The 70,727-nt window shown below is 35.1% G+C and overlaps 3 protein-coding genes across 3 annotated transcripts; 2 read left to right on the forward strand and 1 right to left on the reverse strand.

Moving 5' to 3' along the window:
- Positions 1-26,216: 26,216 nt before the first annotated feature.
- On the forward strand, positions 26,217-30,248 carry LOC134245095 (uncharacterized). Its single transcript, XM_062727358.1, has 3 exons — positions 26,217-27,202; positions 29,515-29,673; positions 30,047-30,248. Exons 1-3 carry the CDS (start codon positions 26,392-26,394, stop codon positions 30,232-30,234), a joined length of 1,158 nt encoding a protein of 385 aa, XP_062583342.1. The 5' UTR covers positions 26,217-26,391; the 3' UTR covers positions 30,235-30,248.
- Positions 30,249-35,471: 5,223 nt separating this feature from the next.
- LOC134245094 (uncharacterized) lies at positions 35,472-40,772 on the forward strand. Its single transcript, XM_062727357.1, has 4 exons — positions 35,472-35,553; positions 39,366-39,614; positions 39,886-40,404; positions 40,681-40,772. The coding sequence occupies exons 1-4, from the start codon at positions 35,472-35,474 to the stop codon at positions 40,770-40,772; spliced, it is 942 nt and encodes a 313-aa protein (XP_062583341.1).
- Positions 40,773-68,110: 27,338 nt separating this feature from the next.
- Positions 68,111-70,719, reverse strand: LOC134245096 (uncharacterized). The gene is made up of 2 exons (XM_062727359.1): positions 69,232-70,719; positions 68,111-68,977 (listed from the first exon to the last, which is right to left on the reverse strand). Exon 1 carries the CDS (start codon positions 70,704-70,706, stop codon positions 69,720-69,722), a length of 987 nt encoding a protein of 328 aa, XP_062583343.1. The 5' UTR covers positions 70,707-70,719; the 3' UTR covers positions 68,111-68,977; positions 69,232-69,719.
- Positions 70,720-70,727: the final 8 nt, after the last annotated feature.

Here is a 70,727-nt window from a genome sequence, read left to right on the forward strand (position 1 = left end):
GACCCTAATAATAAAAGTGAAAAAGAAACAATAGAATAATAGAAGGGTCTTCCGTTGGAGACGGAAGACCCTAATAACTAGAAACTCTTGTTGCTACAGCAACAAAGAAGGTCTTCCGTTCTCCTCTATTTATCTGCATGAATGAGCTTTTATCTACCTTAAAAAAGGCACATAATATTTAAAATGATTTCAAGAAAACAAACGGCCGGAGGTATAATGTACTAATTTTCTTTACTTTATTTTAGACAATTATAGTCTTAATAACGTACAAAAATCATTTTCATTTGTATTATTACTTTCGGTGATGACCGGAAGTTATGGCGGACGCATTTTGTCCTATATTTGTTGGCCAATCTTCATGGTTTATTATTCATATAAGTTTAGTTTCTTGATCTGTTACAGTTTAAAAGATATCGTTATATTATCTTCTAATTTTGAGGGCAAGAAATCACGTGACCGGAAGTAAATTTTTGAAAAGATATTTGAGGTAACTCTAGACATTTCAGTCTGAATGTCATAAAATCATTTCAACCGCTCTTTTTATAAAAAAAATATGAGATAGTATGATACTAAATTTATGCAGTTTTTCTTTCATAACCGGAAGTTGTCGTTTTTATTTCCAATGGGACTGACATATTTAAAAACTACAGATAAGTTGATATAATGTCTTGCTAAGAAAGATTCCATAAGAAAAGTTTATTTTTTTTACTTATTTGTTCACTTCCTGTGACAACCGGAAGTGATGGCGTACAATGTTCACCAAAATGGATTTGCCTCCTCATCAAGATCTATCACTCCTATTAGTTTGGTGTCTTAATCTCTTACCGTTTACGAGATCTAGCAATGATAACTTCTCATTTTGAGGACAAGAAATCACGCGACCGGAAGTGAATTTTACAAAGATATTTGAGGTTAGTGTAGACACGTACAGTCTGAATAACATATCTAAAAATCATGACAAATACTTTATCAATAAGAAATATTCATAGGAAAGAAAATTACTCAAATTATGTAGTTTTTCTCTTTAACCGGAAGTTGTCGTTTTTTGTTTCCGGTGGTTCTGAAACATTTGAAAACTACAAATAAGATGCTATAATGTGTTGCAAAAACAGTTTCATAAACGAAAAGTTGAAAGTTTTGATTTTTTGGATCACTTCCTGTGACGACCGGAAGCGACGGCGGACGATCTTAGCAAGACTGATTTTGCCTACTCATCAAGATCTATTACTCCTATAAGTTTGGTGTCTTAATCTCTTACCGTTTACGAGATCTAGCTATGATAACTTCTCATTTTGAGGACAGGAAACCACGCGACCGGAAGTGAATTTTACAAAAATATTTGACGTTACTGTAGACATTTGCAGTTTGAATAACATATCCAAAAATGATTAAAAATACTTCATCTATAAAAAATATTTATGGGAAAGAAAAATACTGAAAATATGCAGTTTTTCTCTTATAACCGGAAGTTGTCGTTTTTGTTTCCGGTGGGACCGACATATTTCGAAAGTACAAATAAGATACTATAATCTGATGCAAAAAAATTTCATAAAAGAAAAAGTTGAAATTTTCGATTTCTTAGATCACTTCCTGTGACGACCGGAAGTGACGGAGGACGGATTTAAACGGATTGCACATATCTACTTTTCATGATCTATTATTCCTGAAAGTTTTATGTCTTAATCTGTTATCGTTCCTGAGATATCTTCCGGACATGATCACTTTTGGAAAAAGGGAAATCGGACATATTTGACGACCGGAAGTCAGTTTTGAAAAACTGAAAACTACATTTGAAAGATATTTTCATTTTCTATCATCCCTGAAAATTTCATGAGAATCTGTCCAGTCATCTCTGAGAAATCGTCAAAAAAAGAAATTACAAAAGGGGGAAAAAAAATAATAATAACTAGAGCAAAGCTCGTTGCAAAGCAACGAGTAGGTCTTCCGTCCTGTTTGACCGGAAGTAACTTTCATTTTTTTGAGAAAAAAAAATGAGTAATAACGCCCAAAAATGGTTTAAATACTTTAAATATATGTTAATTAATGCAAAAATAAGCCATTTTTTGCTACTTCCGGTTTGACCGGAAGTGACGACGACGGACGGAAAATTAATTTTTATGCTCCCAAAGACATATGTAACCCAAAAACTTGTCAAGAACGGCAAAAATACGCGTTTACCGACTACTTCCGGTTTGGCCGGAAGTGACGACGCCGGACGTATTTTGACGACTTCAATAGATTGAGCTTGACATTTTGAACAACTTTGCTTCTTTGACGTATTACAAATTCTCAATACGTTTTGAGATAAAAAGAAAAAACTTTCGGCCCCTCTAGGCCCATAATTTTAGGGGCCAGCCCTTTTTTCGAGATATAAATTAAAAGGTCTTGAAATTCTACACTTCTTTTGTTCTATATGTTTTAACAAAATATTTCCAGGTAAAAAGATATCGTAGAAAAGGTGTTAAAAATTTTGAAATTCGAAAAACGACTTTTTTCAGCCATAGCGAGCGCCGACGTGCGGCACTTCCGATAAAAATGAAATACCTTATACATATCTATAGACTTTGGTCTATCATGTCTAAAAGTTTCATGTTTCTATCTTGAGGCATTATTGAGAAAGTCTGGAGACAACCCGACCCTCCAAAAATCATAAAATCGACCATATCTCCAAACCGGAGGTGACGTCATCAAATCGGAAAAAAATGCATAAGGTTCAAGTTATGTTACTCAAGTCCTGAAAGTTTCATGGAAATCCATCGAGCCGTTTTTGAGTAATCGCGTGCACAAAATCGGTAAGAAAAAAAAGAATAATAATAATAAAAGTGAAAAAGAAACCTAAGAATAACAAGAAGGTCTTCCGCTGAAGACGGAAGACCTTAATAATAAAAAGAAACAGTAGAATCACTATAAGGTCTTCCGTCTGAAACGGAAGACCTTAATAATAATAATAAGAAACAGAGTAAAAACAATATGTTCCCCAACTTCGTTTGGGGAACATAATAACTAGATACTCTTGTTGCTACAGCAACAAATAAGGTCTTCCGTTCTTCTCTATTTATCTGTAAGAAGGACACTTGTCTATTTAAAAAAATAAATAAAGGACAAAATGCCAAAAAAGAAAAAAGAAGAATCCTCGATCTAGGCTCGATCCCAAAAACATTAGAATGAAAGTCGGACACGCTAACCACTGAACTATCGAGTTCGACAACAAAAAAGTTTTTTGTAAACTTATCATTTTAAGGTTGAAAGAAAGTAGTTTCGTAGTACTCATTCTTTAAAATATATTTATGGGATAGTATGATACTCAATAAATAACTCATAACCGGAAGTTGCTGTTTTTGTTTCTTTTGGGACGGACATATATCGGAACATCAATTAAGATGCAATAGTGTAATGCAAAGAAGTATTCCTAAAAGAAAAGTTAAAATTCATGATTTCTTTTATCACTTCCTGTGATGACCGGAAGTGACGGCGGACAATCTTATCTTAATTGTTTTTGCCAACTCATCAAGATTAACCACTTTATTAAGTTTGGTGTCTTAATCTCTCAACATTTACGAGATCTACCTATGATAACTTCTCATCTTGAGGACAGGAAATCACGCGACCGGAAGTGAGTTTCGCAAAAATTTCTTGACGTTAATGTAGACAGTCGCAGTCTGAATAGCATATCTAAAAATCATTACAAATACTTTATAAATAAATGATATTTATTGGAAAGAAAAATACTGAAATTATGTAGTTTCCCTCTTTTAACCGGAAGTTGTCTCTTTTTGTTTCTAGTGGTACTGAAATAATTGAAAACAACAAATAAAATGCTCTAATGTGAGGCTAAAACAGTTTCATAAAAGAAAAGTTGAAAATTTCGATTTTTTGGATCACTTCCTGTGACGACCGGAAGTGACGGCGGACGATCTTTTCACAACTGATTTTGCTTACTTATCAAGATCTATCACTCTAGATAAGTTTGGTGTCTTTATCTTTTACCGTTTACGAGATCTAGCTATGATAACTTCTCATTTTGAGGACCGGAAATCACGCGACCGGAAGTGAATTTTACAAAGATATTTGACGTTACTGTAGACATTTGCAGTCTGAATAACATATCCAAAAATCATTTCAAATACATTACGCATAAAAAATATTTATGGGAGAGAAAAATACTGAAAATATGCAGTTTTTCTCTTGTAACCGGAAGTTGTCGTTTTTTGTTTCCGGTGGGACTGATATATTTCAAAACTACAAATAAAATGCTATAATGTGATGCCAAAAAAGTTTCAAAAAAGAAAAGTTGAAATTTTTGATTTCTTTGATCACTTCCTGTGACGACCGGAAGTGACGGCAGACGATGTTAACCCAATTGGTTTTGCCTACTTTTCAAGATCTATTACTCATATAAGTTTGGTGTCTACATCTTTTACCGTTTCTGAGATGTGACTCGGACAAAACTTTTTTGAAAAAAGCTGAAATCGGACATAACTGACGACCGGAAGACAACTTTGAAAAATTGAAAACTGCATTTGAAAGATATTTTGACACCCCATCATCTCTGAAAATTTCATCTGAATCTGTACAGGCATCTCTGAGATATCGGCAAAACAAAAAGGAAAAAATATAATAATAATAATAAAAAGAAAAAACAGTAGAATCACTATAAGGTCTTCCGTCTGAAACGGAAGACCTTAATAAGAAACCGAGTAAAAACAATATGTTCCCCAACTTCGTTTGGGGAACATAATAAACATTATTTTGTCACTCGGCACTGTCGCTGTTTAGTTCAATGACGTACGACTACGTCATTATTTCTCAATGCCCACTCCCTGTACCCCATACACTGATCTTGATGAAATTCATAAAGATTGAATTAATCGTTTTAGTGAAGGAAGGCAGATGGTTATATATGATACTTGATATGTTGCCAATTAAAAGTAAGTTTGAAAAGAGATGAGTTTTTGATTAAGCAATTTACTATCAAAGACCCCTACACTTTGAAAAATGGTTGAATATTTAAAAAATAATATATTTATTAAATACCTAAGATTTCGATTACTTTAGATTTAAACATATTAGAATAAACGTCTCTCTCGAGACAGAAGATTTTGGTTTTAATGGTCGCCATGCTTCTTGTTGGAAAGGGTATTCTTTTTCATCAATTCTTTTATCTAGCCTTGGCCATTTCCGACAAATGAACTGCCCTTGTTATAAAAATTAACGTACATGGAAAGAAATATGAAACTCAAAATCATATTTCAGCTTTTGTGCCAGAACGCCACGTAGGGGGTCACGTGTCCGCCTATATCACAGAGATGAAATAATTTTAGAAATTCATAATTCTGACAGGTGTTTTACAACTTTTCTGTCATTGGCCCGGAATTTGTTAAAATGACCTTATTTTAAGTCATCTGAAATCGGCGGACTATAAGCAATTTGTATCAAGTATGAACTTGAACAAATATAGTCAGAATGAAAAAATACTATTTTCTGAGTCAAAATCGTAAAAAAAAAAACCTTTTTATCACAAGCAATCTCTGTATCAAGTATGAGCTTACTAATATTCTCGATTACATATTAATGAATGCAACAAAACATTAATTCTTTCACCAGTGATCTTGAATTTCCCGTAATATTGCCTTGAATAAATACAATGACACATCCTAGGATCATTTGAAATCTTTGTAATGAGTACAAGATTCTGGTTTCTTTATGTTATAGTCTGGCCTTCTGGGAAAAACTTTCAGGGACAGACAGACATATGGACAGTTAAACAGACCGTTTCATTCCCGTCCCATCCACACTACCCCTCAAGATACACTATCACTTTGCAAGGGAAAACTCTAGTCATGATTTTAAAAAAAGTAATCTTTTTTATATCAGGAAGCTTTCATAAATATGGTTTCTCATACTTGCCCTGAAGTTCGTAAGAATAATATTTCAAAACGACCCCTTCTTTTTTTTAACTGACCGTTTCCTTCATTGTTTTCATTTTATATCCCATAAGTTAAGGTTGCCTGCATAGCGCAGTGATAAGAGAGACTGCTCTATAGTCGCGAGGTACGGATCAGCTCCTTATGTCGTGGTTTCGAATCCCACTGTGGGACGTGGGGACCTGCTCTTCCGATGAGACCGTATACAACAAGGTCCTGTGTCGCTTTAGGTGCTGGCACAAAAAAGATCCCTCCCTGCTCAAAGGCCCTAAGTGCCGATTATAAGACAATTAATGTTTAACTATTGTGCCGGTTATGATTTTAACAGTTTAAATTAGGAAATAAAAGTGTGTAATTACATGATAAATTTCTGATATTCAGTACATGTAGCTGCAGATTGTTATAAAATGTCTTAAATTTTCGATTCCGTACATACGATGCGGGTTTATTACTACTTACATGTTCATTGTATAACCTGCTACTGATATTTTTAAAATCACGGAACAAAATTAAAATGTTCGCACACTATACTAATCATTTACAGGTTTTGAATAAATTATTACACAAATTAAATTCATTAATTGCTTTTAAATCTTGAATTATTTTTTCAACTTGACTATTCAACCTGTAATAAAAATGGGCATTATGCAAGCACAGAAGTCACTTATGAAGTTAAATTACAGGTGCGGAGATACTTATCGATGTTTAGTCCATTTCATTGAGTATAATTCTAATTAGATCCTTATGATTCGGAAGATTTTCTTTAAAAATTTAAAATTGAAATAGCCATGGTAAAAATCTGTGATGAAAAAAATGTGTTTGGGAAAATTTGTGTTGAAAACAGATTTATTTGTGTGTTAAAAGCACAAATTAAGCTTATGTATTTAAATCAATATTGGTTGAAGTTAAGTAACCGCAGATCGCCAGTCCTTACGCTATGAATCATCAAAATGAAAAGTAAAATTACACATTGAACTAACGAACTATAAAAAATGAAGATTGATTAATGTATATATATAAAATAAATACCCCAGCGTTTTGTTCTAAAGTCTAACCTAAGATATTTTAAAATATTTTTGAAAGATTCGATTTACTTACAGAAAATAATATTTTCCGTAAGCGATGGAAGGTATGATTGGTCGCGTAATTGTAAACAAACACAAAGCCTAAATAGCTGTTTTAGATAAACATGTATCACGATCAAATTTATAACAAAGATAAGCCAACATATTAATCTCAAATACCCGACAATATTAATTTTCCATTAATTGTTAAATAGTTTTAATACACCAATTATTTTGTCCATGACTACGGGGTCAATGCTTCGCCGCGGTGTGTCGCTTTAGATTTTCTTGGACACGTGTAATCGTAAGATTACGCAATGGTGCACACGCTTAAAATCTGGGTTCCAGGTGAATGTGAGAATCGCGCGGTAAATAATTTTTGTATTATTTGACTCTTTGATAGTTCTTTTTATGAGATCCGGGCGTTTATCGTTTTCGTTCATATTGTTTTTGTTCATATTTAAACGAAGAAAAGATACTAGCTCGTGCTTTTTCTATAACTCTTTCTCTTGGAAAGATCTTGATTAATAAAATGAAAATGATGCCATTGAATACTCTGAACGGGAACCAAAGAACACGTTTAAAACCTAATTAAAAAAAAATATATATGATACAGCGTTGTAAAATATTTATTACTTACGGCAAGTTTACTGCAATTCTACGCATAAAGACTAAAGAGTTTTCCTTCAATAGCAAGATGAAAACTGTCTAGCTATAATACGTAAGACTCGAACAAAATAATATTTTCATAGGATAGAGATAGTATTAAGGAACAATTTAATATATTTAAAAGAATGAATTTAACCATTCTGTGTTTTTATTTGTGTATAACCGTGGGTCGCTGGATTACCCGCCGATTGATTCCCGGTGACCGACTTTGCCCCGCGTTATCGAGGGAGGCGCGTTATATAATTGTAAACAAACAAGGTGAATGTAAAAGGCGTGTGCTTAGTAAATAAGCATGACAATTTGGGGAAAAAAGCACAAAACACTTCAAGAACTTTATTCTAAAGAATATTAGCATCCAAAAAGCCATGATTTTTATTTAAAGTAAGTTTGTTTTATATACTCGCATGAAAAGCTCTCATTTACGAGCTGAGCGAAAAGAATTACCTGTTCATATATAGGTCAAGCATCTAGCTCATTTTAAACAAGACTAGAACAAAATAACAATTTCATAAGATCAGTAAGATGTTAAAGCACAACTTTATTATCAAAAGTCATTCTAAATATTAATCGTTTTTGAGATATATAGCAAAAAATTTCAAGGGCACTAAATCCCTAATTTTAGGGGCCAGCCCCTTTTTAATGATATGAAATGAAAGCTCTTGAAATAATTCACAACTTTTATTCAATATGTCTTAACAAAATATTTTTAGTTTTCAAGAAAAAAAGGAAAATATGTGTAAATTATCACTCTCTTAGGCGTCCTAATTTTTGACCCCTTTATAGCGCCATTTTTAATACAGAAATCGAAAAACAAAAACCGATATGCACAACTTCAATCCTTCTGTTATCTAAAACCAGTAAAATTTCTGCTCCAGCTTTTGTGGTCTCTGAGCCTTTATCTGGAAACGAAAGCCTATAAATTTTCGTTTAAAGGGAAATAACTCAAAAACGGAAGTGAATTTTTGAAATGTTAGATAGCACTCTGATAGAGTTTAATGATGTCTACAATGTCTGAAAATTTGAGCGAAATCCGTTGATAAATGGGTGAGATACGAGGCCTCAAAGTTGGCGTCTAGGAAGTAGAAGAAAAAAAAAGAACTAGATACGATCTCGTTGCGAGCAACGAGTGGGTCTTCCGTCCAATTTTTGATAAGATGAGATAAGATTTTGATTGAGATTTTCATTCAAAAATAATGATTTACCAGAAACTGTACAACGACATTGAACATTAAAGACTTAAAAAATCGGCTTTTGGCCCCTAACGGCCCCTAATTTTAAGAATCGGTCCTTTTTCTTCATATCATCTTAAAGCTCTAAGGATTTTGATAACTTTTTGTTCAACAACTGCTAAGAAATTCTTTTCGTTTTTTGAGCTATTAGCAAAAGAAATATTTAGGGGCAAACCCTTCAACTCCTTAAGGGGGATGTTTAGCAAAAAATGAAAGGTTGCATATGTTCAGAACATTATTTTGAACATCTTTTGTTCAATATTGCTTATCACAATCTTTCTCCCTTTCGAGATATAAAGCATAAAAGATTTAGCATTCTGGCCCCTTGTGGCCCCCAATTATGTACCATACGACATAAAAACCATAATATATAGTTGTAGATGGTTGAGATAAACATCTTTGCTTCAGTGATGTATTACAAAATATTAACTGATAAAGAGTTATCGATTGAAGACTTTTGGCCCCTCTTGGCCCCTAATTCGAGTGCCCAGCCCCTTTTTCGGGATCTCATCTTAAAGATCTTAAGAGTTTGAACAATTTGTGTTCAACAACTGTTCAGAAATTCTTTTTCGTTTTTGAGGTATTAGTAAAAGAAATATTTAGGGGCCAACCCTTTAACTCCCTAAATGGGGACGTTTAGCAAAAAATGAAAGGTTGCATACTGTTCAGAACATTATTTCGAACAACTTTTGTTCAATATTGCTTATCAAAATATTTCTCCCTTTCGAGATATAAAGCATCAAGATTTAGCATTCTGGCCCCTTGTGGCCCCTAATTATGTACCATACGACATAAAAACCATAATATATAGTTGTAGATGGTTGAGATAAACATCTTTGCTTCAGTAATGTATTACAAAATATTAACTGATAAAAAGTTATCGATTGAAGACTTTTGGCCCCTCTTGGCCCCTAATTCGAGTGCCCAGCCCCTTTTCCAGGATCTCATCTTAAAGATCTTAAGATTTTGAACAATTTGTGTTCAACAACTGTTCAGAAATTCTTTTCGTTTTTTGAGGTATTAGCAAAAGAAATATTTAGGGGCCAACCCTTCAACTCCCTAATGGGGACGTTTAGCAAAAATTGAAAGATTGCATAATGTTCAAAACATTATATTGAACAACTTTTGTTCAATATTGCTTATCAAAATATTTTTCCCCTTCGAGGTATAAAGCATCAAAGATTTAGCATTCTGGTCCCTTGTGGCCCCTTATTATGTACCATACGACATAAAAACCATAATATATAGTTGTAGATGGTTAAGATAAACATCTTTGCTTCAGTAATGTATTACAAAATATTAACTGATAAAAAGTTATCGATTGAAGACTTTTGGCCCCTCTTGGCCCCTAATTCGAGTGCCCAGCCCCTTTTCCGGATCTCATCTTAAAGATCTTAAGATTTTGAGCAATTTGTGTTCAACAACTGTTCAGAAATTCTTTTTCTTTCCTGAGCTATTAGCAAAAGAAATATTTAGGGGCCAACCCTTCAACTCCTTAATGGGGATGTTTAGCAAAAAATGAAAGGTTGCAGATTGTTCAGAACATTATTTTGAACAACTTTTGTTCAATATTGCTTATCAAAATATTTTTCCCTTTCGAGATATAAATCATCAAAGATTTAGCATTCTGGCCCCTCGTGGCCCCTAATTATGTACCATACGACATAAAAACCATAATATATAGTTGTAGATGGTTCAAATAAACATCTTTGCTTCAGTAATGTATTACAAAATATTAACTGATAAAGAGTTATCGATTGAAGACTTTTGGCCCCTCTTGGCCCCTAATTCGAGTGTCCAGCCCCTTTTTCGGGATCTCATCTTAAAGATCTTAAGAGTTTGAACAATTTGTGTTCAACAACTGTTCAGAAATTCTTTTTCGTTTTTGAGGTATTAGTAAAAGAAATATTTAGGGGCCAACCCTTTAACTCCTAAATGGGGACGTTTAGCAAAAAATGAAAGGTTGCATACTGTTCAGAACATTATTTCGAACAACTTTTGTTCAATATTGCTTATCAAAATATTTCTCCCTTTCGAGATATAAAGCATCAAGATTTAGCATTCTGGCCCCTTGTGGCCCCTAATTATGTACCATACGACATAAAAACCATAATATATAGTTGTAGATGGTTGAGATAAACATCTTTGCTTCAGTAATGTATTACAAAATATTAACTGATAAAAAGTTATCGATTGAAGACTTTTGGCCCCTCTTGGCCCCTAATTCGAGTGCCCAGCCCCTTTTCCAGGATCTCATCTTAAAGATCTTAAGATTTTGAACAATTTGTGTTCAACAACTGTTCAGAAATTCTTTTCGTTTTTTGAGGTATTAGCAAAAGAAATATTTAGGGGCCAACCCTTCAACTCCCTAATGGGGACGTTTAGCAAAAATTGAAAGATTGCATAATGTTCAAAACATTATATTGAACAACTTTTGTTCAATATTGCTTATCAAAATATTTTTCCCCTTCGAGGTATAAAGCATCAAAGATTTAGCATTCTGGTCCCTTGTGGCCCCTTATTATGTACCATACGACATAAAAACCATAATATATAGTTGTAGATGGTTAAGATAAACATCTTTGCTTCAGTAATGTATTACAAAATATTAACTGATAAAAGTTATCGATTGAAGACTTTTGGCCCCTCTTGGCCCCTAATTCGAGTGCCCAGCCCCTTTTCCGGATCTCATCTTAAAGATCTTAAGATTTTGAGCAATTTGTGTTCAACAACTGTTCAGAAATTCTTTTTCTTTTTTGAGGTATTAGCAAAAGAAATATTTAGGGGCCAACCCTTCAACTCCTTAATGGGGATGTTTAGCAAAAATTGAAAGGTTGCATACTGTTCAGAACATTATATTGAACAACTTTTGTTCAATATTGCTTATCAAAATATTTTTCCCGTTCGAGATATAAAGCATCAAAGATTTAGATTTTCTGGCCCCTCGTGGCCCCTAATTATGTACCATACGACATAAAAACCATAATATATAGTTGTAGATGGTTCAAATAAATATCTTTGCTTCAGTAATGTATTACAAAATATTAACTGATAAAGAGTTATCGATTGAAGACTTTTGGCCCCTCTTGGCCCCTAATTCGAGTGCCCAGCCCCTTTTTTGGGATCTCATCTTAACGATCTTAAGATTTTGAACAATTTGTGTTCAACAACTGTTCAGAAATTCTTTTTTTTTTTGAGCTATTAGCAAAAGAAATATTTAGGGGCCAACCCTTCAACTCCTTAATGGGGACGTTTAGCAAAAATGAAAGTTTGCATACTGTTTAGAACATTATTTTGAACAACTTTTGTTCAATATTGCTTATCAAAATATTTCTCCCTTTCGAGATATAAAGCATCAAAGATTTAGCATTCTGGCCCCTTGTGGCCCCTTATTATGTACCATACGACATAAAAACCATAATATATAGTTGTAGATGGTTGAGATAAAGATCTTTGCTTCAGTAATGTATAACAAAATATTGACTTTAAAAGAGTTATTGAATAAAAACTGTTGGCCCCTTTCAGTCCTTAATTTGATGAGTCAGCACATTTTTCTTGATATCATATTAAAGATCTTGATATTTTGCACAAATATTGTTCAGTATGTTTTATAAAAATATTTATATTATAAAAGATACGATACAAAATGTCTCAAAAAATCACTCATAAAACGTGTCCTAAATTTTGACCCCTACCGAGCTTCCATATTAGGCTCTTCCGGAAAATATCCTGACCATATGTTGCAACGTGGCAACATGTCCTCTATCATCACTAAAAAATTCAGTTTTCTAGCTTGAGCCGTTTTTGAGTTTCATCACAGACAAGGAGAACCTCTAAATTTCGATCAAAGGGCGATAACTCCCGACCGGAATTGAATTTCCAAAAAATGATTTGCCGGAATTAACTTATTACACAAGCTAAAGATCATAGAGTACAGTCATTCTCACCAACTGCAAGCGTCCTTCACAATGAGTTTGACATGTTCTGTCAAAACAGCATGCTAATATACCTGAGGTTATTGTTTCTAAATTAGTGCATTAAAAATCACAAGATATATACCGTTGGAAAGGTCTTGAAAAGATCTATTTGATGGTTTAAAAAGTTTTAAAATCGGTCAAGAAATGAGCGAGATATGACGTTTTACATACATCAAAGGATTTCCACCGAAGATCAAAGAGATCTAAAGAGTACCGTCTAACCGCAAGGATCCTTGATAATGAATTTGACATGTCCTGTCAAAATGAAAGGCTAACTTACCTGAGCTTATATTTTCTTCATTATTACACAATAAAAAGAAATATACCGTTGGAAAGGTCTTGAAAAGATCTATTTGATGGTGTAAAAAAATCAAAAATCGGTCAAAAAATTAAAAAGATATAAATTTTTAAAAGAAAAGTTCTAAAAGTACATTTGCACTCTAAAGTCGAAACACACCTGAGCTTATAAAATGTTCATTATTGTACTCACATACAAAACAAATACATTTTTGGAAAGTGCTCGCTAAGATCTATTTAATGACATTAAAAAAATTAAAATTGGATCAAAAAAATTTTCTGAAAAATTTAAATTAAAAATTTGAAAAATTTTAACAACTTTTTAAAAATTTAAAAGCCCGCTGCAAAGGTAGAGTTCACATTTAATCATTCATGAAAGTTTCAAATCTCTATTTTACGTAGTTTTCTCAATGAACTTCAGACAAAAATTGTAAAAATTACGTCATATTTCACGACCGGAAGTAAAATTAGAAAAAATGAAAAAAAAAGGATTGAGCCATAATTGTTCCCTTTCATCTCCGAAAGTTTCATAAAGATCAACCGAATCGTTACTGAGATATCGGTGTAGGAAAAAAAATAATAATAAGAAAAAGAAACTTTACAATAATAGAAGGGTCTTCCGCTGAAGACGGAAGACCCTAATAATAATCTTTACCAACAGAAACAGTAGAAGGTCTTCCGTTGGAAACGGAAGACCTTAATTAAGATATTATATCATGCCATAAAAAGAATCGACTATTTTTTTTTTATTTATATACGAGGGGTTATCAAAGAGTTCGTGGACTAGCGCCATAAAATTAAAACCGCTTTAGGTACATCAATGAATTTTAAAATATCTAGTAAGCAACATCTTTTCTATCTAAAGAATAAATCATAAATCATATATTTTATTTTTTGATAAATTAGTAATGTTTTTTGTAAGGAATGGTATGTCCAGGCGGCGCAACCTCGAACCCGACGTTTTTCCGATCTCTGAGTAACTGAGAAAAACTGATATGAATATTTGACATCCAAAAATCCCGTTCATTCAGGTATATGTCAGGACACAATTGTTTCATAAAATATGAAATTTTCAGTTCATTCTGGAATTTCTATGAAATTTTATCTAAAGACAAGGCGGGTTTTAGTCCTTACTCAGCTTCAGGGAATCTCATCAAAAAAGTGTATGAGATAGAAGAGGCAGACATTGATAAAAACAATGACGTTGTCGGACGTCATGAAAATAAACGACGACAGCGCCGGGTGATCATATAATGTCGTTTTCATTTTATAATAATTTGGCAAATAATGAACGTATCAGGCTAAAATTTTCAACATTTCTTTATTTTTTGTTGTTTTATGGTCCATAAAAATTTTAAAAGCATAGACTACATAGTACTAATTTTATAGCCTCAGTCCACGAACTTTTTGATAACCCCTCGTACAGTGTAAAAAGGGATTGGAAATAATCATATTAGATTATTTTTCTAGTTTTCTGTGTGTGTGAAGTTGACTATGAAACCGTTTACTGTAAAAATAAAAAAAAACACATCCATCAAATTAATAAATATATATAACTAATAAATTAGTTTTGAAAATTTAAATGCCGCGGGACAGAAGATTTGGACAGAGAGAGAATACTTTGGTATGTCTGTCCGAATTATAACTTAAGTATGAAATTTCATTTTGTTTGCTAACTAAATGCAAAACAACTTCAAAGTACAGTGTCATGCACTCAAACAAATGTGATGCATATTCTATTTATCAGAACCCTGCGATCCAAAATAAAAAGACCCGGCTAGTTTTGAAATTAACTTTTAATCGTTTGTGCAAAAGGAGTTTAAATGTTATTATCATGTGGACTGTGAAGCTTTATTTTTTTTTAAATAATAAGTTGTACTCTTGCAAGATAACAAATTATATTTTCTTAAAATAAAACGCAAATACAACAGTTTAAACCAAGAAGAACATTTATTGACTAGTATTTATCTTATTATGAAGTAATTTATAATACTGTTTTTATACATTGATTTACCACAGTTATTGTCAAAAAGAGATGAGGTTTATTATGCTACTGATCTGACTAAAGTGTTTTACTATAGAGATTTAAAAAGTACCTTTTATGAAGCCGTGTATAAATACTAATCTAGAAGGTAGGATTATACATTTTTAAAGATTTCAATTGCCATGAGTCCTTATAACCACATATTGACCGTTCACTGAAGTCCATAATAGTTATATTATATAATCACTCAAAGTTAATGTACTGATACAGTCCTAACTAAACAGACTTGGCTGTCATTATATCACAATGGTTAAAAACACGCTTCTTATATTATGACATCACATTCTATGTAACTTCAGCGCAACCGAACGCTGTGTCGTGCGATATCATTTTCCGCCGAAGCGCTTTCGCGTCATTATCACAAAGGGAGGAATATCAAATGACGTCCTTTCAACTTATGAAAATTATGAATATAATCTTCTTATATAACATTGATATCTAACGTACATGCATAACCCATTTATTTTGGATTATAATACATGTTCAAAATAAATGATGCTGTTGAATTGATTGCCAACTTCCTATTGCACTGTAATTTTCATTATAATACAATAGAATATCATTCAGTTGTTACAATGTACAAAAGAATCATTTTAGCGCCTAATGCTGCTTCAAATCACCCTATGAAATTTTTGAGAATGTACTGTATAAAGGGTTCCTACATGCCAAGTATTCACTATTATGAATTTATTCTTATCTGATTCATAAATGTATAAAAAAAAAAAAAAAATCGTCAGTATCTCACGAAATTGCGCCCATTTAAGCTATACTTGAAATTTATTAGATATTCAATAATGTTAATAAAAAAAGCATCAGGTGTTGTTAATTGAATAAAATGTGCTGTTCTGCAATGTTTTTGTAGAACTTAGAGGTAGCCTTTGATATTGAAAGCTTAAAATTCTTCACAACTTCTCGAAATCATTGGATATTGTTTAAATATTAGACTATTACATGTACAGTATGATGTTTATTTGAATTAATTGACCGCAGTCTTATAGCTATGGTACTAAATAAATATGTGATGGTCTGATGAGTAGGAAATATTCAGAAGGTAAAAAGGAGAATCCAAAAAATACATCACGTGACCGGGATGATCACTGTAAAACAGGATAACGTCACTTGAATAATATATTTCACTGAATAAAGCGTTTAATATGCACTAAGGCTGAGGAACGTTAACCTTATTGTGCAGTTTTGTGTAAAGACTACAATTTGTACGAGAGAAAAATAGATATAAAGATCTCATTGTAGAAAGTAGGATACATTATCATAGCAGCTTTATAGTAGGAGGTCAAATATATGCTGTAGATCACTTTATTTTTGTGACACCTTATTTTTGCGAGAATGTCATTGACTCTTTGTGAGCGAGACATAATTTTAACGAAAAGCTGTTATTTCTCTAAATAATCTTAAAGAATATTTTTAAACGCGATTAAAAGTGATTTACAGTATAGTGATTAAAGCTTTCAAAAGTTGTTTACTCAATTGGGTTCCTCAACATTGTCCATAATATTCCATCTTAAAAAATTATGAACATCAGACCCCCTACCCACCCAATCCCCCCACCCCCCACCCCCACCCCCAAAAAATTAATAAATAAAGTTCTATAATTGCCAGACGTGTAGATAATTAAGTAAGGAGCTCATCAAAGCAAGGTCCCTTAATTCACTTAAGATAAAGAATTTGATTCATTGGTTCATGGATAAAATAACAAAGGTTTTATATCAAAAAGCTCTGACTTGTGTACATACACTTGCTTGTTAGAAGCAATGCTTTGACAAAAACTATTCCCTTGTTGACACACAGACTACAAATAAATCAAAACATCGGTGCATTTCGTTCGTAGAGAAAGGTAATCCCATGTAAGTTCTTTATGATATTTGATAAGTCTTTCATTAATTAAAAACAGAAATGCATCTTTTTATGAACGTCGAGATATTAAGAATATCAATAAAGAGAACAATACATACTCTTTTCCATATCACATCCTGTATCAGCCTTCGGCCCTCTGGCTGATATTGGTGTCGCGGGCGGATGTGATGTGGGAAAGGTTATGTTTTATTATCCTTAAGCTTATTAGTCATAATATAAAATACAAAACACATTACCGGTACGTTGAGAAGAAAATAAGTAAATCACTATGCATGGGCAAACTTATACGGGTTTGGATTGTTTCTACATGTACTTCTATTTCAAATGTCCTCCATCCGTAAATTGAAAATAATCTATTATCTGTCAATTAGATTTTCCTTACAATCAAAAAGTTAAAATTAAGACAGTTATGTAACCCCGAAGTTATGTGTATAATCAGGGTGTGATATTGATCCGTATTTTGTGACATCAGCAATATTGGTTATGCAAAAACCTGTATCTATTACTAAGTATGGATTGTAATAAAACATGATAATAAACATATTCTTAAAATTAAAGAGTTAAAAATTTCGGACTGATTTTCAAAAGTTAACAAATTATTATATTTAACGATTATTTAACGAGTTTGCCTACAGCTATGGTGATGAGTATCAGACATTGGTTATCCCTGCCACAGAACATTATTAAGCGCTTGGGGGCGAAAATATCAAATCGATACAACAGTAAACATTAAACAATACTCTGTTACAGCAGATTGAATCCAAACGCGTGACTTTAGCCCAATGGGACAGAAATTCCGAGAAAACATACCAGTTAATACAATTTTATTCAAGAGAACACAAGTTCCATCTAATAGAACGATTAATTAATTGTATATTGTTTGACTGCCCTCTCGACAATTTTTCACACATATGGATTACGGAGAAGCCACCGCTTGCTAGTGGAGAGCTGTACATTTTGTCCTATACTCGGCACTAAGGGCCATTGAGCAGGAAGTGATCTTTTCGTGCCAGCACCTACTGCGACACAGGATCTGTGTTTATATGGTCTCATCCAAAAGACCGACCTCCACCTCCAACAGTGGGATTAGAACAAATAGATGGTCAAATTAACATGATTTAATTAACAAAATTTGAAAGAGTGATATTCAATAAATAATGTTATCAGCTCGATGACATAAAACATAGAAATCATATGCTTCTCTTTATCTCATTATTGTATCTTTGATGAGTTGATAACATTGATGTGACCACATTTCACCGATCGTTAGAAGCTGGAAAGCAAGGGCTATTCGAGACACTGCATTTAAATGAAATGTCCAGAATCAGTAAAATAGAGTGAAACTAGAGCAAAGGTCGTTGCAAAGCAACGAGTAGGTCTTCCGTCTGGTTGACCGGAAGTATGTTTCATTTAAAAAAAAATATGAAAAAACGTCCAAAATGGTTTAATCCTCCAAATGCATGTTAATTATTGCATTAATAAAGCCACTTCTGCTACTTCCGGTTTGACCGGAAGTGACGTCAACCAACGGAAAATTAAGTTCTAGTGACATTCATGTATGTTACCTAAAACCATGTCAAAAACGGCAAAAATATGCATTTTTGACTACTTTCGGTAAGACCGGAAGTGACGTCGCTGGACGTATTTTGACAACCCTAATAGATTGACCTTGACATTTTGAACAACTTTGCTTCTTTGATGTATGTCAAATTCTCAATACTTTTTGAGATATCTGAAAAAAAAATTTGGGTACTTCTAGATCCCTTATTTTAGGGGTCAAACCTTTTTTCAATATATTATTTGTAAGATCTTGTAATTCTGCACAAATTTTGTTCTATATGTTTTACCAATATTTTTTTAGTTTAGAAGATAAAAAACAAAATATGTGTAAATTTTCGCATTTTAGCCTTCTAATTTTTTACCCCTATAAAGCGCCATTGTCACGACACCCTAAGCTTGATCAGTGATAACAAGATTGTTGTATTTACAATTTTATATAAAAACAAATATATACAAATATACAAAATGAAAATATAGAATTTCAAAATGTCTATCAGTGTCCTTTCTGAGACCACGTTCCTATATCCGTCCCCGCCTCCTGTGTTTAACGGTCCATGACCTACGGGTACCACGCCCTTGCACCAAATGCCACAACGTCCTCGACGTCCCGCACCTATCCCACGCGTCTTAAGCGTCTGCAATGCTGCCAAATCCGGGAAACCACGTTTCCTCTCTCACGGTCTCGGCCCAGCGTACCACGCCCTTAGGTTGCCTCCGCCGACAGCACCAAATCATACTAACGTACATGTATCAATAGGGACCTTCAACAAATATGCGTAGACATAATAAGTTTGACCCCGAACGGGCTGCCTTACAACATAACATAAATGTTTACACATACACTTGTTTAAACATACAGTTTTAACTACCATGTATCACACCGCTTTGCAAAGCAAAATAATAATAAAATGTAACGTTACACTTTGAGTAATAAACTAAAATCATTACTTTACGCTTAAACTCACGGCATGTGCACGTGGTAGAATTCCCGTATACAATTCAAACACTTTCTCGTGGATAAAAATAGAATAAGCTCAATTAACATAATACTGCATTACTTTTTGATATATTTAATAAATGTAAGTAAATTGCACTTACCCTGATTGGAGATTCAGTTACCACGAATAAAACTACCTAACCCTCCATGGACATGTGAAACTACTTCCACTGGTCAAGGAAAACGTGCGCTACCCAAGACAAACCTGACATCACCTTATATAGCGACTGGCCAAGTATTTAAATCACCTAAGCGTCACAATGGGGCTCCGTGCAGGATAAACACTAAATACAAATAAGGGTCAACACAGGGCATTAGCAAAATCAACTTTGATTGTGACATCACCTCCCCAATTAAAGAAAGTTCACTGAACTTGTGCAAAACTCACAATCAACAAAAAAAACATATGTACAAAACTACAATGTTCATAATGTCTCACTCAAATCCTACAACCTACTTAGACAATCAGCACCAACGTTCTCTGATCCTTTAATCGCCACAATACGGAATCTATAAAGTTACAAAAGTAAAAACTATTTTTTCCACAATCACAATGGGTGAACAATAAGGACTGTTAGATTGTTCAATCACTCCCGACTTTATCATGTTTCTTACTTCCTCACACACTTCATCACGAGTTGGAAAAGGTAAAGGGTATGGTTTGGATCACACAGGCTTGTCACTTGTCAACTTTATATAGTGTTCATCCAATGTCGTACATCCTGGAATATCTGATAACACATCACTATACTCTTCAAGTAACGATTTCACTTGTTCATGTTCACTTATTGTCAGTTCATCACTTACTTTGACATCACTGGATTTCTCCTTCGAAGTAGGTAGTGTTGAATCTATCAGATCACTGTCGTCAACTGAATCGTCTTTTTCAACATCAACCATAGCTGCACTAGCGACACCTAAGATACCAGCATCAACACAACATTCTTTCCTATCAAAATATAACTTGAGCATATTTGCATGGAATGTCTTAACTTTGCCGTTTCTTGTCTATTCTATAATTAACTTTCCTCAGTTTCTTCACTATCTCAAAAGGACCTTTCCATTGCATTAACAATTTGTTGCTATCTGTTGGTAAAAGTACAAGCACCTTCTCACCTACTGACATGTCTCTGTTTTTAGCCTTCTTGTTGTAGTGTGCTCGGTAACGTTCGGATGACTTCTCTAAATTCTCTCTGGCTAACTGACAAGTAGACTCTAGGCGTTCTCTTAGATCAACAACATATTGATAAGTACTTCTCACCTCAGAATCCGTCTCTTCTTTTGTCCAAAGCTCTCGTAGAATTCTCATCGGACCCCTGACTCTGTGTCCGTATACCAATTCGAATGGCGAAAATCCCAAGCTCTCCTGTGGGGCATCTCGATACGCAAAAAGTGCTGCTGACAGGTACTTGTCCCAGTCTTTCGGCCGCTCTGAACACAGTCGTCGAAGAATCTGCTTCAGGGTACCATTAAATCTCTCCACCAAGCCGTTACACATCGGGTGATAGGGTGTCGTGGATAACTGTTTCATCGAAAGTAAACGACTTACTTCACCCATCAACTCCGAAGTAAACTGTGTCCCAATGTCTGTCAGCATCTCTTTCGGAACTCCGATTCTGCAAAATATATATCTACTAAAGCCTCAGCTACTCTTTCAGTTTCTATACCGTTGAGTGCAACCGCTTCTGGATAGCGTGTTGAAAAGTCAACTAAAGTTAAAATATAACGATTACTGTTATCAGTCATTGGCTGTATTGGTCCCACCAGATCAACTGCTACGCGTCTAAATGGCTCATCTATGATCGGCATTACACTCATTGGAACTTTAGTTGTCCTACCTTTAGGAGTAGTCCTCTGACATATGTCGCACGATCGACAAAACCGTCTTGCATCAGCCTGAACTCCTGGCCAATAAAACTCAGCTAGCACTTTATCAATTGTCCTGGATGTAGCTAAATGACCTGCCATTAAAGACTCATGTGCAAGTGATAAAACTTTCATTCTGTACTTCTTAGGAACAACTAGTTGAGTAAACTGCTTACCATTCTCGACTTTCTCTGACTGGAAAACTCGAAACAGCATACCTTTCTTCAAAATTGACTTTACTCTGTTGCCGTTAGTTTCCTTTCCAACCAAAGCTCTGAGATTCTTCAGCGTCTCGTCTTCTTCCTTTGCTTTTAACATATCCTCTGGACAAACTTCAGATCCTATTATTTCTGGAACAGAAAGAGGTTTTATCTTCTTACCTTCCATGCGTTTCTGTTGTCTAGTCACTACAACATTCACAACACTAGGCTTCCAGTCCTTGTTCGGATCGTGAGGATCTCTAGCATGCGAGATGTTTCCGATAATCAAAGGATATAATGGAGCTTTTAGGCACCATGCATTCACTTCTCCTACGAAATATGGAGTGTCAACATCCACCTTTGCGATAGGGGTTTCAATTTTGGATCCGTCCGCCAAAACACACACTTGATGGTCTCCAGTAAGTTGATCATCATGGACAAGACTCCTACGCACTATTGCATCCCGTGTCTCTAAGTACTTGAAGAGACTGATCATTAATTTCACCAACACAAACAGGCATCTGATCTGAGAAATTAGCTACACTGCAAGCTGTTGTAGTTAATAAGTCTGACGAATTTGCCATTGAAAATGTTGAAGTTGATGTTATAGATGTAAAAGCAGAGCACTTGCCTGAATCTCTGTGTTACTTCAAACTGCTTCCTGACTCACTTGAAGTATCCGTTTTCACCGCAAAGCTTTGATTCTTACTTGATGACTGTTTACACTGCGAGGCTATATGTCCTAGCCTGGAACACTTGTAGCATCGAATATCGTTCCCTGTCTTCTTCTGTTGTAAAAAGGACTGACCATTAGTCTTCGACACTTGCTCCTTCTGGCTGTATTGATCTCTTGCTGCGATTGGATTTCTGTTTTCAACTGTCGTCTCCTTTTTGCTAGAAGAAACTAAAGTTAATATGTTAACATGACGTGCCTTTTTGAACTGATCCGCTAACATACACATCTCTTCAATACTTTTTGGGATACGCTCTTTTAGGAACAACGATAAGTCTCTATTACAAATTGATATGAACTGATCTCGCAACACTAAGTCATATAGTCCGTTGTAAGTTTTGTTAACTTTTCCAAACTCAATCCATCTACCTAGATAACTTCCTAATCGAACTGCGAATTGTGTAAAGGTTTCACCTACCTCTGGTCTACACCTACGGAAATATTCTCGAAAACCGTCCTCTGTTTTCTCAAACCTCCTCAGCAAAGCTGTTTTAAGGGCTGCATAATCCAGAGCCTTTTCTTGTGGAAGTAGGGCATAGACATCAAGAGCTCGTCCTTTAAGTAATGCGCATAAATTCACGGCCCACATTCCTTCGTTCCACTTCTGTGCTATAGCGTATCTTTCGAAACGTCTAAGAAAAGAGTCTATGTCATCTTTAACCTCATCAAAGTATGCCATTTTAGGAACCTTGGCTAATGAACCATGTCTGACTTAGCAGCTTTAGATTCTGTATCTTTCAAACTCAACTGGTATATAAGTTCTTGTAGATTAGCTTGGTACTTACTTTCGAGTGCATCTAGAGATTTCTTTTCTTCTAGACGGAGCTTCTCTATTTCCAAAGCTTCTCTCTTCAACACATAGTCTCTGTCCTCCTTTTGTCTCTCTCTTTGCTCAACTCTGAGTTCTCGCAGATGTGCCTGCTGTTCACGGATAAACCTCTGAAGATCCGCTCCCGTCAACTCCAAACTTTGACCATATGTAGTAAGCTCTTTTAACAAATCCATCTCAACAAAACTCAGGTAATCAAACCAAACTGCAAACTACACAAATTGACACCAAAAAAGCAAAACAAAATATCACTCCAGGAAAACCGAACTAAATCGAAAGCAAACCTTCATAATACAAACTAATTCATGGTAACTTCCTCTCCTCTCAGGGTCCCTTAACTTCTCTCTGAACGTCTCTCTACAACAATACAATAAAAAAAATATTATAGCTTCAATACATGAAAATACTACAATATTTTTTCCAACGTTCAATCCAATTTACACAAAAAACATTCTTTAAAAAAACAATCACTGATCAAAGCTAACATCAAAATCCCACTTCTGACAACATTTGTCACGACACCCTAAGCTTGATCAGTGATAACAAGATTGTTGTATTTACAATTTTATATAAAAACAAATATATACAAATATACAAAATGAAAATACAGAATTTCAAAATGTCTATCAGTGTCCTTTCTGAGACCACGTTCCTATATCCGTCCCCGCCTCCTGTGTTTAACGGTCCATGACCTACGGGTACCACGCCCTTGCACCAAATGCCACAACGTCCTCGACGTCCCGCACCTATCCCACGCGTCTTAAGCGTCTGCAATGCTGCCAAATCCGGGAAACCACGTTTCCTCTCTCACGGTCTCGGCCCAGCGTACCACGCCCTTAGGTTGCCTCCGCCGACAGCACCAAATCATACTAACGTACATGTATCAATAGGGACCTTCAACAAATATGCGTAGACATGATAAGCTTGACTCTGAACGGGCTGCCTTACAACATAACATAAATGTTTACACATATACTTGTTTAAACATACAGTTTTAACTAACATGTATCACACCGCTTCGCAAAGCAAAATAATAATACAATGTAACGTTACAGTTTGAGTAATAAACTAAAATCATTACTTTACGCTTAAACTCACTGCATGTGCACGTGGTAAAATTCCCGTATACAATTCAAACACTTTCTTTTTCTTTATAAAAATAGAATAAGCTCAATTAACATAATACTGCATTACTTTTTGATATATTTAATAAATGTAAGTAAATTGCACTTACCCTGATTGGAGATTCAGTTACCACGAATAAAACTACCTAACCCTCCATGGACATGTGAAACTACTTCCACTGGTCAAGGAAAACGTGCGCTACCCAAGACAAACCTGACATCACCTTATATAGCGACTGGCCAAGTATTTAAATCACCTAAGCGTCACAATGGGGCTCCGTGCAGGATAAACACCAAATACAAATAAGGGTCAACACAGGGCAATACTAATAAAATGGAAAACAAATACACATGTAGCAAAATCAACTTTGATTGTGACAGCCATTTTGAACACAGAAATTGAAAAATAAAATTGGTGTGCACAACTTTAATCCTTGTGTTATTTAAAATCAGTAGAATTTCTGCTCCAGCTTTTGTGGTCTCTGAGTTTTTATCTGGAAATGAAAGACTATAAATTTTCGTTTAAAGGGAAATAACTCAAAAGCGGAAGTAAATTTTTGAAATGTTAGAGAGCATTCTCATTAATTTTATTAATGTCTATAAGGTCTTAAAAGTTGAGCAAAATCTGTTTAAAAATGAGTGAGATATGAGGCCTCAAAGTTGGCGTCTAGGAAAAGAAAAAAAAGAATAACAATCTTAATCATCAGAATCAATAGAAGGTCTTCCGTTGGAAACGAAAGACCTTAATTAAACGCCCTATTAAAGCTGCAGTGACTCTTGTTAAGAATCCCAAAGATATATTAAAAGAAACATGTGAAATTTACAGCAATCAATGTGTGTTTTATCGGACATGAGCATATGGATTTCAATGAACAAAAATTATTTAATGGGCATCAAAAATGGGTACCGTCCTTGGCGATAATGGCATACAACAACCAATGCATATTTGCGAAAATTATACAAATTATCACTGAGTATGTTTGATTGACTTTGAGACACATAGGAATTTGGTAGAATTTAATAGAATCATTTGGGAGGTAGTTCACACGGTTTTAAAGAAACATTTGATAGAAAATAAATGTTTTGTACTCAAAGGTCACCCAATATTTAAAAAAAAAATATTGAAAACGACAACGTGCAGAAATATCTAAACAATACATATAAAAAATTAATAAAAATGTACTTATCATTTTTGTCTTAAGTTAAAACAGAAAATGAAACTTGAATCCATTTTGCTATAAACCATCAAAACAAACAAGCGAAGAAAAATACACTTGACAAAACAGAAAAGGCCTGAAAAATGCAAAAACTTGCAACAGCTCAAAAGCAATTTTATGTAATTTTTAAAAAAAATATAAGTTGTCTTGTTATTCAAATTCTTAGTGGGGTAGTAAATTCAATGTCTTAAAGAGACTAGAAAGCAAAGATTTTGGGGGAAAAAAAGTGAAAAGTTTATGAGAGGATGGAGCCAGAATTAGGAATTCACTACATTAAATTTCTTCATGACAGCATTCGAACCCACAGGCCATGAAGAGTAAAGGAGTTCTGGTGATAAAAAGACAATGTTTTGTTGCATCTGACTTTTGGCCATTATCTTGAACCTTTGACATGTTTCATTTCCTAGTCTTGAAAAATACCTTTCATAGGATCTGCCATACCAATAAATGTGTTCTAAAACAATTAGAAATTGAATCAAAATGGTACGGACATGTGTTTTAATTGAAAGAGAATATTTTAATTAAATCATTGAGATTAATTCGTAAAAAGCGTTTTTTTTGTTTCTTTCCTAGCACCGGTGACATTATTTATTGAACGTCCCTCGTACAAAGCCTAGAGACCCATGTAATTGAATTGAATGTACAGACAATATTTAAAACGTCTTCTAAAAGAGGAAAATGAATAGACTGTGTTGTTATTTACAGAGAGATCGACTTACTGAGGAAATCAGCACTTGATTCTATAATAAAACCTCGAGACATAGATGAAATACATGTCCGCTGTAAAAGATGTATAGATTCGTGCTACAGAAATCCTTTACAGTGCCAGGTGTTAGTAATGTATGGCACATTTCCCGTGTAACATCAGACCGGGTCTGGATCAGTGATGGTTACAATCTCATCCTGACAAATACAACAGGTGAAGAACTAGATCATCTGAAAGAAATAGCTAGCGATTGGGGAGGACATACTGTGAACTCCGACGGTGATTTAATTTATATAGACAGTGCGTATACCATCAATAAGCTGTCTACAGAGAACAAAGTAAAAACTTCAATAATAAAGTACAACAACACAGTATCATGGAGACCACAGTGTGTCTACAGCTCTCCCTCCACTGGAGACCTGCTGGTCGGGATGTGTTCTGGATTTATGGAAGGCAAGGTAATGCGATACGAATCCACAGGCGAAAACATCCAGACCATACAGCACGACAACAACACAGGTTATAGACTGTATAGCAATCCTAGATACATCACAGAGAACCGTAATGGAGATATTATTGTTTCTGACTATCGGCGTCGGGCTGTAGTGGTGACAGATCGTGAAGGGAGGTATCGCTTCTCCTACACAAGGCTATTACCAGGTGGAATCTGTACAGACGCGTCATCAGACATTCTTATCTGTGATTATAACACCTGGTCAGTACTGATATTGGACAGAGACGGTAACTACCTGACACGGATAAAGACATCACCACAAGGGATAGACAGACCATACAGCCTGAGTTATGATCATAAAACCCACCTACTGTGGGTAGGGTCGTGGTACAACGACAGAATCAACATATACAGAGTTGTATATAAGTACTCTTTGATCGGTAAGTAACAATGTTCCTTGTCTATCTACACTCTATATAAAAATACTTTGTTGTACAAAATAATCAATGAGTTTTATAGAATATATCAGAGTTAATTGTTGCATTCTTTATAAATTCGCAATATTATATAATTATTAAATTTTGATGAGGTCTACTCGTGACAATACGGATCTGGTCAGGTATTGGTCTATCTAGGCCGATTTTTCAGCAACTACACATCACAAATTCTTGAAATATAAGCACACTCGTTGTTGAAATTCAATTTTTTACAAATTCAATGTCAAATTCCAGATTCTAATTAAGATTGGTTCGTGCTTTAAACCAGCGACCATAAAATACATTATTCTGAAAGAGGCACTATTGCCTATCATAACTATACATCTGGCTTGTTTACTTTGATTATTTAATACCCAGAGGTAGATCAAAGTAACGAAAAGAAAATGCATTACTCAGCAAGTACACATCGCAGATGCTTAAAATTCAAGCACACTCGTTGAGATTCAATTTTGTACAAATGCAATGTCAACTTCGTGATTCTAATTGTGTCTTTTCATATCTGAACATGTGCATTCAATTAAGATCGGGGTATTAGTAACCATTAGTTAGATTTCTTGTTTTACCAAGATGCACGAAAATTTTAAATGTGAAATTTTAAAAAAAATTATGTGAAACTTTTTGACTTTTAAGCTTTTGTAATTAAGTATGCTCATGATGAAAAGAAGAGTTCATTTAGTAATCATAGTTAATTACATTTGTTTTTTAAACATTCTTCTCCACTTTTATATCCACAAGTGTTTTCAAGGTTTTGATTGTAACTCTTTCTCATATTTTTGATATATGGGCCTTATATGTCACCTAAGAATTATGCAACAACTTTCGAACAATTGAATTTGGTGCGTGCTTTAAACCAGAGGCCATGAAAACACAATACTGAAAGAGGCACCAGTCCTTATCGTAACTTGACATTTGGCATGTTTACTTTGATTTTTTAATATCCAAAGTAACGAAAAGAAAATGCATTTCCCCCTTTCTAGCCTGTTTTGCAGAACAACCCACAGGAACCACTGACCTTGGGGCTACATATTTAAAAAAATTCAAAAAGACATCCTCGCTCATCACAAATGGTTGATAAATACCAAAGAGCAGATTTCAAAAAATTGATTTCTTTTTTCAGAACATGTAACGCCTCCTCTTCCTCCCAGTACCCCTGATCCAAGGGCCTTAAAATAAATCATTTTAGAGGAGGCAACTTTCTACATCATGAATATGTTTCTAAATCATTTGTATAATATCCAGGAGCAAAGGGATTGATTTTCAAGGAATTCTGGCATTTATATAATAAGAGCCCCGTCCTTACACCAAAAACCCTGACCCAGAGGCAATGAAGAGGCATTCTTCCTTATCATAACCATGTTCTTGGTTTTAAAATCCAGGAACAGAGAAGATTTTGTATATTCTTCTATATAATCAACAAAGTCCCAGAACTCTTGACCAAGGGGCCATGAAGTTCTTAATTTGGAAACGGCAATCATGCTCACTATAACTATGTATTTAGTTAGCCTTTTTAATACCACAGAGCAGAGAAGATTTTCAAAGAATTAATGCATTTTCACTATATGATTTATAGACTCTAAATCCACAATCCATGACCCCGGGACTATGAAATTCAAATTAAAAAATTAAAAGAGGCACTCTTCCTCATCATAACTATGTATGTAGTTTAGTTGTTTGGTACCCAGGGGAAGAGAATAAGATTTTCAAAGAAATAATACATTTTCTCTGTATGATCTACTTAGCCCTGCCCTTACACAAGAAACCCCTGACCCTGTGACCATAAATTTCTTAATTTTGGTAAAGGGCTCACCACTGATTATTACAATCATGCCACCAAATTGACTGCTTGAAGTCCTGTAAAGAAATAGAAGATTTCTTTTAAAGATTGACTTAATATTTATTGTTTTATCCCACCTCTCTGGTCCGGGGGCGGGGGGTTACCTTGAAATTCACAATTTTTGTGCCCTTTACCCATAGATACCATTGGCCAAAATTGGTTAAAAATGGTTGACCTGTTTCAGAGAAACTGTTCAAACGTTCAGGCACGACAATGACGAACGACAAGTACCGACGGACAAAAACGGATTGCAATAGATCACCTGAGTGACTCAGGTGATCTAACAGTTGAGCCTTAAAATTTCACACACCTTTAATTAACAATTTCCTATATATTTTTTTTAATTTTATATAAAATCGAAGAATGATGAACATGCTTAAGTCGAAATTGTTCCAAATTGTAATCCATCCTTCACAATCAGGCCACCCAAAATGCAAAGAACATCTCGGAGGTACGGTGAAAGAGGTTTGTGTTCCGTGTGAGGTTCCCTTGTGTGAGGAATGCACATTGTCAGAAGATCATAGAGGTCATGACTGTAGAGATGTGAGGAGAAGCTTGGAGGAGGTTCTCACACAGATAGGTTTGTTACAATCAAAGTGTTCTGATAAAGGAGAGAAAAAATGCTCGAGAAACATATATACCCATGTGGTAAAATAAACAAAAACGAACAACTTTAAATTTAAACTGTAATGATGCTGAAAAAGGTTAATTGGTCTACTCTTAGTCAGAGGCAATTATAAAAGTTTTTATATTCCTCAGATCCCAATATCAATGTTAATTTTATTCTAAATGGATACCATTGTACCTAAACTGATGTCTGTAAATGTAGGGTTCTTAAGATAGAGATCTATGTGAAGGGGGATAGCAAACTAAATAATAAACTCCAATGTAATCAAAGGCTACACAAAATATGAACTGAATGTCCTTTGTAACATTCATTGTACAATTTGTAGATGGTGATGCGGTTTTGATGTGCCTTCTTCTCAGCAAATTATACAGAATCAATCTAAAAGGGGGACTTTGGATTGAGAAGTACAATGCTGTTGCAGAAAGTTTCAATTTCAAGGAAATCACGACCGAATCAAGTCCTGTCAATTTGGAAAAAATAGCCCAATGTTTAAATATAACAATTCAGAAATAATGTTTTCTCATGAAGTTTTTCTCACGAACAATAATGCAAACATATAAGTATTACGCTACACATTCAAGTTCCAAAACATTTTGTCAAATAAAACATAATTAAATGACAATACTGCAATAAAATAACATTTAAGTATCAATTATAAATATAAGAAGACACGGACAGTGTTATTTCGATCTTATCAATTGTAAAACGACAATGTTTATGTCACATGACTATTTCCTTCGTAAGAAAGATGGCAGGCGCCCAATTTACAACACATGTGATAATGCTGAAATAAGTAAGTAAATTACAGTCGTAATATATAGATAATGATGAAAAACTGACATGTAACATCTTAGTATCACTGTCCCTTACTGTCTGTTCAACAATATCTCACTAGATTGTCTAGTAACACAAAAACAGCATTTGTTTACATTACAATGTCGAAGTGCAATGTGTATTGTATCAATAATTCAAGTAAACAATAAGATCATGAAACTAGAGCAAAGCTCGTTGCAAAGCAACGAGTAGGTCTTCCGTCCTGTTTTGACCGGAAGTAACGTCAACAAAAGAAAGCAATGAGCTTAGTCGTCTCCAGTCACTTTATAATTTCAATCTTGCATCAAAACTTTAAAAAATAAACTATTTTTGGCTACTTCCGGTTTGACCGGAAGTGATGTCGATGGACGGAAAATTAAGTTTTATGCTTCCAGTGACAAATGTTACCCAAAAACTTGTCAAGAACGGCAAAAATATGCATTTTCTGACTACTTCCGGTTAGACCGGAAGTGACGTCGCCGGACGCATTTTGACGACTTCAATAGATTAAGCTTTACATTTTGAACAACTTTGCTTCTTGGATGTATTACAAATTCTCAATACTTTTTGAGATATCTGGAAAAAACTTTTGGCCCCTCTAGATCCCTTAATTAAGGGGTCAGCCCTTTTTTCGAGATATCATTTGAAAGATCTTGTAATTCTGCACAAATTTTGTTCTATATGTTTTAACAAAATATTTTTAGTTTAGAAGATAAAAAGCAAAATATGTGTAAATTTTCGCTCTTTTAGGCGTTCTAATTTTTGACCCCTGTATAGCACCATTTTGAATAAAGAAATCGAAAAACAAAAACCGCCATGCACAACTTCAATCCTTCTATTATCTAAAATCAGTAAAATTTCTGCTCCAGCTTTAGCCGTCTCTGAGCCTTTGTCTGGAAACGAAAGCCTGTAATTTTTTGTTTAAAGGGAAATAACTCAGAACCGGAAGTGACTTTTTGAAATTTTAGATAGCATTCTGATAGAGTTTAGTAACGTCTATAAACTCTGAAAATTTGAGCAAAATCCATTGAGAAATGAGTGAAATGTGAGGCCTCAAAGTTGGCGTCTAGGAAAAGGAAAAAAAAAAGAATAATAAGAATAATCTTAATCATCAGAATCAGTAGAAGGTCTTCCGTTGGAAACGGAAGACCTTAATAACATGAACAATAAAACATTTCTTATGAATTTACAACTGGATGCTACTTTACTTCACTTAAGAACACTCCACCATCAGCCTGTGATTAATTAATATGCAAAATTTTAAAGTCCAACCCCCATGCATATTACACTTCCCCCCACTTAAAAAGTCAAATTCTCCTGAATTTACAGTCTTAATTGATATAAAATCTTCTGGTTCTGCCAGCTTCTTGCTTCCATCATCAATGAAATCTTTATCTTCTTGCACTCGACCGCTTCTTTCTGTAATTCTCACACATCTGCCTGTTCGTCTGATGCCATTTCAGCTACTTCTTTCTCCATCTCTTTGTCTCGTCTCTCTGCTACGTCTCTCTCCATCTCGTCTCTCTGCTATGTCTCTCTCCATCTCGTCTCTCTGCTACGTCTCTCTCCATCTCGTCTCTCTGCTACGTCCCTCTCCATCTCGTCTCTCTGCTACGTCTCTCTCCATCTCGTCTCTCTGCTACGTCTCTCTTCATCGCATCTCCCTGCTACGTCTCTCTCCATCTCATCTCTCTGCTTCTTTTTTCTCCATCTCTTCCCCTCTTAGCTTTGCTACAGATAAACAGGTCTGTTTTAAAATCCACCATCCATCCCAAGTATAAAGTATACAGCTCCCTGTGCATAAGCTAGTACAAGATTTGGAAATCTTTGTTAGAATTGAATGTATGTAGTTGTTAAAGGTAGGTTCCTTTGGAAATCAGTCAGTCAATCAATCAGGTCTAATTCTTCATTGTTTTTGTAGATTCCTCCCAGGATCAGGAAGTCGCATCAATTATCCATTTATAATTTTATTCCAGTAGTAGATTGAAACCAACAAAAGTATCAGTCCGGCCCAGCCCTAGACAACTGTTTCCCCATCAGTCCCGTCTAATCCTAGACAACTGAGGTCCACCTACAGTCCGGCCCAGCCCTAGACAACTGAGGTCCTAATGTGCACTAATAGTAATGGCCAGTCACTATCTACACATTCACCTAGTGTGGTGCACCACCTAGGACAACATCCACCTTAGACAGGTGTCAATATAATAAAACAAAAAAATCTGGTATCATCAAACTACTGTCCGACATCATTTAGTTTTGTGGTATGAACTTCCTGAACCAGGGTGGTAAGTTGATGCCTCGATATATCATCAACCTATCCTATAAATTAAGTCAAGTCATCTAGTTGTCCTGTTACAAGGTCCTTTCCATTTTGAAGTTAATACAGCACACCCATCCTTTGGTAATTTATCTTTGTGATGTAATTTAGAAGAAAGTCCTTTCCAAGGATCCTATCTTGTGAAATTTTGCAAATTACAAATTTGTGTGGCAATGCTTCTTTTCCAAAAGATACATCCAGTACAATGGTCCCGATTTTCTCTATTAAATTCCCATTTACATCCTGAATGTCAGAGGTAGCAGGCTGTATGTTAAAGCTAGTTTCCTTTGAGAGTTTAGTAAAAATTTTGAATGAAATAATCTATGCAGTAGATCCACTATCCTAGAAAATCTATTGTTTTTTCAAATATGTTTCCTTTGTATAAAATCCATTGTCCCATGAGAGAGTTATTTCCCCTGTGCGATAGTCCTAGTATTTTCATTTCCAACAGAAAGACATTCCTCTTGTGCCGACTCCTAACTTAATGATATCTGTTGTTATCTCTCATGTTTCCACTCCCATGTCTCCTATTCAGGTTAGAGGTCGTGGTCATCGGTTGTCCTCTTGTCCATCGGTCTGGGCAGTCCTTCATGAGATGATCTGGTGAATTGCAGTTGAAGCAAGTCCAAGAGTTATTGCCCTTCTGAGGTTCCATTCTCTGTGCACTTTCCAGTTTCTCTAATCTATTGATTAGTAACTTGATTGTATGTTCCAAGTTATTTGATTTCTGCTCTCCAGTTGGCTGTTTGACTACTTGTCCTTGATCCACATGTCTAACATTTATTTTCTTTTTATCCCCATCCCCCATTATTGACTCGTATCTCTCAATGACGTCTACCGCTTCTGCCACAGTGCTACACTCCTTGTCAATACAACGGCATTTCATTTCAATGGGAATAATTTTGTAAAGGTGGTTCAGAGCCAGCGATTCCTGAGCGTCAATATCCAAGTTACTATAAGCCGTTTGTGATAATTGTCGTATTTCGTCTCCAACATCTGCAATACTTTCCCCAGGCATCCTCTGACGCATTTCCAGTTTTGAAAGCCACCTATTTTTGAGTTTTGAGCTACCAAATCTCTGGTCCATACGCTGAACAAGAATTTTAAACGTGCGTCTTTCCTCAAGTGTTAGGCTCATGTAGAAAGTCCTGGCTTGTCCGCGTAAGCTAGCGGCTAAGAAAAGAAGTTTTGTCCTGTCGTCCCAGTGGCTAAGTTCAGCGCAGTCTTGAAAGTGAGAAAAGTATTCCTCCCAACTTTCTTTTCCATTGTAGGGTTCGGGTTTGATCATAAGTGTAGAAATGCGATGGTGATCACTTTGTGCGTCGTCAGCTAACTGATAATCAGATCGCCGACGGAAATTACGTCCTACTTCGTCGTCGTCGTCACTGTCATGTCTTCCCAAAGGATTTTCATTTGCCATTAAATATTCATCATCAGTGTTCCTCCTACAGTCATCTCTTTCGTCCCCTTGGCCTAACTGAACATTTTCCTTATGTTCATTTATAAATACTTCAGGATCCGGCGAAGTAGCATCCTCCATTTTTAACTATATAAACAGTAACAAGAACATATGTACATCTCTATAAAAAATAGATTTTTTTATTCTCCACCACACGACAGTCCGCAATCCACCCTACTTTAGTACTTGACAGGTATTAAGGTACATGTTCGTATCCTAGATGTCCTCGTGTATGGCAGGACATCCCACTTCTGACACCAAAAATTGTAAGCTTCCTCGGCACCCTGTCAAATGCCAATCAGCTCACAATGTTTCCATACCGTGTAAATTCAGTTAATTAACTTTTATCAGGACTACTCATGACATCCGTCCACATATAAAAGGGGGGCATCCTCCGCCCGTCGCATGTATTTAAACACCCTTGATAATTTACTTCACATTCCTGTAAATCATAACCAAGTTCCATTTCTCGTTTCAAATATTTCATTTAATAAAGACTTCAACGAAATATAACAAAACAGTCAATACATCTATATGAGTCTAAGTCCTAGCTTAACATCTCTGGTCTAATAAAATACAGTGGATTGCGGTGTCCGTGCGGTGGAGAAATTATACGCTACTTAATTTGTATAGTTTACATTGTTTTTTTATACCTAAGTCGCTAGTAATTTACAGTCAGTGATTTTGATGACGTAATATGATCTGATCGTTACGATCTTCGTGATGAAACTGGCGTTCGCTGCTCGTATATATAACCTTCTGTGATGGTCACGTGATCACAACAAACCAATGAATAATTGTCCTTTCTGGAGCCCCTCAGAACTACTTTACATACATATTGTGTAAAACAAAGAAAATAACATCACTCAAAATGTCCTCTCTACTTGTAACTTAGGAGCTATAAATTCTATTCGATATACATAATAAAACAAGTTCAACAAACAATCTGTAATAAAACGGACACACACAATCCATGGCGTAGTAATACCGAACAATAATGCAAACCATAAGTATTACGCTACACATTCAAGTTCCAAAACATTTTGTCAAATAAAACATAATTAAATGACAATACTGCAATAAAATAACATTTAAGTATCAATTATAAATATAAGAAGACACGGACAGTGTTATTTCGATCTTATCAATTGTAAAACGGCAATGTTTATGTCACATGACTATTTCCTTCGTAAGAAAGATGGCAGGCGCCCAATTTACAACACATGTGATAATGCTGAAATAAGTAAGTAAATTACAGTCGTAATATGGTAGATAATGATGAAAAACTGACATGTAACATCTTAGTATCACTGTCCCTTACTGTCTGTTCAACAATATCTCACTAGATTGTCTAGTAACACAAAAACAGCATTTGTTTACATTACAATGTCGAAGTGCAATGTGTATTGCATCAATAATTCAAGTAAACAATAAGATAATGAAATAACATGAACAATAAAACATTTCTTATGAATTTACAACTGGATGCTACTTTACTTCACTTAAGAACACTCCACCATCAGCCTGTGATTAATTAATATGCAAAATTCTAAAGTCCAACCCCCATGCATATTACATTATATAATGTGCATCAAAATGGGTACCGTCCTTGGCAATAATGACTTACAACAACCGATGTAAATTTGCGAAATTTCAATAAATTATCACTGATTATGTTTTATTGACTTAAAGACACATTGCAAAATTGATCAAAATCATTTTGGATATAGTTCATACTCTTTTAAAGAAACATTTTACAGAAACAAAGTTTAATCCTCAAAGGTCACCCTATATTTTCAAAAAAATGAGTGAAAACAGCATCGTGTAGGAATATCCACACAATTATTTTTAAAAATCAAAAATTGTACTTATCCACGTTTGTTTGAAATTCTAACAGATAATGAAGCTCCATTTTGCTTTCATCTTCGGTAGCCAAGGGTTTCCGATCCGATACCTACTCTACAACCCTTGGCAGATTTGGCCGAAAATTTAAGAACTCGCGCAAACGAATTTGATTGGCTGCGAAGTCCGAGTCTTCGCAAGGTTTTTAATAATCGACGATTTTCGGCTGAATTAAAGTCTGTTCGTGTTTAATGCACAAAATAAAAGTAATATTTACAATGGATGAAAGTTAGTACATGATCTATGCTTAAAAAACAAGGGATTAATTAATTTGAATTTTTTTGAATTATTGAAAGGACCACATAAGTCCGTATTCCGCATTTTAGATGCATCAATTTAAGCCAATCAAATGTCATGGCTCATTGATAATAATTGATACGACAACAAGTAGAAAATAGTGTCAAACTCTTGACTAAAGATCCACGAAGAACGATACTTTCTACCACTTTTGAGGTGTGCCGACTGCCCACAGCTGTATGAAGTTGTTTGGATATATTCCACATGGAGGTCGCCATATTGTTTCAAACGTCATATTGATCTAAGTATGTTACAGCTATTTTCATTGGACAAATATTAAAGAGCTTCAAGGGACTTAACTCAATTACGGCGATAGGCGGCGCAATAAAAGTTCCCGTTTGATAGGACTAAATCTGCCAAGGGTTGTAGAGAAGTTATCGGATCGGAAACCCTTGGCTAGCGAAGATGTTTTGCTTTAAGCCCTCAAAACAAATTTAAAGAAATGCACTTGACAAAACTGCAATGGCCTAAGAAGAGCAAAGAATTGCAATAGCAATAAAACATATTTATATGCAAATTTCTTAAATATTAACGGTCTTGTTATCCAAATTATTATTCGGGGAGGCAGTTCAATTTCTGGAGGATTCTCGAAAACCATTTTTTTTTCTTTGCAAAAAAATGAAAGGTTTATGAGAGGAAGGAAAAAAGAAAAGGAATTCACTACATTAAATGTCTCATGACGGCGTCCAAACCAACAGGTCATGAAGAGTAAAGGGGTTTGGGGATAAACAGAAAGTTAATGTTTTGTCACACCACCGTTTTAATATGTATTACTTCTTTTTAAAAATTGTCACACCACCTAGCTATGTTAATGACCGATATGGAAAATAAGACACATGCACCGTTTTAATATGTATTACTTCTTTTTAAAAATTGTAACAAAGCAATTGAATACTTGTAGAAAATGTGATATAGCCATTAATAATGGATAGGACTGGGCTGTAGTTATTACCAGTTATATGTTATATCCGGTGTTTGTCACGTGACTTGTATAAAAAAAAGAATTGATAAGCAGAATGTGGGAAATGGAGATGGCGCAAGGGCATATGCTTGTTTATCAAGAAAAAAATTGATACACATTAAAAGATGTTTATTTCCTCTACCCAAAATGTGCTGAGAGCTAGTCAGTGCTGTTTGTGAAGTACTGAAAACTTTGACGATAATGCTTATAATAGCAAAAATTTACACATCGCTGAAAATCTGTTATAAAAAATATAATATTATGCAGACCAGGATCAACTCCCAGCACTTTTCAAAATATCAACTATATAAACAATAAATGTTCCAAATTTCAGCTCATACAAAATAGTCTATGCCCTTGCACTCTTGATGTAAATCACGAATACGCTCATCGTGTTCACGATTTTCTCTACATTCCTCGTCCCTGTGCAGCTCCATTGCTGCTAGATAAATTCATATTCAATACACACATTGTATTTAATAAATTATTTTCTTTTATTTTTAATGATAAGGTTTAAAAATTAGCGATGGTATAATATTTTTTTAAGCATTCTTGTAATTATTAAACCAGTGAATCTATTACTCTGGATCACCTGTACTGCGTCATGTCAAGGCTGATGACGTCATATTTGACGAAAGACTTTCTTCTATTACTCCAATGCATTGCATTGCTATCAAGTATTGCAATTTTACAAGATTTTATAAATAATCGATAAAATAAATAAATTCAAGTTGTTATTTACTCATGATCATATCGTTAAATTTTATTCTCAATTAAACTTCCAATACGTTGTACAAGGGAAGTGAACTCTGACCTTCCTTAACATAGCTGAGCAACAAAATCTTTCAACCTTTGACTTGTTCTATTTCCTAAACTTAGAAAAACATCTATCAGAAAGAACAAACAAGTACAACAAATCTTAGGATATGCCATATTGCAGTATACGAAGGGTCATACTCAAAAATGTGTTCGAAAAACAATTAGAAATTGAATGAAAATGTTTCGGATATGCGTTTTGATTGAAAGAGAATATTTAAGTTAAATCATTAAGACTAAGTGATAAAAAATGTTTTTTGTTTCTTTCCGAGTTCCAATGACATTATTTATTGAACGCCCCTCGTACAGCCTTAGACCTTTCAAAGATTATGTTAGATGGCACAAAATTTAAAACAACTAAGTATACTTTTCTGTAGATAGAAGTGTAAGGGGTTAGTGTTGAAGAATGTGCAGGTTGATTTAAAGATATATAATGAATTAGAGAGCGAAAGGTAATTCATTGAACAATTCTGGAAAATTGAAAAAAAAAAAAATAAAATATCCATATAATGTATAATAGCCATGCACAGAAAATAGAGCACTGTAAATTGTACTTCAATTGTATTACGGGATCTGTAGTGTTATGATCAAAGATAGTTATTGTATTTGATAAAAACTCTACAGTTCTGCAGCTAAATATTCAGTTACATTTACAGTTTTTAAGTTATTTGATTGTATATTGTTTAACGTCCCTCTCGAGAATTTTTCACTCATATGGGACGTCACCGTATGCCGATGAAGGGCTTCAAATTTTGACCTTTACTCGGCACTCAGGGCCATTGAGCAGTGAGGGATCTTTATCATGCCAACGCCTGCCGCTGACACGAGCCCTCGGTTTTTAAGTTCTCATCCGAAGGAACCGCAACTTTCACTACAAAGTGCCGAGCGCATGGCAAAGGAACAGTTGCTACCCATTTTATCGAATGAGTCAGACGCGGTCGAGATACGAACTCAAGACCTCCCGATCACGGAGCGAGCTCTCTACCGATTGAACTACCGTGAACAGTGTTTTGAAGTTGAAATAAGAACTCTTAAATGTAGGTGATGCAATAGGTTTTTTCAATTCATTCTTTTTACAGTTGGCATTACTATGCAAATTATTATTAGGGGAAATAAATCAGTGAAGAACTACATAGAGAATCTGAAGAAAGGGAGAACAATGATGTACCACGCCTCTGGGATGATAGTAGGGTGTGCTGGTAGTGGGAAAACGACATCGTTAGAGAGACTGAAGGGAATTGACGTGGCCGAAATTCAACAAAAGACCAAATCAACGAGAGGAATTGACATACATACTGACATCTTCGACGTGTCAACCACTATCAAAGGTATTTTCTTTGTAATTATATTTACTACAGAGAGGGGTACATAATACTAAACTTGCTTTGTATACCGGATCTCATCTATAGTTTATTGATTATTGGCCTGTTTAAAGTTACAGGTCAACTCTCAATAAGTAGATTTCGCCAGTAGAATTCTGTTGACCATGGTATATCTAGGAATGCATACTATGTGACTTGCTTTAAGTGCTGGATCTGATGTACCAGATTTAAATCATTTATTAATCATTAAAACTAATGTGCAACATTTCTTTTTCAGTTAACTCATCAGACCAAAATCAACACTTCAAAGTAACGTTTGAGGGAACCAGTCAAAGCCACAACGTTCCAAAACACCAAGTAGAAGAAACTGATAAAATGAAAAATCAGGATATTGAAGAACCAGTAGTGAAAGAAAACCTTGCAGGGGAAGCAGACGGTGCGGAAGAGATGACAAGGGACAACATGAACAATGAAGCTGGTTTGGCGAAAGGAATCAAAGCTAATACCTTGTCTGAAAGACCATCTGAAGAAGTTGATGAAAGTCAGTATGTTGCTCAAGACTCTAAAATATCGGGTGTTTTACGCGTTACGAGAAATGTTTCTGATGATCCTGGGAAAAGAATCACTATGCTGGATTTTGCTGGACAGTGTGCGTATTATGCCTCTCACCAGATTTTTCTGAGTCCCCGGGCGTTCTTTATTCTGCTTCTCAATATGGAGAAGAAGTTTTATGACCAGGTCGGAGAAGAAGTATGTTGCCAAAAAGGCTCCGTCTTCAAAGAATGGACACACAGAGGTTTGTTAGAATACATATTTAAAAGAAATGAGAAATGATAAATTAATACACTTTAATTATAAAATTGTTTGTATGCGAAAAGAAACACGTTGTATGCAAGTTGGAGTATAAGTTTATAACCCTTAGGAAGTCAAACAATTGATCTCAACATCTGACTGGGAGAAGTTTGTGAGTGTAAGTGTATACACTGTAGATATTCCAAATTTTCAAAATTTCCAAATATTCATTGAATTAACCAAAAAGTCCAATTAAAAAAAAGATTATTCTTATATTTAGATTATCTTACATTTTGGGTGAAGTCTCTCCATCAATACAGCAGTGATAAGGCCACTGTCCTTCCCGTTGGTACACATGCTGAGGATAAATAATTATTCATTTGTATTTTTTTAGTCTGTAAGGCGTAAATGTCGAATGGTTTTGAGAAGAAAAAATGTTTAGTTCTTAGTCCTATCAGTCAGCGACAGAAAGAGGTTATGTTACAGTAAAATGTCCTCTGTCCGTCTGTCTGTAAACAATATTTCAAAACGCATCTCTTTTTACAGCTGGTCTGATTTTAATATAACTTGGCATACAAGTACACATAAATATATAACTGTATAATAGTAACAGTATTTGATTTTGATAAAATGAAAATTCAACTATTAAAATGCGAATTTTATTCAAAGCAGCAGCACTGCAAAGTATGCAGAAACAATTAATACCTTGAATTTTTAATTTCAACTAGGGTATGCCCTTGCAATATTGAAATTTGTTAATGACCTACATTCAGCACACAAACTATGCATTCATCACGTGATTGTCCATCCATGGGACGAAACTTCATACAGTACAGAGTGGATTATACTTTGCTATTTCCATAAGTATTTACGTTCTGTGATAATAAAACAGCTTAATTAAAATAAATTTAGTTGAAAAAAAAATCCCCCCTTTTTGGACGTCTGTTTTTCGTTGATTTCTCACAGCCCAGATAACAAGACATAGTTGAGCCAACGTTGGCCCAATTTTTTTTTTCCAACGTTGGCCCATTGTTGGTAACCTTACGTTGGCCCACGGTAATTTTGCTCATCGGCCCAACGTTGGTCCAACATGTTGGCATATTGTTGGGTCAACGTAGGTATAATTGTATGACAACTAACAGCCAACCTTAATAACTGGTTGGTTAGGTTGGCCCAACGTTGGCCCTTTGTTGAAATGTCAGATGGCATATTGTTGGGCCAACGTAGTTAGTGTATGCCAACTAACAGCCAACCTTAACAACTGTTTGGTTAGGTTGGCCCAACGTTGGCCCTATGTTGAAATGTCAGATGACATATTGTTGGGCCAACGTAGTTAGTGTATGCCAACTAGAGGCCAACCTTAACAGCTGGTTGGTTAGGTTGGCCCAATGTTGACCCTTTTTTTTTTACAATATCAGATGGCAAATTGTTGGGCCAACGTAGTTATTACATAGAAACATTTGCAATTGGTTAAGTGATTCTTTACATAAACCTATTTTATGACTGTTTAAAATAATACACAATTCAATCTGCATCCATAATGCATACATGGACATGTTCAATGAAAATATTACTAATGATTCACTGTGATAATATTTTATATACATCAATTCAATCATAATTTACAAAATAAATTTTAAAATAGACAATAGAGGTAAAATATGAAAAATTATCAATTAAAAGTTCTTAATCAGGGCTCACTTCCTTTATTATAGTCCATTTGTTGTATTCCCGCTCTCTTCCCGTCCCTTCGTCGCCTCCCGCTTTCTTCATCTTGATCTTTGTCATACGGACTCATACTGTATACACTTCTTTATGCATGGTCTTCGATTTCATTGTTATTTACATGTACCACCACAACATTTGTTTTCCTTGCAGTCTCTGACTGAATTTCTTTGTTACAATCGTGTCTGTAATAGACAGTTAACAATTATATAGATAGAAACAACTTAAAAGATGTTATTTAACCTTAACTTACAGTGCTTGTGTGCAAAAACATGACAAGACTGAATTCCGAATCAATTTTAACAGTTAATCTGAATAAATAAGAATAAATATACTTACATCGCTTCTAAATGCAGCTGTATAGCAAGTGTATAATCCACAAATTTAAATTTCACTTCTTCTTGCTTGCCCTGCATTATCACCACCTGTGAGCAATTGAATCTGACAGCTCACTCCACAGTTTGGTCACGTAATAGCGAACGCCTAACTTTTGTTTCAATTTAATTATAAAGCTGTGTCATTTTGATTTATGTATATGTAGGCTTCATTCACATCCTGTTCCTGAGAACGTATTCAGTCTTCTCTAAATTCTCATGAATACAACGCTCATGAAAAAATTCATAATTTCAAGGGTTTTATTTCAAATAAATAATCATGCATGTGCACAATTCAAAAAATATAATGAAACACTGTTTGGTGCTGTGATCACAATTAAAATTTAAAATGTTGAATATATCAGATCTAAACAAAAACAGTCATCCAATTAAAAGCATGGGCATAGAATGTTAGCTCAACAGCTAAAATTGACACCATCTTTAGTTGGCAGTATAATAATTGGGCCAGCGTTGGCCCAATATAAATATCCCATCTTTGAAACACCTAAACAAAAGAACCCTCGTGCTAACATCGGGCCAACATACTACAATGTACTACCAAATTCATAAGACATTTTTTGAGGGTGTATTACAAACATTGGGCCAATATACTACTACCCATTTGATAAGACACTTTCTTTAAGGGTGTACAACAAACATCGGGCCAACGTTGGGCCAACATACTACTACCCCGGTACCAATTTGATAAGACACCTTATTAAGGATGTATTACAAACATTTGGCCAACGTTAGGCCAACATACTACTATCAACTTGATAAGACGCACTCTTTATGGGTGTATAACAAACATCGGGCCAACGTTGGGCCAACATACTACTACCAACTTTAAAAGACACTTGCTTTAAGGGTGTATTACAAACATCGGGCCAACGTTGGGCCAACATAATACTACCAACTTTAAAAGACACTTGCTTTAAGGGTGTATTACAAACATCTGGCCAACGTTGGGCCAACATAATACTACCAACTTTAAAAGACACTTTCTTTAAGGGTGTATTACAAACATCGGGCCAACGTTGGGCCAACATAATACTACCAACTTTAAAAGACACTTGCTTTAAGGGTGTATTACAAACATCGGGCCAACGTTGGGCCAACATACTACTACCAACTTTAAAAGACACTTGCTTTAAGGGTGTATTACAAACATCGGGCCAACGTTGGGCCAACATAATACTACCAACTTTAAAAGACACTTTCCTTAAGGGTGTATTACAAACATCTGGCCAACGTTGGGCCAACATACTACTACCAACTTTAAAAGACACTTTCTTTAAGAGTGTATTACAAACAGTGGGCCAACGTTAGGCCAACATCAACATCCCTCCTTCCTTGGGAAGTAAAGTGAAAAAATCTAGGAGTAGACCTTTACAGTGCTGTTTTTTTTTAAATCTTCTTCTTAAGAATAACAAAGCCATAATTGATCATATTTATATGGAAGCATTCTCGGGTGGTGAAGATTAAAGTTTGTTCAAATCATGACCCCCCCCCCCCGGGGGGGGAGGGGGAGGGGGGTAGGGCGGGTCCACAATGTAATTGCAAATGTAAAGGGCAATAAAGACACAGGTAGTCAAAGAAATTTGCAAGCATCCTTAATAAGTGTAGATGCAGGTTTGCTCAAATCATACCTTCTCCCCTTTAAACTGTAATGATAAGCTAGTTTCTGCTTTTTTTTCCAAGCTTCAGTGCTCAGGTAAGCGATGCCCATGGGCCTGTTCATTGTAGATTTTGAGTTTTTTCATGAGTGTTATAGCCAAGGTTATTAAAAATAAAAAGATATATTGGGAGATGTTCTCAAAACGCTTCTCCTACAGTTTTGATCTGATTGAAATCAACTTTGATATAAATTTCAAACGCATCTAGTTTTATAACAAAAGTCCACTAACGAAACCAATATTTTTTTTACACATGGGTAAACAGCCTTTTTCAGAGAAATATGGAAGACTTTAGAAACAAAGGACAAATCCTTACAAAGGCATCTAAATGTTAAAAGGCGATTTGCAGTTGGATTTCATGACAGTGACAGCATTGAGGAAGTTAAGAGTTCAATTGTTGAAGTCGTCCAAGAAATGGATCACTTGGGAGAAGAACTGCCACGCTCGTGGGCAATGTTCGAAAACTTCTTCCATGATAGGAAGTCTCAGAAGATAATCAGTAAAGAAACACTTTTGGCTTTCAATGAAGCATTGCCACAGGAAATAAAGACATTGATGTGATGCTGCAGTTTTTCCATGACATCAGAGAATTTTTAAACTTCAACCAAGAATCACTTAACAAAAAAATTGTCCTTGATGTTCATTGGTTTGCATCACCATTGATGCATTTTATATAAATGGTGCCTGTTTTGGAGGGTAACATTTGAAATTGACACCCCAAGGAAAACCATTGCCAACCGACGCGTCAGCAAAAAAAAAACCGTCGATCGTCTTTACGTTCATGTATAGAAAGATTTCACACTCACCGGTTCACTAATCTCCTTATTGTTTGTTTGATACTCGAATTAGAGTTATTTAACATACAAAGCTTCGTTATTTCTGGCTCGCAAGCATGTTTCCTACACTCGCAAGCATGTCTTTGTTGTCAAAAATTTTCGAATGGGTCGTAAAACAACAACAATCAATCAACCATTCAAGCAATCGATCCTACATCTATCCCTCTGAACTTAAAAAGACACTGCGGAGTCTGACATTTCTGTTTCATTTTTAGACATTTCCATCTGCTCACGAATTCAAGCATATAAAATTCTAAAATTTAAAATTTTCAATCTAAATTAGTAATCAAGGATTGAAAAGGGGCAATAAAAGCTAGTGATTTGTTTCTCACACAAAAAAAATTATTCGGTTAAAAAAACGGTTTCAAAGCGCTGACGCGTCGGTTGACAATGGTTTTCCTTGGGGTGTCAATTTCAATTGTTACCCTCCAAAACAGGCACCATTTATTTTATTATACTGAATGTCTTATTGATTAAGGACGTCAGCAAAAAAAAAAAACCGTCGATGGTCTTTACGTTCATGTATAGAAAGATTTCACACTCACCGGTTCACTAATCTCCTTATTGTTTGTTTGATACTCGAATTAGAGTCATTTAACATATAAAGCTTCGTTATTTCCGGCTCGCAAGCATGTTTCCTACACTCGCAAGCATGTATCGTCTCTCGTTTGTTGTTTTCAAGTAAGCTTTATCGGACGCAAGCTTTTATTGACGTCAAGTTAATTCCGGTTCTTTCAAACGCGCAACTGACGTTTTGAGAATTCTACGGTGAACCGTACGCGCATAATTTCCACGCATATGGCATTACCGTTGTGTTACCCGTTGTCACGTGTGTTGCTAAGGCTCAGGGTAATCGAACAGATTGTTAACTGCGTCTAAACCAATCAGATTTTAGTATTTAACATGAAACTATAATAAAAAAAATATATTAACTGATAAAAACCATGCAGAAGAGGATTTATTTGAGCATGCTTCAGAGTGGGACATTTTCAATGAAACTGGAGAATTGAGTGATGCATTGCTGTCAGCTATTTGGAAAATGAATAATAAGGGCTACATTGAACACAAAAATGAGATTATGCCATATATGGAGAAGCTAGGGCTTTTAGCTGACATTGGTAAATTACACAAAAAGTGGTATGTTCCATGCATGAACAAAATACCATTCCCTGGCAGTAACTTTACAGAATACCCCGCTTCCTCCATCCTCTGCTACACGTTTGATGTTCTTCCTGCTGGAATTTTTCATCGCCTAGTAGCAACTTGCATGCAGAATCCCTGGGGAATATTCTCTGATGGAGATCGAGGATGCATTTACCAGACTGTGGCCGTTTTCGTGTTTGATGACATTCGGCATATTATTCTGATCGGAATGACCCAAACGGATATTCAGCTGCAGGTGTTTGTTACAGACGGGGAGGGAGAAGTTGATGTCATAACATGTCACCAGATTAAAGAATTGAAATCATACTTAGTAATCTTGCCAACACATTTCAGAATAACTCTGGATTCCATGTTGCGTTCAAATGCAAACCTGCTGGATTCTGTGACAGTAAAGAAAGCGCTGTAATAAATGCGTCTAAGTTTACAAAAGCAACTTTTTCAGTGTCCGTCCTGTCCAGCCAGGAAAAAGCATCCAATCAACACAAAGGATATCACAAAATATTGGAAACAGGTACACTGTGGTTTACAATCATAAATCATAATTTACAGTAGAAATATATTTCATAGAATATTGGAATTAAATAATTTCAATATTTTGCTTTTTTAATATAAAGGATTTGTAAAATTGCATTAATTACATAGTAATTCCTTTAAATTTAAATTAACTTTAAATTTTTAAAATTATATGCATTGTTTTATTTAGTAAATTATTTCCACAAGAAATGAATTACTAATTAAATATATATTTAAAAATAAACATAGTTCGGTTTTATTCTTATGGTTTAAAACTTAAATATTATACCACTTTTTAAACTCAAAATATTAACCCCTTCATGGCATTTTTTTTTTCAATATTGAATTCAGAAATTAAAAGGCACATAAAAGTACTAATATGATAAGTTTTAGGTAGAAACTGTCATCAATTCTGAATATTTGTAAGTTACTAAGAGATATGATCTTTTTATTAAACAGGAACTGCAAACGAAGGATGTCGTTAACGAAGGTAAACTCCCAAGTCAAGGTATATATTTATTGTCTATCATTTTATATACCTGTATTATGATTGCAGGTTAAACTGTTTTACATTGAAGATCATTTAACGTCTATATAATTTGACAACTTGTATCCTCGGGTAAAGTTTGCTCAAAGGAAGTGCCAAACCCCCATTTTATTTACTGCAAAACAAAAAAAAACAAGTTTAAAATCTGGTTTCCTACATGTTAAAACTTTGACACAGAGAGTAATATGAAATAGTCCTTTTAATACATACATTAAGAAAATGTTTATTTTACGTAACAGAAAAAGTTTTAGCTCTATATGTAATAACACATGTGCTACCAAAAATTGGAAAATTAAAACAAAAAAATGATAAATATTATTTTCTAAATCTTTGGTTGTCAGAAATAAAAGAAAAAAATAATTTTGAAAGCTTGATTTTTATGTCAGATGACCATAAGATGCTGTTTAGATGCATAGATCTTCATACAGCTTTACAGTCTTTCAGTAAAACTTTTTCCAAGCTGGTGACACCATTATGATTAATTCTCGGTATCAATTTCAATTTTTATAAAAAATGTAGCCTTAATGATTAAAGATACAATAACTGTTTGAAATCGTCTTTAAAGTGACACAATGTCAGACACAACACAAAAGTCGATGTCAATTATCAATGAAATGATAAAACAATATCATATCTTTTAAATAGAAATCTTTGAACCCCATGATAACATACCAGTAGTTGTAAATCAATACAGTATTAACCATGGCTGCAGAATATATGTCATGAACTTTATTTTAGAATATGTCATCATCTGTCGTTAGTACACTACATCATATAATGCTGACCAATGCCAAAAGTCTTCTATTTCATTTCCGTGGATGAAAACCCTATATAGTCAATTTAAAGTCTGTTTTTACAAGTATATTATTAATGTAAAAAATGAACATTTCAGTTGAAAGTCTAAAAAGAACACCAACAGATAGGGATCTTCTGATGGTCAGTAGACATAGTGGGGCCATTTTCCAATTAATTGGGATTGGACTAGGATTAGACAGTGCTGCAATTGAACAAATAAAAATTGATTACAAGAGTGAAGGTGTACGGACACAGATCTTCCAAATTCTGGATACCTGGAAAAAGAAGGAGGGGAGACTAGCCACTGTGAGGAAGCTCATAGAAGTCATCAGAGAGTTCAGGGGGGAAGTTGATTTTGAGAAAATAGAAAGAGTTTTTAACCAATAATGTATAAGAAATGGAATATTTAATGTAGTGACTGATTGTCTTTTTAGAAATGTCACAGTATTTTTATCAGTTTAACATCATTGTTATATGAACATGTAGTGTGCATAAATATGTAATTACATGTTTCAGTGTTTGTATCGTTTTTAATCATAACGCTTGTTTTTAATCATTTTTAACGCTTTTTTATTTCCTAGGTCTTATAATGATTGTAGAGCAGGAATACGTTTTTTAATACAAGGCATCGTCCATCTGTATTCAAATTTTTGAATGAAACTTCTACTAAACCTCCCTTTGAAAAAGTAAACAACACTAAAATACAAAGAACAGTCAAAGTTTATCTTGCAGAGACACGTATGGAAATTTATGCACCGTTAAGACCGATAGGCGTCTTTCTTGCAAATAATGTTGTCCAAAAAGGACATATTAAAAACTTTTTACAGGACACTTTTTTCAGCTTTGGTTTTATTTCAGTGAAACAAGGCACACGTTTTGTCAAGTCGATTCTATTCACTAATCTACATTCTTTTTAGAATAAAGATTGTAGTAAATACCTTTAATTACCAAAAAAGACCTGAAATGCAGACAACACCTTCTTGAGCCCCAAACAATGGATAAATCATGGAAGAATGATAGTCTTTAAATGAGTATATATTTTTAAGTCTTCTACTTTCTTTAAACTGAACACGACTCGTGAATAGGCATACGCCATTTTCGATATCATTTTCTACGACACATCAATACTAGGGTATACTCGTCGCATTCGTTACACCTGAGTGTTTTATTGTCACGGGTATCAGCGTGGAATGGCGATCTTTGTTCGTGCTGGTTATCTTGCATTGCCTTTGTTTATATTTTATTGCTGTTACGTTTATTTATGTTGTTTGTGCTCTGCACTGACCTGTAGAACTATAATTGTAAATTTATTTGGTATCTCACTTTCCTGCATTAGACGAAGTATTACGTTATTATTTTCGCTTCTGAATCCTGAGAATACGTCCGTCTACACAGATGCCGACTGATTACACTGAACAGTGTCTACGTTCTGCCCTATTTATAGGGGTCTGCAGAGTAGTGAGACTCGGGAACAAAAATGCCGGACACATTCCTTATACGAATCGTATTCAGGTTTTATGTATACATGATTATTGCACAAATCAGAAGAACTACAGTCTCTTCAAGGTTTTGTGATTATATGCTATAGATTCTCACTGTTTTAAGTAAAATGACTGCCTGTTGTGTATTGTTTGAAAAGGTTTTATATTTTTACCTCCCGCTGCAACTGAAGTTTAAAGGGGAAAATTAGAATCATGATGTAGACTTGTATTTCTGTTGACAGTTTTGTGTGGACTTTCTTATGCACCCCCGTAAACGAAGTTTCGGGGCTATATAGTTTTTGTTGTGTCCGTCTGTCTCTCTAGCTGTCTCTCTGTCTATTTGTCTGCAAAAACCTTAACCTTGCCCATAACTTTTGATATACTCATGCTATAACTTACATCAAAAAGTTCGTGGACTAGCGCCATTAATTTAAAACCACTTTAGGTACATCAATGAATTTTTTAATGTTTGGTTATCATCATCTTTTCTATCTACAGAATGAACCACGTACAAATCATAAAATTAATTTGTAAATAAATTATTAAAGTTTTTGTAAGCAATAGTATGTCTAGGCGGCGCAACCCCGAAAACGACGTTTTTTTTTCGACCTAGGTGTATCTAAGATAAACTATTTGGATATAAACATTTGACATCCAAATATTCCGTTAATTCAGGTATGTGTTGGGACGCTTTTGTTCCTTAAATATGGACTTTTTACTTCATTCTAGAAGTTCTATGAAATTTTATTGTAAATTTTACATAAAGTATCCAAACAAATATTGCCTTGAAAACGACGTTAAAAGGGGGAGGGTTCCTTTTCCACCTTTCTATATTTTTTTTTACTTTCGAGAAACTGGTATTCACCTAGAAATGTTTAAACTGGCTACGGAGAAATAATTTACACCCACGTTACTTGTTTTAATGCAAAAAAAAGACTTAGAGAGAAAAGGAATGCAACGTTTATGTTAATTTGTAGTCAAAGTTTGAAAAAAATCTATCACGTCAAATAATGACGTAGATCATGTGTTTTAGCTACATTGAACTCCAAAAAGCAAATATGCTAGCACAATCAAGCTAGGATCTCTCCTATGTATTATTCCATTTGTAAAAATATATACATTGAAAGCTTCTGTTCATGACATTGTAAAGTCATAAAAACAAGACGGGTTGAAGTCCTTACTCATCTTTAGGGAATCTCATTAAACTAAGTGTACGATGAAGAAGAAGTGGACAATGAAAATTAATGACGTTGTCAGAAGTCATGAAACTAAGCGGCAACAGCATCCTACTGACTGTATCAAGCATAAAATTTCAAAATTTCTTTAATTTCTTTGTTTGATGTTCCTTATAAATGTTGTAAGCTCAGACAACATAGTACAAATTTTATAGCCCAGTCCACGTACTCTTTGATACCCGTCGTATTTCACATGTGTATTCTTTATGACAAGACCTTTCTTTGGGTAACACCAAATTTTACTTTGGCCATACCTTTTGAACAGTAGATACCAGCACTTTTATTTTTTATATATGAATTATTTTGTGGACATTGACCTTGGAGATTTCCTTACTTATGAAAAAAAGCTTTAACCTTGGCCATAACCTTTGACTGGTATGGGCTAGTGCTTTCATATTTCAAATACATATGTAATACTTGTGAGAAAACTTTTCATTTGATATTAAAAGCTTTGACCTTGACATGGAAGTTTGGCCTACTTTTTGAAATTTTTAACCTTGGCCATATCTTTTGAACAGTTGGGACTAGGGCTTCCATATTTCATATATGTATTCTTTATGGCAAGAGTTTTCATTGGATACCAATTACCTTGACCTTTTGACTTTGGCCATGAAGATTATCGTACTTTTGAGAAAAAAAACTTTAATCTTGGCCTACTTTTATATTTCATGATTCTATTTTCAGTGAGAAACACTAGTTTTGTACCAATATATTAAATTTGTATTTAAGAAAATCTTCACTATTTTGCCATACTGGAACATAAGTGTTTCACAAAAACATCCTGTTTTAAAGCTCTGTAGATGAGATGTCAAATCTTAGCAATTATGTAAACTTGAGATTTAAGGTGGAATGCCACACTAATTTTTTTTTTAAAGATCTTTGAGTCATCCTTTTTAAACAAGGGTTTCCGCATTGAAAGGTCGATATTAGCTCCTAATTATTTTATATGAATTGTTTTGTATTTTATCAAAGAAAATGAAAGAAATTAATTATATCCAACTAAGATGTTTTCGAGTTAAAAGTTTGCTGTAAATGAATGTATCATATTAATATCTAATAAAATATGTAAAAAAAAAAAGGGGGGGGGGCTGGTTAGACGTTAATTTTTTATGAAAAATGATCTATGAAAATAAAACACATTACAGTATTTGTGAATATTTTTAAACATATGATTAAAAACAACAAAAAACTATTCACAACTAAGAAGAACATGTTTGTCAATCATATTTTAAACAGAAATTAAAACGAAATTGAGAATTTTTTCTTTAATATTTGGACCTAGCCCAATAAAAATTAAACTGATTCCAATGAAATTAACACAAAATGAATAAACTACTACTTTACTGCCTCTTCATATATTCACAATTCAATGAAGAAATCTGTTTTATTGTCAAGTTCAATAATGTTTAACCCTTATAACATCTAATCAGACTAGTGTTCTTGGGGAAATGTTATTTATTTCCAATAATTGTACAATTATAGTTGGGATCGGTTTAATTTTGATCGAGATTGGCCAAAATTGAAAAAAAATAATGTCTCTAAAATTTCACTATTGTGTTTCAATTTCTTTTATGAATATGATTTACGACCATGTTCTTCCCAATTCTGAGTGGTTTTTAGGAAGAATATAACAACAAATATAACAAATATTTACAAAGTATGTGTTTTATTTTCATCAGTATTTTTTTATTAAAAATTTTTTAATATCTATACAGCTTTTCTTCACATATTTTATTAGTTAATAGTTGGATGTTTTCATGTACAGCAAATTTAATGTTTGCCTTACATCCAAACCCATATCTAAATATCAAAATCCTATTAAGGACAGGTCTCTCCGCAAGGACTACTAGGCTAAATGTCAAGCAAAAATCAACCTTTAACGGACAAAGCCCTGTTTTGTCCACATCTTTGACAGTTTCTCCTAAAATTTAAAATAATAAATTTTTGGAGTAAAATAAACATTTGAAAAATTAAACAATTATAGTTTAGAAAACAATAAATACAAGTTTATTTTAAATGTAATTTTTTCCGGGAAATTGTTCTCTCTCATAGGCATGTACTTTTGACATAGTGATTACAAGCTTTCGTATGTGTAGATATCCTGTAGAAGAAACTGATATCGGTAGTGAGATGGAATTTTACAGCCCTGTAAACGAAACAATGTTTGCAAAATGTGTGAATTGTATATATACTAGAGGCCCAAGGGCCTTGAATCGCTCTTCTGATAAATTGTACAACCTATCACTTCAATATGAAGCCCTTAACCCTAAATATCTTAAGACCCAAAATACATCAACTGACAAAAATTGATGATTCTAAGCCAATTAGTACTCAAGATATTTGAATATAGCCATAAAATGTCAAAAGTAGGTCACAGTAATTTTTAGGAAACGATTTTCAAAATCCAAGATACATCAACTGACAAAGTTTGATGATTGTAAGCCAATAATTATCTGAGATATTCAAAAGTAGGTCACAGTGACTTTTTATTCAATATTCTCCGAAAAGCAAAGATGCCCCAACTGACAAAGTTTAGCAATTCAAGGTCAACCAGCAGTCGAGATATGAAAATATAGCCATAAAATGTCAAAAGTAGGTTAAGGTGAAGTAATGTTAAGGTTTGCGTTCCCCGAAAATTCAAGATGCATCAACTGACAAAGTTTAACGATTCAAACCAATAAGTACCTAAACTTAAATATAGCCATAAAAAAAATCTACATTATTGGAAAAAAAAATTGCGTCAACTGACAAAGTTTGATTATTTTAAGTCAATAAGTACAGAAGATATTTAAATATAGCCATAAAATGTCAAAATGTTAAATGTTAAAATGACAAAAATTGATGATTCTAAGCCAAAAAGTACCTAACTACCCGTTCACACAGAGCTGCGACTCTACGGCGATCATCCCGATCAAGCCACGATCTGATTTTTTTTTGGATCGGGACAGATCGCAGCCGATCGGCGTCAAAATAGAGCAATTTGGCAAATAATGGTCTTCGTTACGACCGTACTACGATGTCCCTACGTCAAACACGCTGCTAACAAGCTTCTACTACGATGTTACGCAGACCGTTGCCGACAAGCAGCCGTGTTTAGTGCATTTACGCTACGCTGCCACTACGACATTGAAGACCATACTACGATGCTACACAGACCTTGATGACTGTACCGCGATGTTGCTACGTTGGTGCCGATTGTTTTACGATTGCATTACGCTTCTAGTACGATTTTGGTGATGATGTAAATATATCTTGAAACTGCAGATTTTTGTAGTACAATTTTAGCAATGATACACATTTTGCGACCGCAGTTTTTTTTTTTTTGGCCTTTACCACATGGTTTAGGGCATTTTCAATTATTATAACTGTAACAAGATGCTCAATTGTAAATGGTTATCAAGTATAGTGTCACCCTTTAAATGTAGTTAACAGATGATGATTGGTCAAATATCAGTGGTATAAGAACAAACTCTTGTCTGATAGGTCGTGATATGATCGGCGTAAGGTCAATGTAATTCTTCGTAGGATCCTCAGGCACGTAGAGAGATCGTAGTGAGAAGGTAGTACGAACGTAGAGGGTGCGTTGTATGGGCGTGCTTGGTAAGTTCTTCGCTCTCACGGCGCTTTTAATACGATTATGAAGATCTCTCGACGATGCTACCGCAAAGCTTGTATGATTACGGCGCTTCTACTACACCCTTTTTACGACTTCACCCCGATTCTTGTTGGCCACGATCCCACTAAGCTTGTTTTGAACATGTTCAAAATAAGCGTGGTGAGAGCGTAGAGCTCTCCAATCATGAAGACTCTACTGCGATCATACTACGCTTCTGACAACCCCACGACGTTCCTCCTGCGATTTGTCACGATCGTTCACGCTTTTGACCATACTTTGATCGTAGTAGAAGCGGCGTCTATGTTTGAACGGGAGGTAAGATATTCAAAAGTAGGTTACTGTGACCTACTTTTTGGTCGACATTCTCTATAAACCAAAGATGCATTAACTAACAATGTTTGATGATTCTAAACCTATAAGTACCGGAAATACTTTAATTAAGCCATTAAATATCAAAAGTAGGTCACCATGACATACTTTTAGGTGGACATTCACCAACAAGAGACCCATGGGCCATATCGCCAACCTGAGAAACTTTGACCATTCTGTTCTTTACCAGATCCCCCCCCTTTAAATACATACTGCGACCTCACCCTACACCACTGATAATAATTTAGACATTTTGAAATATACACTACCCCAGGATGCTTCCATGTGCACATAAGTTTTCCCTTTTCTGGCCCAGTGGTTCATATTTCTATGTAAAAATTGGATTCCCCACTGTGGCCCCACCCTACCCCCGGGGGTCATGATTTGAACAATTTAAAATATACACTACCCCAGGATGCTTCGACATAAGTTTCAGCTTTTCTGGCCCAGTGGTTCTTGAAAATTGGATTTTTGGGTGTAAAATCCGTGTTCATGAGATATTTACACTTACCTGCCTCCTTAACTATTTGCAATTTCCCTCTAGTTCCCCATACAATGCGTCGATATATTTTTTTAGAGTAACTACGGTATCACCTCCAGTTATCCCCCTTAACTATAACTCTTCAGTTTCTCTCGACGAACTTAAAAGGTTCTGACCTTTCAACTTCCTCCAGAGGGGAGGAGGGCCGGGTGAGGCAGGTAAGTGTAAATATCTCATGAACACGGATTTTACCCCCAAAAATCCAAGTTCATTTCAATATTTCCACTTACCTGCCTCCTTAACTATTTGCAAAAGAATTTGCAGCCCAGTTTGGAGGTGGGAGAGGAAAAGTAAATGACAAAAGTACATAAAAGGTACATAATTACCTATTTTTGCTTCCCTCTCCTTGATGAGTCCAAAATTGCTGCCTTGGCAAAAATGGACTGATGATCTGGAACATCTTTCAGATAAAATGATGTAAAGGTAGATTCAGATGCCCAGTGTGCTGCCAGTAAAATCTCCTCTGCAGATACACCACAGAACAGAGCCCAGGAAGTTGACAAACGTCTAGTGTCATGTGCTCTAACTAGATTCAATGTTGCTGCTTCTGCATTATCATAAGCAAAACGAACCATGCTAACTATCCATCTTGCAATAGTGTCTTTTGATGCTTCCTTGTGGTTATTCTGTTGATATGTCACAAATAACCTATCCGACTTCCGAATAGTTTTCGTTCTATTGATATAAATCTTCAATGCACGACAAGGACACAATTTTAAATCCTCTGAATCTGTGGCGAATGAATCAAATGCAGGAATATAAATAGGGTCCCATGGTCTATTTATGGTTTGAGTCTTTGCCAGGAATTCCATATTTGGTAACATTTTTATTCCTTTCCTCTCTATTCTAAAGTGACCATCATCTAAAGTGAGGCTATGAATCTCGCTCACTCTTGAAGCTGAAGCTATGGCTACCAGAAAAACAGTTTTAAGAGTCAAAAACTTTAGATCTGCTGACTCTAGTGGTTCAAAGGGATGTTTTGTCAGAGTTAACAAAACCAGTGGTAAATTCCAGTTCGGTGTTAACTGACGTACAGATGGGTGTTTATTAAATAAACCTTTCAACAATGAAGAAAGTTCTGTACTTGTACCAATACTGCTCCCATTCTGATGAACTATTGCTATTGCTGACTTGAATCCAGCTATAGTCTGTGGTTTACACTTTCTCACATTGAAGAGATACATAAAAAATTGTGCTAACTCTGGTATAGATGCTGTAATGGGATTAACACCCTGTTCTTTACACCAACTGTTATATATTTTGAGTCTTGCATCATAAACTGTTTGTGTAGATGTCTTTCTGGCATTTGCCATAATTTCTGCAATTTCTTCAGAAAATCCTCTTGACTTGTGTTGCAATTTGACAGTTTCCATGCTACAAGATTGAGAGTTTCTAGGTTTTGATGGAAAATCTGATTGCGATTTTGAGAGAAAAGATCTGGCCACAGTGGTAATTTGACTGGCACATCGATCAGAAGATCTATTATCTGAGGATACCACGACTGTCTGGGCCACATTGGAGCAATGAGAAGTACAACACTTTGCTCTTCCCGTATCTTCTGTAAAACTTTGGGCACAAGAATAGGTGGTGGGATTGCATAAGCATAAATCCCTTCCCAGTTCATTGCTAAGGCATCTACTTGAAAAGCATTGATGTCCGGAAACGGGGAGCAATAGACTGGCAACTTCTTGTTTTGTGCAGTTGCAAACAAGTCTATACATGGAGTCCCTAATTGTTGGAACAATAAATTTACAACAGTTTTGTTGAGTGACCATTCTGTCATTCGAACTTTTTTCCCCCGGGAAAGTGCATCTGCAAGAAAATTCTTCTTCCCTGGAATGTGAACAGCTCGTATTGTAATTTTGTTCTCCATGCTCCACTGGAACAACTCCCAAGTTAGATAACACAGTTCTGGTGAGTGTGTCCCCCCTTGTTTGTTGATATAGCTTATCACTGTTGTGTTGTCTGACCGTATAAGGATCACTTTTCCCTTTATCAAAAACAGAGCTTCTTGAAGAGCCAACTGTACTGCCTTTAGCTCCAGCCAATTTATATGCTTCTGTAGATATTGTTGTGGCCAGACCCCTGACGTTTCCCAGTTCTCCAGGTGTGCTCCCCAACCCTGTTCTGAGGCATCTGTAATCAATGTCAGTTGAATTGGCGGATCCTGTAAAGGCATTCCTTTGAAAAAGTTTTCCCGATTCATCCACCACTGAAGGTGCTGAATTAGGATTGGCCGGATCACTATCACATGAGTAAGAGGGTGAATCTTTGGTCTCCACATTGCCAACAGGTATAACTGTATGGGACGCATGTGTAACCTTCCCATCGGAACCAAATAAATGCATGAAGCCATCAGTCCTAACAATTTGAGTATAACTACTGCTTGAGTGTGTTGACTTATTGATAAAGTCTGCACTATGTCTGAAATACTCTGAAACCTGGCCTCTGTTGGTGTCGCAATGCCCTCTACCAGATTGAAATGTGCTCCCAGGTACTCTATATGTTGGGATGGCACTAGGGACGACTTCTCCTAATTCACTAATAATCCCAACTCCTGAACTAGATGTAATACATAGTATCTCTGTTGAAGAAGAGTTCTCTTGTCTGGATTGATCATCAACCAATCGTCTAGATACATGAATATTTGGATTACCATTTTTCTTAAGTGTGCTGCTAGAACTGCCATTATCTTCGTGAAGACCCTTGGAGCAGAACGAAGTCCAAATGGCATTGCTCGAAACTGGTAACTCTGGCCTAGAAATCTGAATCTTAGAAATTTCTGGAAATCTGTGTGAATTGGAATGTGGAAATAGGCATCGGTCAGATCCAGTGAGATTGCAAAGTCCCCTTTTTTCATTGCTTTCATTATAGAACACAATGTTTCCATTTTGAAATGTCGAGGCACTATTAACTGATTTAGAGGTTTTAGATTTAGAATTGTCCGAAGCCCTCCTTGTTTCTTTGGCACCACAAAAATGGTGCTGTAAAACCCTTCGTTTTCTTGTCCTGCAGGCACAGGTTCTATAACATTTTTTCCTGACAACATGTTTATTTCTGCTAAAATAACTGATTCGTGAATACCATATCTTGGTACACATGTTTCCTTGATATTAACATCGGGTTGAATTATTAATTCCAATTTTAACCCTTCCCTTAGGGTTTCTCTTACCCACTGATCCTGCGTGATTACTGTCCACTTCCTGTGGAATTCTAGCAAACGTGCCCCTACCTGGGGAAACATATTTACAGACTGGCTGTTTACGAGATTTACTTCCTTGGATTTGGAAACCCTTTCTGATTCCCAAAGGTTCTCCTGGAAAAAGAATTTTTCCTGTTCCCTTGTCCTGAACGAAAATTGTCCTTGCTGTGATCAGAACTTAAGGCATTAGTCTCACTAGCTTTAGTGACTTTTGCAGAATGAGCAGAGGCCTCATTTACATCTGCTTTCCTCTTCCTGCTCAACTCGGTAGAGTTCCTATTTTCTCTACTCTTGTAGTTCTTATTATAACCCTTTGATGCGTTGTAAACATTTTGGGTTTCTCTAGAATCTCGTAGATTCTCTGCAGATGTATGGAGAGAATCAAAGTACTGTCCATTAAACAACTGGTTGCCAAAAATAGGTAGTTTAAGCAATTTCTTCTCCGTTGCCTTGCTTATAAAATCTACATTTTAAAGAAAAACTTTTCTTCTACTCAAGACTGAATTTGCCATCACTCTTGCTGTCAAATCAGTCATGCTTCTGAAACAGTTGATGAGGGCTTTACGTCCTTCCACTCGATCATCCTCACATTCAGCCTCATCTAAGAAAGCTGCTATCATAGTGCCATATGAAATGGCTCTGAATAAGGCTCTTGCTGAATTGTCAATTCGTCGAAAGTCATTATCTAACTCCTTATGAAAAGGAGAAAGATTCACTTTAGATTTTCCAAAACTACCCTTCCGGCCTACTACTAATCCCTCCTCAATGTTGTCATCCAACTTTGGAGGATTACAAAAGGCGTCTTTTTAACCATAAATGCTTTAAATTATCATCTCTACCACGTACTGACCTATTTTTCAAATGCCCTGACGTAGCTTCTTTCTCAACCGTCTTAATCATATGAATGAGTGTTCCTTCAATAGGCATTTTAAGGAGAGACTTTTTCTTGTCACTCTTGTCTCCCTTCAATCGCGAAGAAATAAATGATTTTCTTTCATTTTCTAATGGATCCTCAGCTTCAAGATCAATATTGAGTACTTTTGCCATCTTTGAAACAAAACCGTTCCACTGTAGCGGATCAGAAGAATCTGGTGCACCAAAAGGCACCTCTACGGCAGCATCTGAATTGGTACACAAACCACCAAATGATGCATTAGAATCTATATCCTCAAAATCATTATCTCGTGCATTAACAGACAACACATCTGCTACACTGGACTCAAAGGCTGACATTTGTTCATCATAAGCCTTAAACTTGTCAAAATGAGGTCTGCTTATGGTTGCCGTTTTGGAATTGGTGGTCTCATTTCCTCTGGTCAACCTTGCCTCGTTTGTTGCAAATGCCGATATGTTATGTTGATCATTAAAATTTTCATCAACATTCTTTTGTTTAAGTAACAATTCGACCTGCTGTCTTACTTGTTCTTGAATAATTGCGGATAAATCCACGACGTCGGGTCTGTTTCGTTCGGCATTCAGTAAGGCATTGTCGTTTGACTCCTGGACTGCCGCCTCCACAGACGGACTTACGTCCTGCACTGCCATGCCGTCTCCACAGACGGACTGAGGCACATTACTGTTCATTTTAATTGTTTTCTGTACACTTTTCTCGATCATCTTCGTTATTTTATCCCGCCGTTCCTTTGACCAGGTTTTACAAGTGTCACATGGAAAGGCCTCGTTACAGAGACGATGTTTGTAACAAAAAACGTGATCATCTAGAATGTTCATCTTACCCGAACATTTAGAACAGTCTTTAAACTCTCTCTCCATAATTACAACGGGATAAACGCTTCCAAAAACGCCAATATAAACTTTATTTTGCACTGTATGAGGAAAACCGCATGTCCAATATGGCGTCGAGAGAAAACTGAAGAGTTATAGTTAAGGAGGATAACTGGAGGTGATACCGTAGTTACTCTAAAAAAATATATCGACGCATTGTATGGGGAACTAGAGGGAAATTGCAAATAGTTAAGGAGGCAGGTAAGTGGAAATATTGAAATGAACGAAGATTTTCAAAGATTTTTCTTATATATTTCTATGTAAAACTTGGATTCTCCACAAGGGCCCCGCCCTACCCCTGGGGGTCATGATTTGAACAATTTAAAATATACACTACCCCAGGATACTTCCACATAAGTTTCAGCTTTTCTGGTCCAGTGATTCTTAAAAAGAAGATTTTCAAAGATTTTTCCGATATATTTCTACGTAAAACTTGGATTCCCCATTGTGGCCCCGCCCTACCCCGAGGGTCATGATCTGAACAATTTAGGATCAACACTACCAAAGGATGCTTTCACATAAGTTTCAGCTTTTCTGGCCCAGTGGTTCTTAAGAAGAAGATTTTTTAATGACCCAACCCTATTTTTGTCTTTTCTTGATTATCTCCAATTGTGAGCTAGGGGACTTGGCGCTTTATTTTTACAATTTAAATTCCCTTTCACCCAAGAATGCTTTGTACCAAGTTTGGTAAAAATTGGCCCAGTGGTTCTTGAGAAGAAGTGGAAAATATGAAAAGTTTACAAACGGACAGACAGACGGTCAGGCGGACGGACGGACGGACGAACGAACGACGGACAAAATGTGATCAGAAAAGCTCACTTGAGCCTTCCGCTCAGATGAGCTAAAAACCCATGATGCATCAACTAATAAAGTTTGATGATTCTAAGCCAATAGGTACCAGAGATACTTAATTATAGCCGCAAAATGTCAAAAGTAGGTCAATATGACCTACTCTTTGGTTGTCACTCTCCGAAAACCCAAGATGAATCAATTCACAAAGTTTGATGATTCTGAGCCAATAAAACCCTAAGATACTTAAATATAGCCATTAAAAGTCAAATGTAGGTCACTGTGACCTACTTTTTGGTCGTCACTCTCTGAAAACCCAAGATGCATCAACTGACAAAGTTTGATGATCCTAAGCCAATAAATACATGTACCTAAGATTCTTAGCCAATAAGTACCGGAGATACTTAAATAAAGCCATAAAATGTCAAAAGTAGGTCACCGTGACCTACTTTTTGGTCGTCACTCTCCGAAAACCCAAGATGCATCAACTGAAACAGTTTGATGATTCCAAGCCAATAAATACCTAAGATACTTAAATAAAGCCATAAAAAGTCAAAAGGAGGTCACTGTGACCTACATTTTGGTCGACATTTTTCAAAGTTCCAGGATGCATATGCTGACCAAGATTGATGACTGCAGATTTGAAGGTTAAAAGGCATATTTTGATAATTATCAAAATATACCTTTTAAACAATTGAAAAACAAATACCTGTAAAAATTAAAAAGTACGTTGCAGTGACCTACTTTTTCATAAATATGTTTTAATGTCCAAAGATGCAGCATCTTACAAGATTTGATGAATCTCACCCTCTCAGTGTCTGAAATAAAGGGATTCAATGTTTTAAAAGGATAAGTCATAAAGTACAAAAAGTAGGTCACATTGACCTACTTTTAAATTGACATAGTTATAAGACCCAAGATGCATCAACTGACAAAGTTTGATGATCATATTTCTTAAAGTGTCTAAAATATGCCTTCAAATCAATTTGACAACAATTGCCCGCAAAATTAAAACAAGAGGCCCACGGGCCTTATAGGTCACCTGAGCATCATGCAACAACTTTCAAATGATTGAATTTGTTTCATGTTTTAAGCTAGATGCTAATAGGCATTCACAATTTTGGAAGAGGCACTCTTGCTCAACATAACTATGTACTAGTTAGTTTATTTAAAACTTAGGAGCAGAGAAGAAGATTTTCAAAGAAATAATGCATTTTCACTATATAATCAATAGAGCCCCGCCCTAACACCAGAACCCCTGACCCTGGGGCCATAAAATTCACAATTTTGGTAGAGGCACTCTTGCTCATCATAACTATGTACTTAGTTAGTTTATTTAAAACCTAGGAGCAGAGAAGAAGATTTTCAAAGAAATATTGGATTTTCACTATATAATCAATACAGCCCCACCCTAACACCAGAACCCCTGACCCTGGGGCCATGAGTTTCACAATTTTGGTAGAGGCACTCTTGTTCATCATAACTATTTACTTAGTTAGTTTATTTAAAACCTAGGAGCAGAGAAGAAGATTTTCAAAGATTTAATACATCTCCACTATATAAACAATAGAGCCCCGCCCTAACACCAGAACCCCTGACCCTGGGGCCATGAATTTCACAATTTTGGTAGAGGCACTCTTGTTCATCATAACTATTTACTGAATTAGTGTATTTAATACCTAGGAGCAGAGAGGAAGATTTTCAAAGATTTAATGCATTTTCATTATATAATCAATATAGAGTCCCGCCTTAACACCAGAACCCCTGACCCTGGGGCCATAAAATTCACAATTTATGTAGAGACACTCTTGCTCATCATAACTATGTGCTTAATTAGTTTATTTAATACTCGGGAACAGAGAAGAAGATTTTCAAAGAAATAATGCATTTTCACTATATAATCAATTAAGAGCCCCGCCTTAACACCAGAACCCCTTACCCTTGGGCCATGAATTACACAATTTTGGTAGAGGACTCAATGCTGACTACAATCATACCAACAGTTTGACTGCTTGATGTCTGGGAGTAAAGAAGAAGATTTTTAAAGATTGCACTAATTTTAGTGGTTTTTGCCCCACCCCCCAGGCCCCAGGGGGGCGGGGACCACGAAATTCACAATTTTTGTTCCCCTTCACCCATAAATGCTATATGCCAAATTTGGTTGAAATTGGTTCAGTGGTTTCAGAGAAGAAGCTGAAAATGTTTAAATGTTAACGCACGACGGACGACAGACGACGGACGACGACGGACAAAAACGGATAGCAATAGATCACCTGAGTTTACTCAGGTGACCTAAAAATAGGTCAACGTGACCTACTTTTGAGTTAACATGATGTGTAGTCCTAAGATGCATCAGCTAGCAAGTTTGTAAGTTTGGTATAAATCTGCCCTGTGGATCTGGAGAAGAAGATTTTTCAGCAACCAGTAATTTTGGTTTTGTTTTCCTGATTATCTCCCCTTGTTTAAAGGTCCCAACCTTTATTTATTACAAATGGTAGCCCTTGGGCCAAGGATACCCTGTGACAAATTTGACACTGATTGGCCAAGGGGTTCTTGAGTTATGGCCCATATTCAAAAAATTTACGCACACAGCACAAATGGCCAGAGTATTAGCTCTTTGAGCATTTGACTCAGAAGAACTAAAAACCTATAGCTCTCATTACGAAGAGCAAATTGGAAAATACGATGAGTGAAAATTTATCTTATTTATTGATAAAAAAACAAAGTAACCTTATACAGTAAAACTCGGTTATAGCGAAGTCCTTAGGACCTGTGAATTTAATTTGCTTTATCCGTTATTCGTTATAACCATATAACGCATTCGTACAAGCATTATAGCGAATTCGCAATATGTATGTTTCCTTTCAAGTATTACTACTTAATTTGTTAGGGAAGCAAATATTACAAAACATACATGTATCTTCGATAACTAAGGTTTAATTATGAAGTGTATTTTATATACAAATGCTAAAGGGAAATAAAGTCAGTTCAATTTATCCATTTTTATAATCTTTTAAAGTTCATCAAAAAGATATAAATTTTGTTATATTTAACCTCAACGGGATTCTAAATTAGTTCGGTATATCGGTAAATTCCTTATATGGGAGTTCGTTATAATTGTAAATTTTAATTAAGATTTGTTAAAAATTTTGCTAGGGACCCAGAAAAATTTCGCTTTGTCCGTGAATTCGCTTTATCAGTGTTCGCACTAAACGAGTTTTACTGTAAATGACCCTAATACTGTATTATACATGATATCTAAAGAAAAAATTCATACTCAATGATTCAAATGATCAGTATCTTTTTAGTACATATTCAACAATTTTCCGTATACTTGTAGCCCATACAAAAATATAATAGAAAGATTGTTAACAAGGCATGCAGAATACATAATAGCTTCATATATATGAAACAAGTATTCAGTTCATGAAGTAAGTATTTCATGTTTTCATGATTTAAAATCGAATCATTGAAAATTTGAATTATAATTTGAGTATAAGACATAACTGCAATCAGAACAGCTTTTTGCCTGGAGTCATTACATGTAAAACCATTTAGTAAAAAATCTTACCGATTATCGACTTTGCACCATCGCAGAATTCCTGACAACAGATATTTCAGAATTTTTGATAGGTTTATTTTATTTTAAACTTCAGTTCTGTTTTACATGAGGGACCATGAATTGACAATATACAATATTTCTAACATCTATTACAAGGTTGTCTATGTTTATGATTGTGTGTTTGTGATATCCTATGTAAAATCTTTGTCGCAATACCCGAAAATTATCCCAAAGCTACTATTTTTACAGAGTTAAATCCTTCCTTGCCGGTGGTTGTCGAAAGGAAAGTCGATGGTTGTCGAAAGGAAAGTCTTGAGAAATATTTCCTTAAATTCTCACTAAAAATATTGATTACATCGTAATACCGCTGCATTGTAAAGAGTGCCTTGGTTTGATATGTTTACAACCTGAGTTAGCGGTAATGGAAAGCTTTTAGATATGAAGCAAGTGGTTCTCAAGAATGGAATTCGAAAAGATTGTAATCCATTTTTTACAATGTAACACTTCTTTACCTTGTGGAGAATGTGTCCGATTTCCAGGTGAAATAAATACAAACAATTTGAAATCACTTAGTATAACTTCACTATATAAAATTTTTCGCTACCAATTAAAATCCGAAGTTGTACTCAAACAAACAAAAACTTGCCTTGCCAATGACGTTAATTATCGTTTTAACATTCATGATGATAGGGTCTTATCTGTTATTCAATGATATAAGATCTTAACAATTGAAATTAATATTTTCTTTTATATCCTCAAATAAGTCTATAAGATAAAAATTACTTATCATGGATAAGATGACGTGAATTTATTGGTACTTGTAATTACAGGAGGACGGAGAGTCAAATAAACATGGTTTTATTAAAACAAGAGGCCCACGGGCCTTATAGGTCACCTGAGCATAATGCAACAACGCTTTCCAGTTGTTGAATTTGATTCATGTTTTAATCCAGATGCCATATGGCATTCACAATTTTGAAAGAGCCACCATTGATCATCATAACAATACACTTAGCAGTTGCTTAGCTTGTTTACTGAATACCCATACGCAGGGTAGGGGAACAAAAATGCACTCCAACTAATCAGTAATATTCAGCAATAATCAGTAGTGCCCCTAACACTGTGACATAAACCCCTGACCCTAGGTCCTCACATTGCACGAATTTTAAAAAGGCACCCTTAAAATTGCCTATCAAAAAAATAAATAAATGTTTATAAATACAAAGGCGCAGATTTCAAAAATTAATTCATTTTCAGTATATAAGTAGAGTCCCTCCCACCCCTGACCCTGGGGCCTTGAAATTCAAAATTCTGCATGATTAGGGCTTTTGCTCATCATAACTTTATAGGTAGTTCATCTGCTTCATACCCAGAGACAGAGAAGAAAATTTTCAAAGATTTAATGTATTTTCACTATATAATCAATAGAGCCCTGCCCTAACACCAGAACACCTGACCCTGGGGCCCTAAAATTCATAATTTTAGATAAGGAATTCTTGCTCGTCACAACTATGCACTTAGTTAGTTTATTAAATGCATAGGAGCAGAGAAAAGATTTTCAAAGAATTCATGTATTTCACTATATAATCAATATAGACCCACCCTCCCTAAAACCAGAACCCTTGACCCTGGGGCATTAAAATTCACAATTTTGGTAGAGGCACTCTTGTTCATCATAACTATGCACTTAGTTAGTTTATATAATACCCAGGGGCAGAGAAGAAGATTTTCAAAGAAATCATGTATTTTCACTATATATAATCAATAGAGCCCAACCATAACACCAGAACCCCTGACCCTTGGGCCATAAAATTCACAATTTTTATAGAGGCACTCTTGCTCATCATAACTATGTACTTAGTTGGTTTATTTAATACCCGGGAGCAGAGAAGAAGATTTTCAAAGAAATAATGCATTTTCTCTATATACTTATTTAGCCCCGCCCTAGCACTAGAACCCCTGACCCCAGGGCCATGAATTTCACAATTATGGTAGAGGACTCAATGCTAATTACAATCATGCAAACAGTTTGTCTGCTTAATGTCCAGGAGTAAAAAAGAAGATTTTTAAAGATTGCATTAATTTTCGTGGTTTTGGCCCCACCTCTCAGGCCCCAGGGGGGCAGGGATCATGAAATTCACAATTTTTGTTCCCCTTCACCCATAGATGCTTTGTGCCAAATTTGGTTGAAATTGGTTCAGTGGTTGCAGAGTAGAAACTGAAAATGTTCAAATGTAAACACACGACGCACGACGGACGACGCACGACTACGGACGAAAACAGATAGCAATAGGTCTCCTGAGTTTACTCAGGTGACCTAAAAAAGGAAATTTCGGAACCGCCTAACCCCCAGGGGTCATAATTTGAACGACATAAGTTTCAGCTTTTCTGGCACAGTGGTTCTTGACAAGAAGATTTTCCCTATATATTTCTATGTAAAACTTTGATTCTCTATTGTGGCCCCGCCTAACCTCAAAGGGTCATGATTTGAACAATGTAGAATCTACACTACCCCAGGATGTCTTTACATAGGATTCAGTTTTTCTGGTCCACTGGTTCTTGAGATTTTTTAATGACCCAACCCTATTTTTGTCTCTTCTAAATTATCTCCCCTAGTGAGAGGACCTGGCCCATCATTTTAATACTGTAGACGTATTTTTTTCCACAGGGTCATAATTTTGCGGAATCTCAATTTCTGTTTAATCCGCGGGTGGAAAATTTCACAGATTTCTCAGTCTAACATTAAATGCCTTACATTTATATTAAGTACAATTGGTCGAATATCAGTGGAAAATTTGTGACCGCGTACATAGTGTAAAAATGTTACCAAGCGGAAAAATGTACTTCTACAGTAATTTCAATTTCCCTTTACCTAAGGATGCTTTGTACAAAGTTTTATTAAAATTGGCTCTGTAGTTCTTGAGAAGAAGTCGAAATGTAAAAGTTTACAGACGGACGGTTGACGGACAAAATGTAATAAGAGAAGCTCAATTGAGCCTTCGGCTCAGGTGAGCTAAAACACACAATTTGATAAAAAAAAATCAAATCCAACTATAAATCATAAGAGATCCTATATACACTTTATGCACTAAATCCCACAAAAAATTGAATGTTCCGGCGTAATCAAACAAACAAAAACCAGGTAAATATACGTTAATTTTCTTATGACGAAACATGATCATTTTTGTTAGATAACGTACAAAAATGAATGTGTTACATGTAATTACAATTCCTATTGAAGCAAAGGTTATGAGGATTAAAAGTATCTGATTTTTAAAAAATATTACTAAGTAACTAAATTTGCAGTAACAAATGAATACAGTAACACTCGGTTATAACAAAGTCACAGGGACCTATGAAATTACTTCGCTATATCCGTAATTCGTTGTAACTATATAAGGAATTCATTAAATTCATAAAGCTGGGGATCCAAGATGACTTCGCTATATCCGTAAATTCGCTATATCCGTGTTCGTTCTAAACGAGTTTTGCTGTACACATATTATTATCATATTATTTTTTAACTATTTCACATGCTTTCATATTTCATGCACTAATCATGGAAACAATTCAAAATACAACAAAAATTATAAAATTACAAACGTTGTCTGCACGAGAAATGAATTCTACTCCAGATAATAGTAAGTTTGAAACATTTCTCAAATATGGACAATTGATTTTTAAGGAACAAATAAAATATTACCGACTTATTAAATGAATGTTTAGTCCATTTACATTTTCAATGAAAAGATTGTAACAAGCACATCTTTAAAAATCAATAATACACTTTTGGTTTCCACATCAATCATCCCTTTTTCGTTTGCGTGATATCCATCCAAGTTCAACTATCACATCATTTCTTTCTATAAATGTCAATGCATTGCAAATCCTCTTTCGGTTAAGCATGCAATGGCATTTCTCCTGTATCATTGTAAGTGATTTATATATTTTATCCTGTATCTTCAAACCATCTGCTTCCATTTGTTCGATATATCTTTGAGGAAGCCCTAAAAACCGAACAAAATGAGGAAAGTCTTTTGGGAGATATTCAGATAGAAGTTTGAATTCTGCTGATGAAACGGTCTGATCAGGACTAGCCACATCACTGCAATCCACGTCTGTGATATCAAATGTTCTCATGTATTCCGCAGCTTGTCCTTGGCCTTCTCTCTGTAGAATTTTCTCTAATTCCCTCAAGTGATCAAGGTGTGCATTCTTGGATTTCCATTGGTACAAAATTCTAAATACTTTCTCCTCAAAGCTGAGTGTGGGGGAAACATCCAAATTGACTTCAAACAGACCCTCCAAAAGACTGATTCCTATGCCTTGGATTTTTCTTGAAACAGCATTTAGAATCTGTTCTAGAGCTGAAATATAATATAATGCTATGAGCGCAACATATTCTTAATGGCATACATTTTATCATTATTTTTTTTTATCCCATCATAAACATTATTACACAACTGCACAGTACATAAATTAAATTTAAAGTAAAAAATAAATTTGCTTGACTCTTTGATCCACCATACTGTCCAAACTAACATCATGATATTTTAAGCTCATGTGAAGGTATATTACGATTTAGTTTTAAATGATGTAGCTAGAATATAAATTTGCGTACATGGATTAGAACCTGTTTCTTCATGACCTTTGCCCTCAAGTTGGCATTCCTGTTTTAGAAATGAAGAATATTTTAAGTAACAATTTTCATTGTGTATTTAAAATAGATGAATGAAATGGTATCTTTTAAGTATTTTGCACATTATTTAGAAATCCGTTTAAAAACAAAATGAAACAAACATACTAAAAAAAAATATGAATTCTAGATACGCGGATTTTTTTTTTTTGTTGTAGCTTTTGTTGCTACTGAATTTAAAATGAACAAGTTAAACATGTCATTATATGGTCAATGATCAACTGAGGTCTTTAATTAATATTTTAGTCTGTTTATCATATGGCTCTGTATATGTACAGGTATTAAAGAAAGACAAGATATATTTCTCTAAATAAAGTTCGTCTGATCCTAAAAAAATGTGGACACTGGATATATCAAATATTTTCTTGACAAAAGTGCTTTTATTTAAGAAATCATTATTTAATAAATCATCTCTAGTAAAGATCTAATCTTGCCTCTTTCCAATATTTAATAATGTCTTCTGTGTTAATAAAATGCATTTTCTCTTCTGGGCAGGAAAGACACTGGAAACCTGACCCTGAAAACTCATCCTCATTAATCACACTACTTTCTTGGCCATCAACAAATCCCGAAGCTTTGCACTTGAACGCTAGCTGAAATTTGAAGTCTGCTTGGAATGTTCTGGAAAGGATACTCAGCATATTGTCAATTTCTTTTTTGACCGCTAGGCATGTTGACACATCAACTTCTCCCTCCGTATTAAACACCTGTAACTGAATTTCTGTTGGAGTCATTCCAAGCAGAATGTTATGTTTCTCAAATAGAAAAACTGCTGCCGTCTGGTAAATAAATGGCCCATCTCTGGATGAAGCAGGTTTCCAGGGGATTTGCAAACAACTTGCTATGAGGCGCTGGTATATTCCTGCCGGAAGTACATTGAATGCGTAACACAGAATGGATGACGATGGATATGAAGTGAATCGATTTTTGGGAAATTGTTTTTTGTTCATACATGGAACATACCATTTTGTGTTATCCATTTTAGCTAATAACCCTAGCTTCTCCATGTATAACATGATATCCTCCTTCTGTTCAAGGTATCCGTTGTTGTTCATTTTCCAAATAGCTGACAACAAAGTGTCGTTCAGTTCTCCAGTTTCATCAAATTTATCCCAGTCTGAAGCAAACTCAAATAAATCCTCTTCTGCGTGGTTTTTGTCTGTTATGACATTTTTAAACGCATCTGCAAACCACTGAACATCAACAATAATTACATTACCGAGTAAGTTTTGGTTGAAGTATAAAATTTCTTTGAGGTCGTGGAAAAACTGGAGCATGACATGAATGTCATCAACTGTTTGGAGCTTTATTCCCTCTGGCAATGAATCATTGAAGGCCAGCAATGACTTTTTTTTTATTATCCTTTGGGATTTCTTTTCCTGGAAGAATTTCTCAAACATGACCCACGAGCGTGGAAGTAC

The sequence above is a fragment of the Saccostrea cucullata genome, unplaced genomic scaffold, assembly GCF_032062105.1.
Source record: "Saccostrea cucullata isolate Sc308-1 unplaced genomic scaffold, CSIRO_AGI_Scuc_v1 ctg4510, whole genome shotgun sequence".
NCBI classification, from domain to species: Eukaryota; Metazoa; Mollusca; class Bivalvia; order Ostreida; family Ostreidae; genus Saccostrea; species Saccostrea cuccullata.

Coding starts and splice junctions, on each gene's coding strand:
- LOC134245095 (XM_062727358.1), top strand. CDS start 26,392: ATGTATAGATTCGTGCTACAGAAATCCTTTACAGTGCCAGGTGTTAGT. Junction 27,203..29,514: donor ATATAAGTACTCTTTGATCG/GTAAGTAACAAT, acceptor CTTCACAATCAG/GCCACCCAAAATGCAAAGAA. Junction 29,674..30,046: donor GGAGGTTCTCACACAGATAG/GTTTGTTACAAT, acceptor TACAATTTGTAG/ATGGTGATGCGGTTTTGATG.
- LOC134245096 (XM_062727359.1), bottom strand. CDS start 70,706: ATGTTTGAGAAATTCTTCCAGGAAAAGAAATCCCAAAGGATAATAAAA.
- LOC134245094 (XM_062727357.1), top strand. CDS start 35,472: ATGTTTATGTCACATGACTATTTCCTTCGTAAGAAAGATGGCAGGCGC. Junction 39,615..39,885: donor CGTGTCAACCACTATCAAAG/GTATTTTCTTTG, acceptor TTTCTTTTTCAG/TTAACTCATCAGACCAAAAT. Junction 40,405..40,680: donor CAAAGAATGGACACACAGAG/GTTTGTTAGAAT, acceptor TCTTATATTTAG/ATTATCTTACATTTTGGGTG.